The sequence below is a fragment of the Triticum aestivum genome, chromosome 6D (assembly GCF_018294505.1).
Source record: "Triticum aestivum cultivar Chinese Spring chromosome 6D, IWGSC CS RefSeq v2.1, whole genome shotgun sequence".
NCBI lineage: Eukaryota > Viridiplantae > Streptophyta > Magnoliopsida > Poales > Poaceae > Triticum > Triticum aestivum.
The window spans coordinates 418,074,017-418,146,105 of record NC_057811.1 but is presented as its reverse complement, the minus strand read 5'-3'; positions in this window follow the sequence as shown (position 1 = coordinate 418,146,105).

Here is a 72,089-nt window from a genome sequence, read left to right as displayed (position 1 = left end):
TGCAGCCGAGGTGCTGTCTTGGAGGACCCGGCTGATTCGGGCCGGTTTTCACTATGACCGGCTTGTCGCAGACGTCGGCCAGCTCGGGGCCGAGGTGGAGAAGGCGAAGGCGGAGGCGACGGGAGCCCGGCAGGCGCTCGACGAAGCCAGCTGGCTGCAGGAGCAGTTGGCGGGCGACAAGAGCCACCTCGAGGCCGAGGTGGAGCGCCTCAAGGCAGAGGCCACCAAGGTCGTGGAGGCACAGCAGGCCCTTGCCGAGGCAGACCAGCAACACGGCAAGCTGGCCGATGACAAGGGGCAGCTCCAGGCCGAGGTGGAGCGCCTGAAGGCGCTGGTGGCCTCGGCGGAGGAGTCCCGGCAGGGGGAGACCCGGCTCCGCGAGGAGGCCGTGAAGGCGGCCGAGGACAAGGACGCCAAGCTGAAGGCGGCACTTGCCAAGGTTGCCGACCTGGAGAAGGCGCTAGAGGAGCGTGATCGCACTATTGCCCGGAAGCGACGCGCTACGTTGCTCGAAGCGCAGCACCTGGAAGAGTCCTTCTTTCAGTAAGTGCTTTCTTTTGGTGGTGTTGTTGCCGGGTTGGGACTCCGGCTCTTCTTCCTTCGTAATTTTCTTCTGACTTGCTTTTCTTCTTGGCAGGGGCCTTTCCAGAGACACGCCAGCTGGCGGAGGAGGCGGTCCGCTTTCAGCGCGGCCCGCAAGGGATCGTCGGCTCCGGGACGGACCCGCGGGTGGCCTGGACCTTCCCGGAGATGGTTGCCGCTGCCGAGGCCCGTCTGCGGGTTCTGAGTGAGCAGATGGGGCGGCTCTCTGAGGCCGGCGCGACGATGACGGCGGCGCTCTGGCCGGGTGCCGTCGCGCCGACCAGCTTCACGCGGCTGGCGCGGTGGTTGGAGGCGGGCCCGGACCGTCTTCACGAGTGGCAGGTTTCCGCCGCCCGTGCCGGCGCCGAGATGGCGCTCCGGTTCGCGGTGTCGTGGCATCCGGACTTGGCGCTGGACGCGTTGATGGGCCAGCGGGCCGGCTCGGAGAGCCAGCCGCAGGCGGAAGCCGGACGGATTGCCGCCCGAGCTAGCTACATCGCCGGGTTCGCCTTCCATGACGAGTTCCAGCCGGAGTGGGTGGAGGATGGTGGAGTCGTGCCTGCCGACGACTACGTCCTTCTTCTGGACGACCCGGAGGGCAGCTCCGAGGAAACGGATGTCTACCGCGACGCGGACGCCGGGGAGGAGGATACCGGCACTTCTGCGGACCCGGGGGCTGTGCGCTCTAGCGGAGGTGATGCCTGATTTTTTAACTTTATGAAAAATTTCTGTTAGGTAGCAGGTCCACCACCCACTGGGGGTTTGACTGGGTGTAATGAACTCTGGCCTTGGGCCTGTTTAAATTTGTGACGTATGAGCTGCGTGACTGTTTGCACCTTTGCTTCTCGTTCTTTTGGAGTTGTTTTCTTGCAACCTTCCCCCTTTAGGCTTCACCCCCGCGAGTCTGACGGCCAAGGCTCTGGTCCGTGACAAGGGGTTCGGCTTTGAGAGGGACGTGCAGTACTTGTGCTTTCGAAACGCTGAGCGCGGGCGAAACACTCACTGGGTCGGCTGGCGGCAATCCGGCGGGGCCGGGTTGGCGGGCAGCCGGTCGTGCGGCAACTTAAAGTGGTGAGGCCGGGTCGAGCGATCCGGTGATATGCGGAAACTTTTGCGGATATCTGCGCTGTTGCTTATCGTTTTTAGAGCCGTTTTCTTGTAACTCTCCCCCTTTGGGTTTTCCCCCCGTGAGTCTGACGGCCAAGGCTCTGGTCCGTGACAAGGGGTTCGGCCTTTGGGAGGAGCGTTCAATACTTAGTCTTTCAAAATGTTGAGCACGAGCGAAACACCCACTGGGCCGGCTGGCGGCGATCCGGCGGGGCCGGGTTGGCGAGCAGCCGGTCGTGCGGTAAATTAAAGTGGCGGGGCCGGGTTGGGCGACCCGGCGGTCCTTGACTTAGTGTTCGTGGCGCGCTGGTGCTTTTGGACTCGTCTACTTGCCAGCCGACAACCGAAGCCGGATCTGTGGCTTAGGGCGAAGCGAGAGGCTTATGGCGAACCAACGCGTTTGAGAATCGCTAAGGAAAAAACGACGGGTGGCCAAGCCGGCCAGCCCCCGAGCCCCCGGGTTGAGCGAGTCGACCCGGTGGCCGAGTTTGGCTTAAGAGTAAAGTAGTGCACAAATGTGGGAGACACAATAGCTTGGTCGCAAAAGGGGCAGCCCCCGAGCGTCATTCGGGGACCCCGTAGTTTCAGATGGTTACAAAAGGCAGTGATACATACGTGCACTCGGCTAACTGTAAAACGGGCGGAGGACCTCTGCATTCCATGGTCGGATTGTTTCTTCGCCAGCAGCGTCCCTCTTGCACTTGTTTGTCTTGCAGGCATCGATGGGGTAGTACGTGTTGCGGTCGCACAAGGCCTTGCTGACGATGAAGGGTCCCTCCCACAGAGGGGACAACTTGTGTTGGCCGGTCTGCTCTTGGACGAGTCGGAGGACGAAGTCTTCCTTTCAGAAAGTGAGGGGCTTGATCTTCTTGCTGTGGTAATGCCTCAGACCTTGCTGGTAAATGGCTGAGTGACTGAGCGCTAGGAGACGCGCTTCTTCGAGTAGGTCGACGCCGTCTTCGCGGGCTTCCTTTGCTTCGGCTTCCGTGTACATCATGACGCGCGGCGAGTCGAACTCGAGGTCAGTCGGGATGACAGCTTCTGCTCCGTAGACGAGGAAGAACGGGGTGAACCCGGTCGACCTGTTTGGTGTGGTGCAGAGACTCCAGAGGACGGCTGGCAACTCGTCAAGCCAACTGCCGGGCAAACGGATGAGCGGCTCGACGAGTCGCGGTTTGATGCCGGATAGGATGAGGCCGTTGGCCCGCTCGACCTGGCCATTGGACTGTGGATGTGCAACGGAAGCCAGGTCGAGGCGGATGCCGGAAACGGAGCAGTACTGCGCGAGTGTGCCCTTGGCGAAGTTGGTGCCGTTGTCCGTGATGATGCTGTTCGGCATGCCATAGCGCACTGCAATGTCCTTGATAAATCGGACGGCCGTTGGACCGTCTAGCTTCTTGATCGGCCATGCCTCGATCCACTTGGTGAACTTGTCCACCGCCACCAGCAGATGCGTCATGCCGCCTCGAGCGGTCTTGAAGGGTCCCACCATGTCGAGTCCCCAGACCGCGAAGGGCCAGGCGATCGGGATGGTCTGAAGTGCTGACGCCGGCTGGTGGCTGCGCTTGCTGAAGCGTTGGCATCCCTCACACTTGAGGACGAGTGATTCTACGTCTTCGAGGGCCGTGGGCCAGTAGAAACCATGGCGGAAAGCCTTGGCCACCAGGGATCGCGAGGCGGCGTAGTGCCCGCACTCGCCCTGGTGTATGTCGAGGAGGATCTCAATGCCCTTGTCCTGCTCGACGCAGCATTGGAACACGCCGGTGGAGCTGCGCTTGACGAGCTCGTTATTGATGATGCTGTAGGCAGACGCTCGTCGCTGCACTCCCCGTTTTCCAGGAACTCCGAGATGGGCAGGGCCCAGGATGGTGCCGTGACCCCGGCGAGGACGACCATCACGACGGGTTCCAGGGTGACAGCCCCGAGCCAGGTTCAGCGGCCCCAGGGCCGGGTTGGGGTGTGGTCGGGCTGGCTGGAGCAGTCCCCGGGCCGAGTTGAGGCGCGGCCGGGTCGGTCAGAGCAGTCCCCGACCCGGGTTGAGGCACGGCCGGGTCGGTCAGAGCAGTCCCCGGGCCGGGTTGAGGCGCGGCCGGGTCGTCCGGGACGTGGATGGACTCGGAGTCCGGAGACGGCTTGATGGAGGTTTTGTGCAGATGCTCGAGGGAGACACCGGACGGAATGGACTGCCGGGACGAGGCGATCTTGGCGAGCGTGTGGGCCGCTTTGTTTTCTGCGCGCGGGACATGGAGGAACTCGCAGCCTGTGAAGAATTCGGACAGCTTCTGGACGAGGAAGCGGTAGCTCGCCATGTTGGAGTCATGAGCATCCCACTCACCGGAGCTCTGCTGCACCACTAGGTCCGAGTCGCCATAGCACAGGATGCGCCAGATGCCGAGTTCCTTGGCAAGCCGGAGGCCGTGCACAAGGGCTTCATATTCGGCGACGTTGTTGGAGGCGGTGTCGGTGTCAAAACCGGCGGATCTCGGGTAGGGGGTCACAAACTGTGCGTCTAAGGCGGATGGTAACAGGAGGCGGGGGACACGATGTTTACCCAGATTCGGGCCCTCTCGATGGAGGAAATACCCTACTTCCTGCTTGATTGATCTTGATGATATGAGTATTACAAGAGTTGATCTACCACGAGATCGTAGAGGCTAAACCCTAGAAGCTAGCCTATGGTATGATTGTTGTTGTCCTACGGACTAAACCCTCCGGTTGATATAGAAACCGTAGGGGGCTAGGGTTACACAGAGTCGGTTACAAGGGAGGAGATCTACATATCCGTATTCCAAGCTTGCCTTCCATGCCAAGGAGAGTCCCATCCGGACATGGGACGAAGTCTTCAATCTTGTATTTTCATAGTCCAACAGTCCGGCCAAAGGATATAGTCCGGCTGTCCGAGGACCCCCTAATCCAGGACTCCCTCAGTAGCCCCCGAACTAGGCTTCAATGACGATGAGTCCGGCGCGCAGATTGTCTTCGGCATTGCAAGGCGGGTTCTTCTCCAAATTCTGAGTACCTGTCGAGTAGTGTCCGGCTTCCCATAAATGTTGCATTCTTTGGCTTCTGCACCCAATAATGGCTATCCTCCACGTGTCGAGCGAATGCGAGAAGTCGGGGCATTTTTACACTTGCCACCCTAACTATTGGAAATATGCCCTAGAGGTAATAATAAATTGGTTATTATTATATTTCCTTGTTCATGATAATCGTTTATTATCCATGCTAGAATTGTATTGATAGGAAACTCAGATACATGTGTGGATACATAGACAACACCATGTCCCTAGTAAGCCTCTAGTTGACTAGCTCGTTGATCAATAGATGGTTACAGTTTCCTGACCATGGACATTGGATGTCGTTGATAACGGGATCACATCATTAGGAGAATGATGTGATGGACAAGACCCAATCCTAAGCCTAGCACAAGATCGTGTAGTTCGTTTGCTCAGAGCTTTTCTAATGTCAAGTATCATTTCCTTAGACCATGAGATTGTGCAACTCCCGGATACCGTAGGAATGCTTTGGGTGTACCAAACGTCACAACGTAACTGGGTGGCTATAAAGGTGCACTACAGGTATCTCCGAAAGTGTCTGTTGGGTTGGCACGAATCGAGACTGGGATTTGTCACTCCGTGTAAACGGAGAGGTATCTCTGGGCCCACTCGGTAGGACATCATCATAATGTGCACAATGTGACCAAGGAGTTGATCACGGGATGATGTGAGTTACGGAACGAGTAAAGAGACTTGCCGGTAACGAGATTGAACAAGGTATCGGGATACCGACGATCGAATCTCGGGCAAGTACCATACCAATTGACAAAGGGAATTGGGTACGGGATTGATTGAATCCTCGACATCGTGGTTCATCCGATGAGATCATCGAGGAGCATGTGGGAGCCAACATGGGTATCCAGATCCCGCTGTTGGTTATTGACCGGAGAGTCGTCTCGGTCATGTCTGCATGTCTCCCGAACCCGTAGGGTCTACACACTTAAGGTTCGGTGACGCTAGGGTTATAGAGATATTAGTATGCGGTAACCCGAAAGTTGTTCGGAGTCCCGGATGAGATCCCGGACATCACGAGGAGTTCCGGAATGGTCCGGAGGTAAAGATTTATATATGGGAAGTCTTATTTTGGTCGCCGGAAAAGTTTCGCACTTTATCGGTATTGTACCGGGAGTGCCGAAAGGGGTCCGGGGGTCCACCAGCCCCGGGGGGCCACATGGGCTGTAAGGGGTGCGCCTTGGCCCATATGGGCCAAGGGAACCAGCCCCAAGAGGCCCATGCGCCAAGAGATAAGATAAATGGAGAGTCCTAAAGGGGGAAGGCACCTCCGAGGTGCCTTGGGGAGGAAGGACTCCTCCCTGGCCGCACCCTTCCTTGAAGGAAGGGCCAAGGCTGCGCCCCCCTCTCCCTTGGCCCTATATATAGTGGGGGGAAGGGAGGGCAGCAATATCTAAGCCCTGGCGCCTCCCTCTCCCTCCCGTGACACCTCTTCCTCCCCGCTTGCGCTTGGCGAAGCCCTGCCGGGATCCCGCTACTTCCACCACCACGCCGTCGTGCTGCTGGATCTCCATCAACCTCTCCTCCCCCCTTGCTGGATCAAGAAGGAGGAGACGTCGCTGCTCCGTACGTGTGTTGAACGCGGAGGTGCCGTCCGTTCGGCGCTAGGATCATCGGTGATTTGGATCACGACGAGTACGACTCCATCAACCCCGTTCTCTTGAACGCTTCCGCTCGCGATCTACAAGGGTATGTAGATGCACTCTCCTTCCCTTCATTGCTAGATTACTCCATAGATTGATCTTGGTGATGCGTAGAAAATTTTGAATTTCTGCTACGTTCTCCAACAGTGGCATCATGAGCTAGGTCTATGCGTAGTTTCTATGCACGAGTAGAACACAAAGTAGTTGTGGGCGTAGATGTTGCCAATTCTTCTTGCCGCTACTAGTCTTATCTTGTTTCGGCGGCATTGTGGGATGAAGCGGCCCGTACCGACCTTACACGTACGCTTACGTGAGACAGGTTCCACCGACTGACATGCACTAGTTGCATAAGGTGGCTAGCGGGTGTCTGTCTCTCCCACTTTAGTCGGAACGGATTCGATGAAAAGGGTCCTTATGAAGGGTAAATAGAAATTGGCATATCACGTTGTGGTTTTACGTAGGTAAGAAACATTCTTGCTAGAAACCTATACAAGCCACGTAAAAACTTGCAACAACAATTAGAGGACGTCTAACTTGTTTTTGCAGCATGTGCTATGTGATGTGATATGGCCAAAAGGATGTGATGAATGATATATGTGATGTATGAGATTGATCATGTTCTTGTAATAGGAATCACGGCTTGCATGTCGATGAGTATGACAACCGGCAGGAGCCATAGGAGTTGTCTTTATTTTTTGTATGACCTGCGTGTCATTGAATAACGCCATGTAAATTACTTTACTTTATTGCTAAGCGCGTTAGCCATAGAAGTAGAAGTAATCGTTGGCGTGACAACTTCATGAAGACACATTGATGGAGATCATGATGATGGAGATCATGGTGTCATGCCGGTGACAAAGATGATCATGGTGCCCCGAAGATGGAGATCAAAGGAGCAAGATGATATTGGCCATATCATGTCACTATTTGATTGCATGTGATGTTTATCATGTTATGCATCTTATTTGCTTAGAACGACGGTAGTAAGTAAGATGATCCCTTATAAAATTTCAAGAGACGTGTTCCCCCTAACTGTGCACCGTTGCGAAGGTTCGTGTTTCGAAGCACCACATGATGATCGGGTGTGATAGATTCTAACGTTCGAATACAACGGGTGTTGACGAGCCTAGCATGTACAGACATGGCCTCGGAACACATGCAAAACACTTAGGTTGACTTGACGAGCCTAGCATGTACAGACATGGCCTCGGAACACAAGAGACCGAAAGGTCGAACATGAGTCGTATAGTAGATACGATCAACATGGAGATGTTCACCGATGATGACTAGTCCGTCTCACGTGATGATCGGACACGGCCAAGTTTGACTCGGATCATGTATCACTTAGATGACTAGAGGGATGTCTATCTGAGTGGGAGTTAATAATCAGATGAACTTAATTATCATGAACATAGTCAGAAGGTCTTTGCAAATTATGTCATAGCTTGCGCTTTAGTTCTACTGGTTAAGATATGTTCCTAGAGAAAATTTAGTTGAAAGTTGATAGTAGCAATTATGCGGACTGGGTCCATAAACTGAGGATTGTCCTCATTGCTGCATAGAAGGCTTATGTCCTTAATGCACCGCTCGGTGTGCTGAACCTCAGCGGCGTCTGTAGATGTTGCGAAACATCTGGCATACACGTTTTGATGACTACGTGATAGTTCAGTGTGTGATGCTAACGGTTTAAAATTGTGGTGACAAGACGGTTTTGAAACGTCGCAGAACATATGAGATGTTCCGAAGACTGAAATTGGGATTTCAGACTAGTGCCCACGTCAAGAGGTATGAGACCTCTGACAAGTTTCTTAAGCCTGCAAACTAAGGGAGAAAAGCTCAATCGTTGAGCATGTGCTCAGATTGTCTGAGTACTACAATCGCTTGAATTGAGTGGGAGTTAGTCTTCCAGATAAGATAGTGATGGTTCTCCATAGTCACTGCCACCAAGCTAGTAAAGCTTCGTGATGAACTATTAACATATCAGGGATAGTTATGATGATCCTTGAGCTATTCGCGATGTTTGACACCGCGAAAGTAGAAATCAAGAAGGAGGATCAATTGTTGATGGTTAGTAAAACCACTAGTTTCTAGAAGGGCAAGGGCAAAAGGGATACTTCATGAAACAGCAAATCGTTTGCTCCTCTAGTAAAGAATCCCAAGGTTGAACCCAAACCCGAGACTAAGTGCTTCCGCAATGAGGGGAACGGTCACTGAAGCAGTACTACCCTAGATACTTGGTAGATGAGAAGGCAGGCAAGGTCGACAGAAGTATATTGGATATACGTTATATGAATGTGTACTTTACTAGTACTCCTAGCAGCACCAGGGTATTAGATACCGGTTCGGTTGCTAAGTGTTAGTAACTAGAAATAAAAGCTGTGGAATAAACGGAGACTAGCTAAAGGTGAGATGACGATGTGTGTTGGAAGTGGTTCCAAGGTTGATGTGATCAAGCATCGCATGCTCCCTCTACCATCGAGATTTGGTGTTTGCGTTGAGCATGATTGGATTATGTTTATCGCAATACGGTTATTCATTTAAAGAGAATAATGGTTACTCTGTTTATTTGAATAATACCTTCAATGGTCTTGCACCTAAAATGAATCTCGATCGTAGTGATACACATGTTCGTGCCAAAAGATATAAAATAGTAATGATAGTTCCACATACTTGTGGCACTGCCATTTGAGTCATATTGGTATAGAACGCATGAAGAAGCTCCATGTAGATGGATCTTTGGACTCAGTCGTTTTTGAAAAGATTGAGACATGCGAACCATGTCTATTGGTATATATGCATGAAGAAACTCCATGCAGATGGATCGTTTGGACTCACTTGATTTCGAATCACTTGAGACATGCAAATCATACCACATGGGCAAGATGACTGAAAGTCCTCGTTTTTCAGTAAGATGGAACAAGAGAGCAACTTGTTGGAAGTAATACATTTTGATGTATGCAGTCCAATGAGTGCTGAGGCATGCAGTGGATATCGTTATGTTCTTACTTCGCAGATGATTTGAGTAGATGCTGAGTGTATTTACTTGATGAAACACAAGTCTGAATTATTGAAAGGTTCAAGTTATTTCAGAGTGAAGTTGAAGATCGTCGTGACAAGAGGATAAAATGTCTGTGATATGATCATAGAGATGAGTATCTGAGTTACGAGTTTGGCACACAATTAAGACATTGTGGAAAGTGTTTCACAATTAATACCGCCTGGAACACCATAGTGTGATGGTGTGTCCGAACATCATAACTGCACCCTATTGGATATGGTGCATACCATGATGTCTCTCATCGAATTACCACTATCGTTTATGGGTTAAGCATTAGAGACAACCGCATTCACTTTAAATAGGGCACCACGCAATTCCGTTGAGACGACACTGTTTAGAGAAACCTAAGTTGTCGTTTTCTTAAAAGTTTGGGGCTGCGAAGCTTATGTGAAAAAGTTTCAGGCTGATAAGGTCGAACCCAAAGCGGATAAATACATCTTCATAAGAATACCCAAAATAGTTGGGTATACCTCCTATTTCAGATCTGGAAGCAAAAGTAATTGCTTCTAGAAACGAGTCCTTTCTCGAGGAAAAGTTTCCCTCGAAAGAATTGAGTGGGAGGATGGTGGAGACTTGATCAGGTTATTGAACCGTCACTTCAACTAGTGTGTAGCAGGGCACAGGAAGTTGTTCCTGTGGCACCTATACCAATTGAAGTGGAAGCTTATGATAGTGATCATGAAACTTCGGATCAAGTCACCACCAAACCTCGTAGGACGACGAGGATGCGTGCTACTTCATAGTGGTACGTGATCCTGTCTGGGATATCATGTTGTTGGACAATACTGAACCTACGAGCTATGGAGAAGCGATGGTGGGCCCATATTCCGACAAATGGTTAGAAGCCATGAAATCCGAGATAAATGGAACTTTAAGAAGAAGACGGACATGGACGGTAATGTTACCGTCTATGAAGCTCGACTTGTGGCTGAAGAGTATTTCCACAAGTTCAAGGAGTTGACTACAATGAGATTTTTCTCATCCGTAGCGATGCTTAAGTCCGTCAGAATCATGTTAGCATTAGCTGCATTAATGAAATCTGGCTGATGGATGTAAAAAACAGGTTTCCTTACCAGTTTTCGTAAGGAAAGGTTGTATGTGATACAATCAGAAAGGTTTTGTCGATCCTAAGGATGCTAAAAGGTATGCTAGCTCCAGCGATCCTTCCATGGATTAGAGGAAGCATCTCGGAGTCAGAATATACACTTTGATGGAGTGATCAAAGGTTTTGGGTTATACAAAGTTTGTTAGAAACTTGTATTTACAATAAAGTGAGTGGGAGCACTACAACATTTCTGATAAGTATAAGTGAATGACATATTGTTGATCCGAAATGATGTAAAATTTCTGGAAAGCATAAAGGGTTGTTTGAAAGGAGTTTTTCAAAGGAAGACCTGGATAAAGCTGCTTTCATATTGGGCATCAAGATCTATAGAGATAGATCAAGACGCCTGATGATACTTTCAAAGAACGCACACCTTGACATGATTTTGAAAGAGTTCAAAATAGATCAGCAAAGAAGGAGTTCTTGGCTGTGTTACAAGGTGTGAGTATTGAGTAAGACTCAAGACCTGACCACAGCAGAAGAGAGAGAAAGGACGAAGGTCGTCCCCTATGCTTTAGACATAGGCTCTACAGTATGCTATGCTGTGTACCGCACATGAAGTGTGCCTTGCCATGAGTTGGTCAAGGGGTACAATAGTGATCCGGGAAAGGATCATATGACAGCGGTCGAACTTATCCTTAGTATCTAGTGGACTAAGGAATTCTCTCGATTATGGAGGTGAAAAAGGAGTTCGTCGTAAAGGGTTACGTCGATGCGAACTTTGACATTAATCCGGATAACTCTGAGTAGTAAACCGGATTCGTATAGTAGAGCAATTATTTGAAATGGCTCCAAATAGCGCGTGGTAGCATCCACAAGATGACATAGATATTCGTAAAGCACACACGGATCTGAAGGGTTCAGACCCGTTGACTAAATAACCTCTCTCACAAGCATAACATGATCAAACCAGAACTCATTGAGTGCTAATCACATAGAGATGTGAACTAGATTGTTGACTCTAGTAAACTCTTTAGATGTTGGTCACATGGTGATGTGACCAGTGAGTGTTAATCACATGGTGATGAGAACTAGATTATTGACTCTAGTGCAAGTGGGAGACTGTTGGAAATATGCCCTAGAGGCAATAATAAATTGGTTATTATTATATTTCCTTGTTCATGATAATCGTTTATTATCCATGCTAGAATTGTATTGATAGGAAACTCAGATACATGTGTGGATACATAGACAACACCATGTCCCTAGTAAGCCTCTAGTTGACTAGCTCGTTGATCAATAGATGGTTACGGTTTCCTGACCATGGACATTGGATGTCGTTGATAACGGGATCACATCATTAGGAGAATGATGTGATGGACAAGACCCAATCCTAAGCCTAGCACAAGATCGTGTAGTTCGTTTGCTCAGAGCTTTTCTAATGTCAAGTATCATTTCCTTAGACCATGAGATTGTGCAACTCCCAGATACCGTAGGAATGCTTTGGGTGTACCAAATGTCACAACGTAACTGGGTGGCTATAAAGGTGCACTACAGGTATCTCCGAAAGTGTCTGTTGGGTTGGCACGAATCGAGACTGGGATTTGTCACTTCGTGTAAACGGAGAGGTATCTCTGGGCCCACTCGGTAGGACATCATCATAATGTGCACAATGTGACCAAGGAGTTGATCATGGGATGATGTGAGTTACGGAACGAGTAAAGAGACTTGCCGGTAACGAGATTGAACAAGGTATCGGGATACCGACGATCGAATCTCGGGCAAGTACCATACCAATTGACAAAGGGAATTGGGTACGGGATTGATTGAATCCTCGACATCGTGGTTCATCCGATGAGATCATCGAGGAGCATGTGGGAGCCAACATGGGTATCCAGATCCCGCTGTTGTTTATTGACCGGAGAGTCGTCTCGGTCATGTCTGCATGTCTCCCGAACCCGTAGGGTCTACACACTTAAGGTTCGGTGACGCTAGGGTTATAGAGATATTAGTATGCGGTAACCCGAAAGTTGTTCGGAGTCCCGGATGAGATCCCGGACGTCACGAGGAGTTCCGGAATGGTCCGGAGGTAAAGATTTATATATGGGAAGTCTTATTTTGGTCGCCGGAAAAGTTTCGCACTTTATCGGTATTGTACCGGGAGTGCCGAAAGGGGTCCGGGGGTCCACCTGCCCCGGGGGGCCACATGGGCTGTAAGGGGTGCGCCTTGGCCCATATGGGCCAAGGGAACCAGCCCCAAGAGGCCCATGCGCCAAGAGATAAGATAAATGGAGAGTCCTAAAGGGGGAAGGCACCTCCGAGGTGCCTTGGGGAGGAAGGACTCCTCCCTGGCCGCACCCTTCCTTGAAGGAAGGGCCAAGGCTGCGCCCCCCTCTCCCTTGGCCCTATATATAGTGGGGGGAAGGGAGGGCAGCAATATCTAAGCCCTGGCGCCTCCCTGTGACACCCAAGTTTTTATTTGGATTTTTCAAAAGATTTTATTTGACTTGAGGGGAGTGATTTAATTTTTTTTTTCTTGAAGAGAACTCTCACTCTCAAATATTTTTCTTTATGGCAAAAGTTTTATTTGGATTCAACCAAGATCTGTCTTTGGTCTTGGAGGTTCTTGCTTTTCATTTGGACTCAAGGCAAAATATTTTCACTTGGGAAATGACTTTTGAAAATCTCCTTGAAATTTGCACTATGGCTTTTGGAAAGTCCTTTGCCACTTTCAACAAATTCCTTCTTGCCATGGCCCTAGTGCAAATCCTCTCTCCTAACCCGTTCCTCACCTTTGGATCATGATTTGCATCAAATCCAGCAAGATGAACCTCCCCATGTATCTATTTCTATTTAAATCTTATTCAAACAAATTTTCTGCCTCCTTTTCTAGCACTTGGAGAGTTACAAAGGAACTCCTTTTTCTGTTTTGATTTTTGCCACCAAACCAACTCGTAGTTTGCAGCCCTCCACCGGAGTTCCCCATCCTCACCCGAGCCGCCGTCCGCCGGAGATAGTGTCGCCGTCGACGTGGTGCTCCCCGTTGGACGAGTCCACCACCCACCGACGCGGAAGAAGACGCTGAAGCTCTTGGTACCCTCCGTTTCTCCTAACTCGCCGTGGTTCGACGCCGGCGTCCACCGCAGTCTTCGGGAGCCGGCGAGCTTTTTGAACCTGACAGGTGGACCCCGCCTGTCAGCCTCTATTCTATTCTCCTTCGAACCGTTTTCTGTTGGCGCCTTCGGGCAAATACGTTTTCTCCTTTGCGCTTGCGCATTCCCAACCGAAGCGTTTTCTGTTTTCTCAGTTAAAACCCTGGAACTTTTCTGTTTCATTACAGATAAGTCCCTGGACAGAAACCTTTATAACTTTTTAATAAAAAGGTATTTTTGAGTGATTCTTTTTCTGACAATCTTCAAATTTTGTCTAGTTTTTTATGGGATTTATTTGAAAAATATTTGGGAAAGTTTCTGTGCATGTGTTGGTTTTCACGTTAGTACCCGTTTCGTGATTGCCGTAGGTTCCGGGAGAGGTGACGGAGCCGCGAACTTCGCCGAGCTAGACTCCGACTTCTCCGAACCAGGCAAGCATGTTTTGAACATTTGATAAGACAGGTGTTTTGCATGTTCGCGTGAAAGTTTGTGCGTGGCATATGAGTGTCGGTAAAAACCTCGTTGCTTGTAAGGCAACGACCCGGATGTTCCAAAGTTGCGATGATCTCTGATGAGAGATGGCCTAATCATGTGGTGACATGAAGGGCAGCAAGGTGGTACTGTTGTAGCATACCAGCCTTGCGTCATCCGACTTTCTCCGACGTTAACATGGTTGGAGCCACGTTACCGTTCTTTCCCCTTTCCGTGCTACCACATGTCTCATTGCCAGGATGCGGTTTAGTAAGTTGGTAACCTCTTTCCGTGTACACACCAAACAGAGAGGCCGGGATGATGGTACCTTGGCCCAGGATTAAAGCCAGTCATCCGGTCAGGGGGCATGGGTGTTTCCGGTTGGGACCGAGAGGGGGGGCACCCTCTTAGAGCACGCGTATAGAAATTTGATCCCATGCTACGCGAGGTTGTAGCCTCCCCGTCTCAAGGTTTTTCTTGAATGTTGCCGAGGGTGATCCCTGGCTTCGGATGGTTGAATTGGGTGTGTACTGGTTAGACGTGTTTCTTCCAAAACACCGTAGACGGAACTAGTCCCCGTGACTACTGAAATCCGTTGGCTGTGGTTAAGTACAAACTCTGCAGAGTCAATTCTTTCCAAATCATCGTATCCATGATCAAGTAGTGTAAACATTTTTATCCATATCTATCCGTGTGAAAAAACTTGTCCCCGGTGAACAAGCTCAAGTGGTAAATCCAGTTTTATGGTTATTCCTGTGGATGGACTAACTTTATATTGTCGCATGCTTGTGATAATTTATGTTCCCGAACGATTGTATTATTGAGCTGTGATATAAGCCCTTTATGTGACGTCGCGCAGACGTCCGACTGTGGCGTGTACTTGTTTCTTACTTTAAATATAAGCCCTTTAAGTGATGTCGCACAGACGTCCGACTGTGGTATGCACTGTCTTTATTTTCTGTTGCAAGCCCTTTATGTGGTGTCGCCTCGACGCCCGACTGTGGCATTATTATTCTGCATTTTCCGCTCGAGGAGTCTTTCAGACACTCGTTTGGCACCCGTATTATTATTCCGCATTTTTCCGCTCGAGGAGTTTTTCAGACACTCGTTTGGCACCTGTATTATTATTCCGCATTTTCCGCTCGAGGAGTCTTTCAGACACTCGTTTGGCACCAGTATTATTATTCCGCATTTTCCGCTCGAGGAGTCTTTCAGACACTCGTTTGGCACCAGTATTACTATTCTGCAGTTTCCGCTCGAGGCGTCATTCAGACCCTCGCTTGGCACCCAGTATTTATTATCTCTACGTCTGATCGCACTGGTTAACTTGTTCATGTGCTTCATGTTTACATTTGTTATACCTTATGTCCGAACTGTCTTGTGAGTACTTTCATAGTACTCACCTGGCTTGTTGATTTGGCCAGATGTTGACGAAGGCGATCTCTTGGATGAAGAGTTTGATAGCGCGTCCGATGCCTAGAGGAGTCCCAGTCAGTCCTGCGCGATCCCGGATTTTGGTCACTTGTATTGTATACGCTTCCGCCACCCGCAATAAGTCTTCTCGAGCCTCACTCCGACGCTCGAAGAGTTGTAGTCTTCTGGAATCATATCACTCGCTTCGCGGTGATATTTCCACCACCGTTATTATCGTGAGTTAGTAGTTTGCCACCCTATCCGCCGTCTTGTTTTAGCGGCGTGCATGTAATAAATTGTTGGGCAGTCTCTGCTCAACCTTGTATTATATTTAGTACTCCTGGTATTTTCTTCTGTGACCAAGATATTGTCTACCAGTGAGAAGGAATTCTTCCTCGCTGGTCCGTAAAAGGGATTGGTCTCTCAATAATTATTTTATTGAAAAACCGGTCGTGACAAGCTTGGTATCAGAGCCAGGCTGACTGTAGGAAGCCACTAGGTGCGATCGCTAATCGGTTATTAGCGTTTTTGTGCTTTTTCAGCATTTTGCAATTGTAGCTATTTTCTGTTGGTCATCATAATTTATGACATGACTACTCAGAATTTTTGCCTACTTTTGTAGATGGCTGGCAGCAGCTGTGAGAATCGAGTGTTCACCAACGTGCCCGAGGGGTTTGTCAAGCTCCTCCTCTCCATCACCAAGCTCGCGATCGGGCCAGCAGCTCGCCCGGAGTTCACACTCTATCAACACAAGCTTAGTGACGACGTGTCTATGCACCAAGCCGTGGTGCAGTTCAAGGGAGGACGATCTGCTGCTCGCCACTTCCGTTTTGTGGGAAGGGCCATGCCTACGGAGAGGCATGCCATGCAGATGGCTGCCCGCGAGGCGATAGCTCGCCTTCGGGACATCCTTCCTACGATGAAGACTCGTCGCTACCGCTACCTCCCATGCCATGTGCCCTACACCAGCCACTATGCGTTCGCCTGCCATCGGGGAGAAAGAGATGAAGCCATCGAGATGGTTGTGGAGTATCTCAAGGCTCTGGAGGAGTCTTTCGACAACCTCGTAGATGATCTTGTGGCTGCCCGCATGGACTTAGTCCGGGGCGGTCCTGCCAGCAGGAAGGAGCTTCTCCACACGGCGCCGCCTCTGACATTCGTCTCGTCTTCAGCCTCGTATGCACCGGCCGTTTTGGCCACTGCTCGCCGTCTGCCTACCACTGAGGAGTTCGACCGAGTCATCGCTCCTACTCCAGTCAGAGCCGCACCACCTGCCGCACACGCTCTACCACCAGTCGCCCCCGCACCATCACCGCAGGGCAGCGTCACACGCCAGGAGCCAGCTAGAGAGGAGGTGGAGGTTGATTCTCCTGGACCGCTGAGCCTTGCAATCGGCAAGGGGAAGGAGATCTTCACCATCTCCGACTGAGAGCACCGAGTAGCCGCGTGTTATGTCTGCCTGTATGATGTGCTGTTTATTTCTGTATGCTAGTTTGTATTGGTGTGTTTGCTGCCTTCCGGAGTAGTACGCTAGTTTTTAATAACATGTCAGGATGTGTACGCGCATCCTGAGTGCTGTATCACGTGTTTGCTTTTCGCATGTAAGATTTATGTTAAGCACTTCTTCTCCATAAAAAAATCATTTGTGTTTCTTTGAAAACCTTGAAGCCTTTTGATTATTGCCTTTGCGAGATTTTTTGTGCTACACAATTTTTCTCATGGGTTTTGCAAATAATACCCCAGACTGGAAAAAATGTCTCGCCCGTGGACTCGCTCCATGCCCAATCAGCCAGAAGAGGTTTACGGGACACAGACCAGCAACAATTTCACTCAGGGTCAGTCCAGGCAACAGGACAGCGAAGTAGCACTGTCTCAAGTATGCCGTCTCTTCGAGCAAAGCCAGCAACAGCACCAAGAGATGATGAACCATGTCATCAACATGGGAAACCACCGTGAACCCTATCAACCCCATTCCAAGTTATCTGAGTTACAGAAGACTCGCCCCTCAACTTTTTCTCACACCGACAGACCGCTGGAAGCCGACGATTGGCTTCGTGAGATTGAAAGGAAACTGATTATTGCTCAGTGCTCAGATCATGAGAAGGTGGTTTATGCACCACACTACCTTACTGGAGCAGCCGCAGCATGGTGGGAAAACTTCCTACACATGCATCCCAGGGAACACAACCTCACCTGGGAAGAGTTCAAGGAAGGCTTCCGTGGGGCACACATCCCCAGGAGCATCCTAAAGATCAAGAAGAGAGAGTTCGATGACCTGGAGTAGAGAGGCACGTCAGTCACAGAATACAACAGTCAGTTCACCCAGCTGTCTCGTTATGCCTACGATGAGCACATGACAGAAAGCAAGAAGATGGAAAAATTCCTGGACGGCCTGGCACCAGCACTGAGATGCCAACTGATTGTGCAAACCTTTCCGGATTTTAAGACGCTGGTGGACAAGGCCATCACCTTGGAGAATGAGCGCCGTAGTCTGGAAGATATCCGTAAGCGGAAGAGGGACAAGACGACTCTTGCCCGCAGCAACCGAGGCAAGACTGAGGTTCCAAGGACAGACGCAAGGAGATCCACGACTACTGAGCCGAGGCCCGTCGGACAGTTTCATGCCAGGGACAAGTAGTTCACATACCGTCCAGGGGTCACCTGCTATGCTTGTGGTCAACAAGGGCATTATGCTAAACAGTGCCCGAAGCCAAGAGACTCGGCACCCAAGCCGAACAATGGTGGAAACAATCCAGCCCCCAAGCGCAACAACTTCAACCCCAGCAACAACCACAGGAAGGGTCACCTGAACCATGTGACCAGGGAAGAAGCGCAGAATGCCCCAGACATCATGCTCGGTACGTTCCCTGTCAACACAGTACCTGCCACGGTTTTGTTTGATTCTGGAGCTTCCCATTCGTTCGTTTCGAAGAGTTTTGTTTCGCAACACGGTTTTCCGATACTCCCCTTGGAAAAATCTATGATCATCAAGTCCCCCGGAAATAAGCAAATCGCTCAAGGTTACTGCCAAGGAGTGGTCATTGAGTTCGAAGGACTACAATTCCACGTGAATCTCATCGTGTTGGAAAGTAAAGGACTGGATGTCATTTTAGGGATGGACTGGTTGACCACCAACAAAGGATTCATTGACTGCTTCAATCGGACAGTGATCCTCACTCACCATCACGGCAAGACTATAAGAGTTTCCGCTCAAGAAAGGCCATGATCACAGCAGCCAAAGCTGAACAAAATGGACATTGCAGAACTGAGAAAAGTTCCAGTGGTATGCGAGTTTCCTGATGTGTTCCCGGAAGAACTACCAGGCATGCCACCAGACCGAGAGATCGAATTCAGCATCGAACTAGCACCTGGCACCGCTCCCATCTATAAGAAGCCGTATAGAATGGCACCCTCAGAATTGGTGGAGTTGAAGAAGCAGATAAAGGAATTGTTGGACAAAGGATTTATTCGAGCCAGCTCCTCACCTTGGGGTTCGCCTGTGTTGTTCGCCAAAAAGAAAGATGGGACACTGAGGCTGTGCATAGACTATCGAGCCCTCAATATGGTCACCATCAAAAACAAATATCCGATGCCACGAATAAATGATTTGTTTGACCAGCTTGCACAGGCCAAGGTATTCTCAAAAATTGATTTGAGATCGGGATATCACCAACTGAAGGTACGGACAGAAGATATCCCCAAGACAGCTTTCACTTCCAGATATGGGTTATACGAGTTCACAGTGATGCCTTTTGGACTAACGAACGCCCCCGCATATTTCGTCCACCTCATGAACAAAGTGTTCATGAAATTCATGGACAAATTTGTGGCGGTATTCATTGACGACATTCTGGTTTACTCGAGGACACCAGAAGAGCATGCTGAGCACCTCAGAATTGTTTTGGGAGAATTGAGGAAACATCAGTTGTACGCCAAATTTAGCAAGTGCGAATTTTGGCTAGGACAAGTTGGTTTATTGGGCCATATACTGAACCAAGAAGGCGTGGCCGTAGACCCAGAAAAAGTCAAGGCCATACTGGACTGGAAGCCACCCGCCAATGTTACTGATGTGCAGAGTTTCCTGGGAATGGCCGGATATTACAGAAGATTTATTGAAGGTTTCTCCACGGTGGCAAAACCTATAACATAGTTACTCAAGAAGGACAAGAAATTTGTATGGACGGAAGCATGCGAGCAGAGCTTCCAAGAACTCAAGAAGAAGCTGACAACCGCACCAGTCTTAACTGCGCCAGACATACACAAGAGCTTTGAAGTGTATTGTGACGCGTCCCGAAAAGGTCTCGGATGCGTGCTAATGCAGGATGGCAAGGTTGTCGCATATGCCTCCAGGCAGCTGCGAAAACATGAGGAAAATTACCCAACACATGACTTGGAGCTAGCAGCAGTCATACATGCACTCAAGGAGTGGAGGCACTTTTTGTTGGGGAATTGCTGTGAAATATATACGGACCATAAGAGCCTCAAATATATATTCACATAGCCAGAGCTGAATTTACGCCAACGACGCTGGTTGGAACTGGTCAAGGACTATGACGTCGGTATTCACTACCATCCAGGGAAAGCTAATGTAGTGGCCGATGCCCTTAGTCGGAACCCCAGCCCGGACAATGACGGTCCGCAAAACTTGAGGCCTGAGTTTCAGCGAGAGTTCACTAGGCTCAACATGATGTTAGTCTCCAAGGGCACCGTATCGAACCTGGAGATACAACCCACCCTGGTGGAACAAATCAAGAAGGCTCAACAGGGACATCCCAGCATCGAAGGCATAAAGAAGAAAATGAACCTTCGTAAGACTTCCGAGTTCGTCACCGACAGTGAAGGAACATTATGGTACCGAGACAGACTTTGCGTACCTAACATTGAGGAACTCAAGCAGCAGATCTTGACGGAGAGCCACACCGCTCCATACTCGATTCATCCTGGAGGAACCAAAATGTACAAGGACATTCAGGAAAGATTTTGGTGGCACGGTATGAAAAGAGATATAGCCACATTCATTGCTTGTTGCGATTCATGTCAGCGCATCCGCATCAAGGCCGAGCATCAAAAGCCAGCAGGGCTACTCCAACCAAACAGAATACCGGAGTGGAAATGGGATGCAATAGGAATGGATTTCATCGTCGGACTACCCCGATCACAGCATGGGAATGACGCCATATGGGTCATCACAGACCGACTAACCAAAGTTGCTCATTTCATTCCCGTGAAGACTACCTACTCCACACAAAAACCGGCAAAGCTTTATCTCTCCCGTATAGTTTGTTTGCACGGAGTCCCAAAGACTATAATATCAGACCGAGGCACCCAATTCGTCTCCAAATTTTGGGATCACCTACAACAAGCTCTGGGCACACAACTAGCCTTCAGTACAGCATACCACCCTCAGACTGATGGACAAACGGAACGTGTGAACCAAATCCTAGAGGATATGCTAAGAGCCTGTGTGCTCACCTATGGATCCAGTTGGGAAGAGAGTTTGCCGTATGCCGAATTTGCTTACAACAACAGTTACCAAGCCAGCTTGCAAATGGCACCCTTTGAAGCATTGTACGGACGGAGGTGTCGTACCCCACTGAATTGGTCAGAAACAGGTGACAGCCGTATCTTCGGCCCAGACATGCTTAAAGAGGCCGAGGAGAAAGTTAAGCAGATCAGGGACAGACTCGAGACAGCACAGAGCCGACAAAAGAGCTACTATGATCAGAAGCATCGTGAGGTCAGCTTTGAACCCGGTGATTCCGTATACCTCCGAGTATCTCCTATGAGGGGTCTGCAACGGTTCAAAATAAAGGGGAAGCTAGCCCCAAGATTCATTGGACCATTTTGTGTAAAGGCACAAAGAGGCACGGTAGCCTACCAACTAGACCTCCCCAAGGAGCTGTCAGACGTCCATGACGTGTTCCACGTCTCACAGTTAAGAAAATGTGTGAGCAACCCAGAAAAGCATGTACCTCATGAGGACATTGATATGCAACCAGATCTCACCTACAGAGAAAGGCCAGTAAAGATTTTAGAAGAGTCTGAACGGAGGACCCGTCAGAAAACGACAAAGTTTTTCAGGGTTCAGTGGAGCAACCACACTGAGGATGAAGCTACATGGGAAAGGGAAGATTTTCTCCGGGCAGAGTATCCATATCTATTTGAGGATCAGCAGAAATCTCGAGGACGAGATTTTTCCTAAGGGGATAGGTGTTGTGACACCCAAGTTTTTATTTGGATTTTTCAAAAGATTTTATTTGACTTGAGGGGAGTGATTTAATTTTTTTTTTCAAGAGAACTCTCACTCTCAAATATTTTTCTTTATGGCAAAAGTTTTATTTGGATTCAACCAAGATCTGTCTTTGGTCTTGGAGGTTCTTGCTTTTCATTTGGACTCAAGGCAAAATATTTTCACTTGGGAAATGACTTTTGAAAATCTCCTTGAAATTTGCACTATGGCTTTTGGAAAGTCCTTTGCCACTTTCAACAAATTCCTTCTTGCCATGGCCCTAGTGCAAATACTCTCTCCTAACCCTTTCCTCACCTTTGGATCATGATTTGCATCAAATCCAGCAAGTTGAACCTCCCCATGTATCTATTTCCATTTAAATCTTATTCAAACAAATTTTCTGCCTCCTTTTCTAGCACTTGGAGAGTTACAAAGGAACTCCATTTTCTGTTTTGATTTTTGCCACCAAACCAACTCTCCTCCCTAGTCCTTTGAAGCCTCAACCAAGATCCATGAAGATCCACTGGTCTTCAGTTCAAAACTTTCAAACTACACCTGCTGCAAGTTTGGACCAGATTTGTCAAATTTGGTGAAATTCATTCAAAACCTTCTCCAAAAATTCCAAGTAAAATCAGGCAGCCCCTGGGTGCATTGAGTTGTCATCTCACCAAGTTACAGCTCCAGAAAAAATTATCTCATTGCAAAATCCTCCTGTCGAACACCTGCAGTGCACTATCTTTGTCAAGTTCAGAAAGTTCAGAGAACACTGCAGTGGCCTACTGTCGTTTTCTTCAGAGAAGGACGTCGATCTCGCCAGTACCACCGCGTCGCCTTGCTCCTCGTCCCCGCCCTCTTGTTCCTGCACCACACGAACGCCTGGCGCCTTGCGGGCGTCGGTGACGAGCAGCAGAAGGTGCGCCGCCCCGTGACCGACGCCGGCAGCGGCTTTGCGGACGCCAGCGGGAGACACGGCGCCGACGACGCCACCCAGCGCCGCCCAAACCACAGGAGCTCGCCGCGTGGCCTTCCACTCCCCCGAACGTGCTGCCGCTCTCGTCGTGAACCGCAGGGCGCAGAGCGCGCTCTCTGCCGCCGTTGAGCCCGTGCGGTCACCTCACCGTGGACCGACGCCATTACGCCAAGACCGACCCCGTTTAGCTGTGAAACGACTCCAGTAACCCCCACTGATGCTGCGTGGCCACTCAAACCTCCTGCCAATCCACTGCTCCACCGTAATCGCTCGCCGGAGATTCTCCGCTCACGGCCACCCCGTCGATCTGCCTATAAATAGAGGCCCCGAGCTTCAACTCGAGCACCCACCATCCCTACACTCCCCCTAGAGCAAGCCTAGCCACTGGTAGAGCCCCGAGGAGGTCTCCTCCCTCGACTCTGGCCGCCGCGACCCGCCACGGGATCCAGCCCGATTCGCCCCCGTGTGTGCTTCCCCGCCCCCATTCTCTTGCCAGTAGCTTCACCTTGCATCCCTCGTTCTGACCCGCGCCTCAATTCGTAGTTTGCAGCCCTCCACCGGAGTTCCCCATCCTCACCCGAGCCGCCGTCCGCCGGAGATAGTGTCGCCGTCGACGTGGTGCTCCCCGTTGGACGAGTCCACCACCCACCGATGCGGAAGAAGACGCTGAAGCTCTTGGTACCCTCCGTTTCTCCTAACTCGCCGTGGTTCGACGCCGGCGTCCACCGCAGTCTTCGGGCGCCGGCGAGCTTTGTGAACCTGACAGGTGGACCCCGCCTGTCAGCCTCTATTCTATTCTCCTTCGAACCGTTTTCTGTTGGCGCCTTCGGGCAAATACATTTTCTCCTTTGCGCTTGCGCATTCCCAACCGAAGCGTTTTCTGTTTTCTCAGTTAAAACCCTGGAACTTTTCTGTTTCATTACAGATAAGTCCCTGGACAGAAACCTTTATAACTTTTTAATAAAAAGTTATTTTTGAGTGATTCTTTTTCTGACAATCTTCAAATTTTGTCTAGTTTTTTATGGGATTTATTTGAAAAATATTTGCAAAAGTTTCTGTGCATGTGTTGGTTTTCACGTTAGTACCCGTTTCGTGATTGCCGTAGGTTCCGGGAGAGGTGACGGAGCCGCGAACTTCGCCGAGCTAGACTCCGACTTCTCTGAACCAGGCAAGCATGTTTTGAACATTTGATAAGACAGGTGTTTTGCATGTTCGCGTGAAAGTTTGTGCGTGGCATATGAGTGTCGGTAAAAACCTCGTTGCTTGTAAGGCAACGACCCGGATGTTCCAAAGTTGCGATGATCTCTGATGAGAGATGGCCTAATCATGTGGTGACATGAAGGGCAGCAAGGTGGTACTGTTGTAGCATACCAGCCTTGCGTCATCCGACTTTCTCCGACGTTAACGTGGTTGGAGCCACGTTACCGTTCTTTCCCCTTTCCGTGCTACCACATGTCTCATTGCCAGGATGCGGTTTAGTAAGTTGGTAACCTCTTTCCGTGTACACACCAAACAGAGAGGCCGGGATGATGGTACCTTGGCCCAGGATTAAAGCCAGTCATCTGGTCAGGGGGCATGGGTGTTTCTGGTTGGGACCGAGAGGGGGGGCACCCTCTTCGAGCGCGCGTATAGAAATTTGATCCCATGCTACGCGAGGTTGTAGCCTCCCCGTCTCAAGGTTTTTCTTGAATGTTGCCGAGGGTGATCCCTGGCTTCGGATGGTTGAATTGGGTGTGTACTGGTTAGACGTGTTTCTTCCAAAACACCGTAGACGGAACTAGTCCCCGTGACTACTGAAATCCGTTGGCTGTGGTTAAGTACAAACTCTGCAGAGTCAATTCTTTCCAAATCATCGTATCCATGATCAAGTAGTGTAAACATTTTTATCCATATCTATCCGTGTGAAAAAAACTTGTCCCCGGTGAACAAGCTCAAGTGGTAAATCCAGTTTTATGGTTATTCCTGTGGATGGACTAACTTTATATTTGTCGCATGCTTGTGATAATTTATGTTCCCGAACGATTGTATTATTGAGCTGTGATATAAGCCCTTTATGTGACGTCGCGCAGACGTCCGACTGTGGCGTGTACTTGTTTCTTACTTTAAATATAAGCCCTTTAAGTGATGTCGCACAGACGTCCGACTGTGGCATGCACTGTCTTTATTTTCTGTTGCAAGCCCTTTATATGGTGTCGCCTCGACGCCCGACTGTGGCATTATTATTCCGCATTTTCCGCTCGAGGAGTCTTTCAGACACTCGTTTGGCACCTGTATTATTATTCCGCATTTTCCGCTCGAGGAGTCTTTCAAACACTCGTTTGGCACCTGTATTATTATTCCGCATTTTCCGCTCGAGGAGTCTTTCAGACACTCGTTTGGCACCTGTATTATTATTCCGCATTTTCCGCTCGAGGAGTCTTTCAGACACTCGTTTGGCACCAGTATTACTATTCTGCAGTTTCCGCTCGAGGTGTCATTCAGACCCTCGCTTGGCACCCAGTATTTATTATCTCTATGTCTGATCGCACTGGTTAACTTGTTCATGTGCTTCGTGTTTACATTTGTTATACCTTATGTCCGAACTGTCTTGCGAGTACTTTCATAGTACTCACCTGGCTTGTTGATTTGGCCAGATGTTGACGAAGGCGATCTCTTGGATGAAGAGTTTGATAGCGCGTCCGATGCCTAGAGGAGTCCCAGTCAGTCCTGCGCGATCCCAGATTTTGGTCACTTGTATTGTATACGCTTCCGCCACCCGCAATAAGTGTTCTCGAGCCTCACTCCTATGCTCGATGAGCTGTAGTCTTCTGGAATCATATCACTCGCTTCGCGGTGATATTTCCACCACTGTTATCATCGTGAGTTAGTAGTTTGCCACCCTACCCGCCGTCTTGTTTTATCGGCATGCATGTAATAAATTGTTGGGCAGTCTCTGCTCAACCTTGTATTATATTTAGTACTCCTGGTATTTTTCTTCTGTGACCAAGATATTGTCTACCAGTGAGAAGGAATTCTTCCTCGCTGGTCCGTAAAAGGGATTGGTCTCTCAATAATTATTTTATTGAAAAACCGGTTGTGACACTCCCTCTCCCTCCCATGACACCTCTTCCTCCCCGCTTGCGCTTGGCGAAGCCCTGCCGGGATCCCGCTACTTCCACCACCACGCCGTCGTGCTGCTGGATCTCCATCAACCTCTCCTCCCCCCTTGCTGGATCAAGAAGGAGGAGACGTCGTTGCTCTGTACGTGTGTTGAATGCGGAGGTGCCGTCCGTTCGGCGCTAGGGTCATCGGTGATTTGGATCACGACGAGTACGACTCCATCAACCCCGTTCTCTTGAACGCTTCCGCTCGCGATCTACAAGGGTATGTAGATGCACTCTCCTTCCCCTCGTTGCTAGATTACTCCATAGATTGATCTTGGTGATGCGTAGAAAATTTTGAATTTCTGCTACGTTCCCCAACACTAACCATGTAAGTAAATCGTGTATTTAAAGAGACGGGGATCCTCAGATCCAGATCACACCATCCTCCCATAGTGAGTATCCATCGGAGCACGCCCGGAAAAGCCCATCCCATCATGGCCGGCCATCGCAGCTCCTCCTCTCGCTCCCGTAGCCCAAAGCCAAGCAATTGGAAGAAGTGTTTGTTGGGGATCGTTGCAGAATTTTAAAATTTTCTACGCATCACCGAGATCCATCTATGGAGTTTACTAGCAACGAGGGGAAATGAGTGCATCTACATACCCTTGTAGATCGCGAGCGGAAGCGTTCAATTGAACGGGGTTGATGGAGTCGTACTCGTCGTGATCCAAATCACTGATGACCGAGTGCCGAACGGACGGCACCTCCGCGTTCAACACATGTACGGAGCAGCGACGTCTACTCCTTCTTGATCCAGCAAGGGGGAAGGAGAGGTTGATGGAGATCCAGCAGCACGACGGCCTGGTGGTGGAAGTAGCGGGGATCCCGGCAGGGCTTCGCCAAGCGCAAGCGGGAGAGAGAGGTGTCACGGGAGGGAGAGGGAGGCGCCAGGGGCTAGGGTACAGCAGACCTCCCTCCCCCCCTTTATATAGGCCCCCTAGGGGGCGCCGGCCCCTGGGATCCCATCTACAGGGGGCGGCGGCCAAGGGGGGGAAACCCCCCCCCCCCAAGTCAGGTGGGGCGCCCCCACCCCCAGGGTTTCCAACCCTAGGCGCAGGGGGAGGCCCATGGGGGGCGCACCAGCCCACCAGGGGCTGGTTCCCCTCCCACTTCAGCCCATGGGGCCCTCCGGGATAGGTGGCCCCACCCGGTGGACCCCCGGGACCCTTCCGGTGGTCCCGGTACAATACCGATAACCCCCGAAACTTTCCCGGTGGCCGAAATTGGACTTCCTATATATAATTCTTCACCTCCGGACCATTCCGGAACTCCTCGTGACGTCCGGGATCTCATCCGGGACTCCGAACAACTTTCGGGTTTCCGCGTACTAATATCTCTACAACCCTAGCGTCACCGAACCTTAAGTGTGTAGACCCTACGGGTTCGGGAGACATGCAGACATGACCGAGACGCCTCTCCGGTCAATAACCAACAGCGGGATCTGGATACCCATGTTGGCTCCCACATGTTCCACGATGATCTCATCGGATGAACCACGATGTCGAGGATTCAATCAATCCCGTATACAATTCCCTCGGTACGTTACTTGCCCGAGATTCGATCATCGGTATCCCAATACCTTGTTCAATCTCGTTACCGGCAAGTCACTTTACTCGTACCGTAATCCATGATCCCGTGACTAACTCCTTAGTCACATTGAGCTCATTATGATGATGCATTACCGAGTGGGCCCAGAGATACCTCTCCGTCATACGGAGTGACAAATCCCAGTCTCGATCCGTGCCAACCCAACAGACACTTTTGGAGATACCCGTAGTGCACCTTTATAGTCACCCAGTTACGTTGTGACGTTTGGCACACCCAAAGCACTCCTACGGCATCCGGGAGTTGCACGATCTCATGGTCTAAGGAAATGATACTTGACATTGAAAAAGCTCTAGAAAACAAACTACACGATCTTTGTGCTATGCTTATGATTGGGTCTTGTCCATCACATCATTCTCCTAATGATGTGATCCCGTTATCAATGACATCCAATGTCCATAGTCAGGAAACCATGACTATCCGTTGATCAACGAGCTAGTCAACTAGAGGCTCACTAGGGACATGTTGTGGTCTATGTATTCACACATGTATTACGATTTCCGGATAACACAGTTATAGCATGAATAATAGACAATTATCATGAACAAGGAAATATAATAATAACCATTTTATTATTGCCTCTAGGGCATATTTCCAACAGTGTTCTGTCCCCCACAGCCAATTAGTTGAGTTACAGACCCAGGGATTTCTCCCTCCAGCGTATATGGTCCCCGTTCGAGCCGGACTCGCCACCTACAACGGCGGGGAGCAATGGAGAGCTTTCCCAACCCATCCATGGGGGAGCGGGTATGCCTTGTCCCTTACTAATTAAGGGGGCTTGGATTTCCAATTCATATGTTCCTCCGCAGGCTCCTGGAGTTCTATGGCCTCCAGTTGCATAACTTTACTCCCGCCTCCATATTACACATTGCTGGCTATGTCGCCCTTTGCGAGCTGTTTCTGGGCTGCGAAGCTCATTTCGAGCTATAGAAGAGGCTATTCTACCTCGTACCCCATACACAGGAGGGGTCAATATATCAAGTGGGCGGAGCCGAGATGTGGCGCATCGCCGGGACCGGATACCTGTCCGGTACTCCAAAGAAGACATCCGAAGACTGGCCTTCGGAGTGGTTTTATATGGAGGACGTCCCCCTTCCGTAACCTATTCGGATGGGCCTTCCTGAGTTCGACAACGCTCCCTTGAAGAAACGCCACAGCTGGCGCCCTTGGAGCCCCCAGGAGGAAGATAACGGAGAAGTCCTTTACCTGATGGGCCGGATAAAGACGCTGGCCCAATCAGGATTGACAATAATCGAGGTTATGTCAATATGTATAATGCGGGGGGTGCAGCCACTTCAATATCGGGGTCAACCCATGTGGTACTTAATTGGCGAAGACGATGCTACCCGCTGCGGCCGTAAGGGACCGGACTCCATCGCTGCTCTAGCAAAAATATTTTCTGATTTATATAAAGGAGAGGAAGAGGAGTTCATCCGCATTAAGCCACGGGATGGATTCTCCATGTACAACCCCCAAACTGGGTGAGCTGCTACTTCTTACTCCAAATCTTTCCGCATTCTTCGTCATAAGTATTTACCTTGCCATTTCATAGCAGGAACTGCGAAAAGCTGTGAGGGAGGTCCACAACCCGCCTCCACAACCAGAGGACCCTGACCGGGCCCTCAACCCCGGACTCGAAGGAGATCCGGACACATTTGTGGAGCTCATTGACAGGATGTTCTATCAATTAAGCTGCGAGGTGCCCTGGTGGCCATCATAGCCGATTATCCTAGACTACTCCCTGCATCGCATGTAAGTAAAACCGGAGTCCCAACTTCCGAGAAGGATCCCTTTTCCTGCACTTCACCTACCGCACACATATGGTGTCTTACAGGGAGGCCCTCGGGACGCCATGCCGAACCCGCAGTGACTCACCAACAAGGGGCACCGAAGCCGGGTAGGCTTAAAAGGAAGGCGGTCAGGACTGAGACGCCGTCGCAGAGGTATGAAAAAGAACCTCGCTCCGTGGTTGTCGTCTTTTAAAATATAATAACGCCCATGTTTCCTAGTAGGAAAAACGCCCGCCGGACTATATCCGGAGAGGTTGCCGGCCACACCTCCACCAGTCGGGCTCCAGAGCCGGACTTAGAGGCAGACGCTAACATGGGGCCAACACCGGATGTTCCTCCTACAGAGGATGCAGATAGGCTGTCCGCTATGAATTCCGAAGTGGAGAGCGCCATGAATCACAGGCGTCGCCGGGCCGTACTCCGCGACGCTTGTTTCTCCCAAGAGGCGTTTGATGCCTTCAACTCAGGAGACGCGTACATCCGAGCTGCTCAAAATGGTCTTGCTAGAGCCATGGACCAATATGTAAAATATATACAGGTAAGAAAATCTAATAATTATGTATATTAGTAGCCCCTAAGACTTAAAACAGTTGGCACAACTGATTTAAGGATCATTGTTTGCACAGGTTCTTACGGAGAAGAATACCCAGTTGTCTCAAGAGCTGGAGGAGTGCAAAGTCCAGCTTCAGGCCGCATTTGCCGCAGTGAAGGAATCCGAGAAGGCCCCATCTAGTAACACTTGTTTCCATTGCAAAGAATGTCATGTACCAGGTAGTATGCGACATGCGTGCAAATCTAACAATAGATTCTGTAGATGACTCCGGAGTGAATCCGGAGGTCGTGCGAGGGGATGAGCAACGTGCTAAATGACAGCTAAAGGCTGGCGAGCGCGTGCTTACACGGGTTAGGCGGGAGAAAAACGATCTTGAAGACGCCAATACCTGGCTGGGCGTTGAATTGAAAGATGTTCGAGGCCAGCTTGCTGACTCCGTAAAGGAGAATAAGAGGCTTCGACGCGACATTTTCAGTAAGTGCTTGAACGAACTTTTAAAGAGTTCGGCGAAGAAACCGGCTGACAGAGTTATATCTGTAGGTATGCTGACGGGTCGTCCCGCCGAGGAAATGCCCGGGTCTGCAGGTGATCTTCTGCCAGAGCTCTCCCAACTGCACAAACAAGTTCGGCAGGTGATGCAGGGTATTGCCCAACCCTTGTGGCCATCTGCCTCCCTGCCAGGAGAAATGGGGGAGCTTGTAAAGAAGCTCAAGGGAGCGCGGCGGCGCTTCCGATTATGGAAGATATGAGCCTGCCGACAAGGTGCAAGGGAAGCCTAGGCCATGGTGAAGACGCGATATACCAAGGCTGACCCGAACCACATGGCCGAGGTCGGACCTGTGGGGTCTGATGGGAAAGAGATCCCCGTCAGTTTGGTGTATGACCAGGTAGAATTAGCCGCAAAGTATTCCCAACAGGATTGTAGGCTAGACAGCCTGTTGGATGGCATAGAAGAAGAATTTAGTGAGTCTAAGTGACTATGTATTTTAAGTGACATGTATTGTCCCTAGCCGGATTGTAAATCATTTGTCATGGCGGACCTTTTCGCTTCGACCTCTGGATCCGACAGTCCGGAGTGGATCCGAATACCCGCTTAGTTATGTGAAAACCGGGGTACGCGTGAAAACCAGGCGTAGGGGTCATAAGTGCTTGAACAGACAAGTACCCAACTAGCTATGTTATATTACATGGATAGTAAGAAACATCTTCCAGGGAGAATAGTTCTGTTAAGGGTTCCTTTCCCTGGGTACGCATGCATTAATGTGCATGTCCGAACTGCGAAAAGAGACGCAGGATATAAACATCTGGGGGCATGTAGTACAATAAATAAAAATCGTCTTTTGTTCACCGACCGAATATTCCCTTAAGAATGCTAGCTTTCGACTTCACCCAGTCCGAGGTACACATCCGGCTGGCCCGGCAGTAATAATCGCAGAGGTGCTCCCCTTATGCCCTAGCCGAATTAACGGGAACGTAGGGCATAAACACAAGAGCCACGCAACCCAACTTGGCCAAAACTTAAGTCATATCGATGCATATAATGGAGAAAAAAGGTACATGTGAAAAGTAACACATGTGTGGGGCCTAGAGCCCGGGACGTAGCTATATTAAGCTTCTGTATAAGAAGCCCCCAGGTATCATGAGCGCGGCTAGCGCGTCAAGATTGTGTAGTCAAGACACATTTTAGCCTTTTAAGGCCTTGAAGAAAAAAGGGAAGAAAGAAAGAAAGAAAAGACAGATAACAAATATATAAAAATTTGACAGAGGTAAGGAGACGAACATAGAGTCCGACACTAGGCGTAGAACCTTCGGAGTCTGGCTGCGTTCCATGGGTTTGGCTCGAGTCGATTGTCCGATGCATCCCGCAGACGGTACGCTCCACCGGTCAGAACTTGGTCAATAACGAAGGGACCTTCCCATTTGGGCTTGAGCTTGTTCTTTTTCTTCTCCGATAGGCGTAGAACGAGTTCGCCAACGTTATAAGTTTTGGCACGTACTTCTTTGCTTTGATACCTTCGAGCGTGTTGCTGATAGAATGCGAAACAGGTTTTTGCCACGTCACGCTCCTCCTCCAGGGCGTCCAAACTGTCCAGCCGATCAAGCTCGGCTTCTTTCTCTTCATACATGCGCACTCTAGGTGAGTCATAAATTATGTCGCAGGGCAGTACCGCCTTTGCGCCGTATACCATAAAAAACGGTGTGTATCCGGTAGTGCGTTTCGGCGTGGTCCGCAGCCCCCATAGTACGGAGTCGAGCTCCTCTACCTAGTGCTTATCAGATTCCTTCAAGGATCGCACTAATCTAGGTTTAATGCCGCTCATTATAAGACCATTTGCTCGCTCGACTTGACCGTTAGTTTGCGGGTGATAGACAGAAGCATAATCGAGCTTGATGGCCATGTTGCTGCACCAAAGTTTTACCTTGTCGGCTGTAAAGTTCGAGCCATTATTGGTGATGATGCTGTGGGGAACGCCATAACGGTGTACAACCCCGGATATGAAGTCTATCACTGGTCCGGATTTGGCCGTTTTAACTGGTTTGGCTTCTATCCATTTGGTGAATTTGTCCACCATGACCAATAGGTATTTTTTCTTGTGGCTTCCGCCTTTAAGGGGTCCGACCATATCAAGCCCCCAGACCGCAAAGGGCCAAGTGATGGGGATTGTTTGGAGAGCGATAGGTGGCATATGGCTTTGGTTTGCGAAAAGCTGGCAACCGACGCAACGTTGAACGAGGTCCTGTGCGTCTGCCCGGGCTGTCGGCCAATAAAAACCTATACGGAAGGCCTTGCTTACAAGGGCCCGAGCTGCGGCGTGGTGGCCGCCAAGTCCAGCATGAATTTCTGCCAAAAGTTGCCGTCCTTCCTCTTCAGAGATGCACCTTTGAAGGACTCCGGTAGCGCTTTTCTTATAAAGCTCTCCCTTGTGGACCTTGTAGGCTTTAGACCGTCGCACAATGCAACGTGCCTCGTTTGGGTCCTCAGGTAGTTCCTGCCTAGTTAGGTAAGCCAAGAAGGGTTCTGTCCACGGGGCGATCACGACCATAATCACGTGGGCCGAAGGTGTTATTTCGGTGGCAGAGCCTCCGATTACGTCAAAGTGTTCGGTGTCTAGTGTTGTGGCCGGGTCCGGACTATTGTTACCGGCCTCTCCTTCCCATACCACGGATGGCTTTAACAGCCTTTCCAAGAAGATATTAGGCGGGACAGGGTCGCGCTTAGCGCCGATGCGGGCGAGGATATCTGCCGCCTGGTTGTTTTCCCGGACCACATGGTGGAATTCTAGCCCCTCGAACCGAGCTGACATTTTGAGGACGGCATTGCGATAAGCCGCCATTTTTGGATCCTTGGCATCAAAGTCTCCATTTATTTGAGATATTGCAAGGTTCGAGTCCCCACGCACCTCCAGGCGTTGAATGCCCATGGAAACTGCCATCCGGAGACCATGTAACAGGGCCTCATATTCTGCTGCGTTGTTGGAGTCTGTGTATAATATTTGGAGTACATATTGGACTGTATCTCCGGTGGGGGATGTCAGGACGACGCCAGCCCCCAGACCAGCCAGCATTTTAGAGCCGTCAAAGTGCATGATCCAATTGGAGTACGCGCCGTACTCTTTAGGGAGTTCGGCTTCTATCCATTCAGCGACGAAATCAGCCAGTACTTGTGACTTAATGGCTCGCCGTGGTTTGTATATTATGTCAAACGGGAGGAGCTCAATAGCCCATTTAGCAATCCGGACCGTGGCCTCGCGGTTGTTTATTATATCATTGAGTGGTACTTCAGAGGCCACCGTAATTGAACACTCTTGAAAGTAGTGTCGTAGTTTCCGGGATGCCATGAAGACCGCGTATGCTATCTTTTGATAATGTGGGTACCGTGATTTGCATGGAGTGAGGACAGTGGATACATAGTATACCGGCTTTTGAAGCGGGAACTTATGTCCGTCCGTCTCTCGTTCGACGACGAGCACTGCGCTTACAACTTGGTGTGTTGCCGCTATATATAACAGCATTGGTTCGCCGGCATTTGGCGCGACCAAGATTGGGTTTGTGGCCAAAACGGCTTTTATTTCCTCTAATCCGGCCGTGGCCGCATCCGTCCACTCGAAGTGTTCGGTGCGTCGAAGAAGGCGATAAAGAGGCAGTGCCTTTTCTCCTAATCGGGAGATGAAGCGGCTTAAGGCAGCCACACATCCAGTTAGTTTCTAGATTTGCTTGAGGTCTGTTGGGATGGCCAACTGTGACAGAACTCGGATTTTAGCCGGATTTGCTTCGATTCCTCTGTTGGAGACGATGAAGCCTAAGAGCTTTCCGGCGGGCACGCCGAAGACGCATTTTTCCGGATTGAGCTTAATGTCATATGTTCGGAGATTGTCGAACGTGAGCCTCAAGTCGTCTATTAAGGATTCGACGTGTCTGGTTTTAATGACCACATCGTCTACGTATGCCTCCACTGTTTTGCCGATCTGTGTCTCCAAGCATGTCTGAATCATGCGTTGATAGGTTGCACCGGCGTTTTTGAGCCTGAAAGGCATGGTGTTAAAACAGAAGGGGCCGTATGGAGTAATAAATGCCGTTGCGGCTTGATCGGACTCCGCCATCTTAATTTGATGGTATCCAGAGTATGCGTCGAGGAAACACAATGAGTCGTGTCCTGCGGTAGCGTTGATAATTTGATCGATGCGAGGGAGGGGGAAGGGATCCTTGGGGCAAGCCTTGTTAAGGTCCTTGACGTCGACACATAGGCGCCAGGATCTGTCCTTCTTTGGTACCATCACCAGGTTTGCTAGCTAGTCCGGATGTTTTATTTCTCGAATGAATCCAGCCTCCAGTAACTTGGCTAGCTCCTCTCCCATGGCTTGTCGCTTAGGCTCAGAGAAGGGCCGAAGAGTTTGCTTGACCGGCTTGAATCCCTTTAGAATGTTAAGGCTATGCTCGGCCAGCCTGCGTGGGATTCCTGACATGTCTGAAGGATGCCAGGCGAAGATGTCCCAATTCGCGCGCAAGAACTCCCATAGCGCGGCGTATACTGTGGGGTTTAACTGTACCCCGATGGATGTTGTTTTTGTAGGGTCCGTTGGATGGACTTGGAATTTGACTATTTCATCCGCTGGTTTAAAAGAGGTGGACTTGGATCTTTTGTCGATTATCACGTCGTCCCTGTCCACTATGGAGCGTAGCGCAGTTATCACGTCGTCCCTGTCCACTGTGGAGCGTAGCGCAGTTAATTCTTCGGCCGCGAGGGATTCGGATAACGCCTCGAGGGCCAGTGCATCTGTTTTATTTTCGGCGCGGAGTTCTATGTCCAGATCACTAGCTAGAGTGATGATTCCATTGGGCCCGGGCATTTTGAGCTTCATGTACCCGTAATGGGGTATAGCTTGGAAGATCGTGAATGCCTCCTGCCCTAGAAGGGCGTGGTATCCGCTATTGAACGGGGCCACTTGGAATGTGATTTCTTCGGACCTATAATTCTCCAGCGTGCCGAATACCACATCTAGTGTGATTTTCCCAGCGCATCGTGCCTCCTGACTAGGGATGATTCCTCTGAAGGTCGTGCTGCTTTGCTCAATGCGGCTTTTGTCTATTTCCATTTTTCGAAGAGTCTCCTCATAGATGAGGTTTAATCCGCTGCCGCCGTCCATGAGCACTTTAGTAAGCCGGAAGCCGTCCACAATTGGACTAAGGACCAAGGCGGCTGGTGCTCGGGCTGTTCGGAATTTAGGTTCGTCACTGGCATTGAAGGTGATAGCCGTATCACTCCATGGATTTATTGCTGCCATGTGGCAGACTTCGGCAAGGCTGCGGAGTGCTCGCTTACGCCTATTTTTTGAGGCGAAGGTCTCGAAGACTGTCAATATTGTATTGCTGTTTTCCACGGGATGGTGCTCTGCGGTATTGTTGATGAGGAGATCCTCACCGCTCTTGGCCACCTGCCGGAGTACCCAACATGCTCTAAGGCTGTGTGTTGGCATGGTATCCGTTGTATTGTGAATTTTGCATGGCCCATTATGCCATCCCTCCAATACGGTTCCGCGCCCTGTAGTGGGCTTTTGTTTCTTTGTAATTGGATCGGGTGACTTACGAGAGTACACCCTTTTAGTTCGGACGGGGGGTTTTGTGAGAGCCGGAGGATCCCAAAATTTTATTTGGGTTTTCCAGGCGCTTTCCATCGCACAGTACTTGCGTACTATGGCCGCCAAGTCAGCGAAGTGTGCTATGTCACGGCGACTTATGGCGTTGAGGATTCCCCTGTCTGTGCAAATTTTGCAAAAGAATGAAATTGCGTCTTCCTCGCGACAGTCCTTAACCTTGCTCATTACAAGGAGGAATCTGGCCCAATAGTGGTGTAATGTATCTTGGGGCTCTTGTATAATGTGGGAAAGATCATTTATATCTGGGTGGGTGGGTGGATTTAGGTCCGAACCCTGACCCAATCTGAGACCCAGGGGCGGAGGAGTTTCCGAGCTTGGCAGTTCGGGCTCCGGGATGTTGCCCAATAGGTCTGGCCCGCTGCCTGATTCTAGGTTCAAGGCTTGGGCCATGTCCTCCCGTAGACGGGTATCCGGCTCGAAGAGCTTGGGAATCCGGACATAGTTTGTCCTCAAGATAGAGGAAGAATCGCTGCATTGCTCCTCCACCACCGCTATCTGATGGGTGACCGGCGGGGAGTTAATCTCCCTTTGGTCGGGTTTAAGCCCGATCTGATCATAGTCCGTAGCGACTCCCAAGGCGGCGATGCGATCCAAGAGCTCATTCAAGGAAGAGAGCTCCATTGGATCCAACTGCTCGGCGAATTCCGAGCCGACGTGGAGGCTGTTTTCGATGACCCGAGAAGTCATCGTCGGCGCAACGGCCGAACGGGCGGTCATGATGAAACCGCCTAGCCGGAGAGTTTGGCCTACAGCCAGGGCTCCCCCAGAGGTGATGTTGTCCTTGACAACGAGACGAGCCATCCAGCCTTATGATGACGGCACAGTGGAACTCTCAATGAAAGCACCAATGTTGGTGTCAAAACCGGCGGATCTCGGGTAGGGGGTCCCGAACTGTGCGTCTAAGGCGGATGGTAACAGTAGGCGGGGGACACGATGTTTACCCAGGTTCGGGCCCTCTCGATGGAGGTAATACCCTACTTCCTGCTTGATTGATCTTGATGATATGAGTATTACAAGAGTTGATCTACCACGAGATCGTAGAGGCTAAACCCTAGAAGCTAGCCTATGGTATGATCGTTGTTGTCCTACGGACTAAACCCTCCGGTTTATATAGACACCGTAGGGGGCTAGGGTTACACAGAGTCGGTTACAAGGGAGGAGATCTACATATCCGTATTGCCAAGCTTGCCTTCCACGCCAAGGAGAGTCCCATCCGGACACGGGACGAAGTCTTCAATCTTGTATCTTCATAGTCCAACAGTCCGGCCAAAGGATATAGTCCGGCTGTCCGAGGACCCCCTAATCCAGGACTCCCTCAGGCGGCGAAGTGGATCTGCAGCGCGTATCTGAGCCGGTCGCCCTTGGGGGAGGACAACACGATGCCGGCCCCTAGGCCGAGTCGCATCTTCGAGCCGTCAAAGTGCATGCGCCAGTGTGTCGAGTCCGGCGGCGGCGGCAGGTACTGGGTCTTGGTCCAGTCGACGAGGAAGTCAGCCAAAGCCTGGGACTTGATTGTGGTGCGAGGCTCGTAGAGGATGGTGTGGCCGGCTAGCTCGAGTGCCCACTTGGCGACCCGACCAGAGGCATCCCGGCACCCGATGATCTCGCCGAGAGGGGCCGTGCTGACCACATTGATGACATGCTCTTGGAAGTACTGCTTGAGTTTCTTGGCAGTGAAGTACACGCCATAACACATTTTCTGGTAGTGCGGGTAGTTCTGCTTCGAGGCGGAGAGCACCTCTCTCAGGTAGTAGACGGGACGCTGGATGGCTTGGACCTTGTCCTTCTCTGGTCGCTCGACCACCATCACCGTGCTGACCATCCGCGAGGTCGCGGCGATATATAGAGCAACAGCGGCTCCTTCTCGGCCGGTGCGGCCAGGACTGGTGCGGTGGAGAGCATGCTCTTGAGATCCCGGAAAGCTTGGTCCACCTGGTTGTTACACTCGAACGGCGTCGTCTTCTTCATCAGCTGATACAGGCGCAGGGCCCTCTCGCCCAGCCGGCTTGCGCATGCGCTCGATGGCCTTGATCTTCTCCGGGTTTGCCTCAATGCCGCGCTCCGAGACGAGAAAGCCGAGTAGCTTTCCGGCCGGGACGCCGAAAACGCATTTCTCCAGGTTGAGCTTGACCTTGTACTCGCGCAGGTTGGCGAAGGTTTCCTTCAAATCATTGAGGAGTGTGAGGTGCTGCCTGGTCTTCACCACGATGTCGTCCACGTAGACGTGGATGTTGCGACCGAGTTGCAGCAGCAAACATTTCTGCATGCAGCGCTGGAAAGTGGCGCCGGCGTTCTTCAAGCCGAACGACATGGTGATGTAGCAATACGCCCTGAAGGGTGTGAAGAAGGATGTCTACAGGGCATCGGCCGGGTCCAGCTTGATCTGATGATAGCCGGAGTAAGCATCCAGGAAGGACAGGAGCTCGCACCCGGCGGTGGAGTCGATGACTTGGTCGATCCGAGGGAGGGCGAACAGGTCTTTGGGGCAGGCCTTATTCAGGCTGGTGTAGTCGATACACATGCGCCAGGTCTTGTTCTTCTTCAGTAAGAGGACTGGGTTGGCCAGCCACTCGGGGTGAAACACTTCCATGATGAAGCCGGCCGCGAAGAGCTTGGTGACCTCTTCACCGATGGTCCTTCTCTTCTCTTCGGAAAAACGTCGTAGGGGTTGACGGACAGGCTTGGCGTCCTTGTGGACATGGAGTTTGTGCTCGGCGTACTTCCTCGGATACCCGGCATGTCCTTGGGGGTCCATGCAAAGATATCCCGATTCTCACGGAGGAAGTCGACGAGCTCGCCTTCCTATTTGCTGTCGAGGCGGGTGCCTACAACAACGTACTTTCTGCAGCCGGGGTCTTCCGGGTTCAGCTTCACCTTCTTGGTCTCCTTGGAGGGCTTGAACGCGGCCTCATCGGCTGGTTCCTCGGTCGGGATCTGCGTGGCCGACGCCTCCTGAGCCAGGGCGACGATTCGGTCGAGCTGACGCCGCTCCTCGGCTATGACCAGCGACTCGGCTAGCTTGGCGCCGTCTCGGGCGCAGTCCAGGGACTTGCGGTTGTCGCTGCTGACGGTGATGAGGCCCTTCGGAACCGGCAGCTTCATCTTTAGGTAGGCGTAGTGGGGGACCACCATGAACTTGGCGAGCGCGGGTCGGCCCAGCAGCGCGTGGTATGCGCTGGACAGGTCCACCACCTTGAACCAAATTGGTTCGCGTCGGAAGTGGCTGCTGTCGCCGAACAGGACGTCGAGCCGGACCCGGCCAATCGGGGAGCAGGAGAGGCCGGGAACGATGCCGTGGAAGATCGTCCGAGTCGGCTCCAGATCCTTGGCCTCGAGGCCGATCTTGGTCATGGTGTCGCGGTAGAGGATGTTGATGCTGCTGCCGCCGTCAACGAGAACCCGGGAGAATTTGCACGTGCACCGGGGTGCGACGATGGTGGGGTCGAGGACGAGGGCGTAGCCACCCGTGTTCGGCATGACGGCCGGGTGGTCCTCCCGGGTCCAGGTGACCGGGCGCTCCGACCAATGCATGTACTCCGTTCTGGCCAGGATGACGGTGTTCACCTTGTGCCGAAGGAGGCACTCGCTGTGCTTGTCGTCGCTGAGGCTGGTGAAGACGACGTAGGTCATGTTCTAGGCCGGGTAGGGGTCGTCACGCATTGCACCGCCGGCTGGAGGCGGTGGCGGGGGCGGAGGCGGCTGCCCTACTCCCGGAGCCGGAGCCGGTGGCGGCGGGATGTCGCCCCTTGCGATGTGCTTGGTGATGGCGCACTGTCGCAGCGTGTGCGTGGAAGGACTCGCGTCGCTGTGGTGCTTGCAGGGAGCGTCGAGCATCTCCTCGAAACTCATGGCGGGCTGCCATGTCGTTTTCCCGGCGTTCCGGCGCTTGGCAGCCAGGTCGGTTGCGGGCGCCTGCTCGGCGGCCGCGACGAGCCGGTTGTCGTAGCGCTGAGCCGGCTGATCGGCTTTGCGCTTGTTGTTCTGTTGGTTGTGCTGCTGCCGGCTTCCCTCGCCGGCCGGCTTCGGAGGCGGCACCGGCTTGGCCTTGCCGGCTTCATCCAGTGCCACCTGGATCATCCGACCGGGTTGAAGCAGGGGGTCGAGGCGGCGCCAGGCCTCCGAGGCCGGCTCGTCCGCCAAGCCACCAGTAGTCATCGGGGCGAGGTTGCGCCGGGTCCGGGTGCGGCTGGAGTGCGCCTCGCCGGGTGGAGAAGACGCCGTATGCTGGTTGTCGCCGGGTCCGGCAACCCGGATGGAGCCGGATCCGGCCGGCCTGGCGAGCTGGTTGAGGCGGTCCTGCTGTGCGTTGGCCGTGACGAGGAGGTCGTTCACCCTCTTGAGGCGATCCTGCAGCTCCTCACCCGCGAGCTAATCCAGGCCGACCGCGGCCGCCTGGGCAGCACACATGTTCTTCACGGGAGTCTCGTAGACGGGAGGGAGGACGCCGAAAGCGCGCCGGATCGCGCCGCCCCGGGCTCGCACGTTGGCGACCCGGCTGGGCTCGGGGGCGGTAGGCGTGAAGCCGTAGGCGGCGTCGCGCTCCAGCTGGGCGGAGTCGAGGCGACGCTGTGTGGCGGCAAGCGTCTCGGTGAGGTCCAACAGGCGCTGGCGATCGTCGTTGAGGCGACTCCGGGCCTCGGCGATGTTGGAGGCGTCGACGTTGATGCCGATGGGAACGCGGAGGCTCTGCATCGTGGCACGCAGCGGGTTGGGCGAATCGGCCCTAACCGCCGCGGCCTTGGCTTCGGTGGCCTTCCTTGCCGCACTCGACGAAGGGGAGGCATCGGTGTCGGTGATGAAGACCTCCACGCAGAGGTCCATCGCTCTGGCGGGAGCACCATTGTTGATGGAGAGCGGGGAGTCGGAAAAGCTAAGTACCTCGCGGGGGGGGGGTACTCGTCGTCCGTAGGCGCGTCGGAGATGCGCAGTGTGGCGAAGGAGGCGGCGAGCGCGTCGATGATGTCGTCCGCCAGCGGGACGGGCTCGTCAGAGTCGGAGAAGATCCCCGTCTGAAGCATGCTCTTGGCCAGGACCTCCAGCTACCCCACGGTGGGCGCCAACTATCGTGGTGGGCGCACGGCAGATGCCATGGGATGGCTAAAGATAGGAGGAGGCTCGAGGGCACTGGTGGGCTCTAGAGGCGAGGTCGGCATGAGCGAGCGCGGGACGCAAGACATACCAAGGTTCGGGGCTCTCCGGAGAGATAAAACCCCTAGTCCTGCCGAGTGTGGTTTATACGTAACAGTACAGAGTTGCTCCTAGAGCTGTATGGAGGAAGAAGGGGGTCGGGCCAAGGCTTAGGCTGCTCCCTCTCCTCGGGTGTTGCTTGCTAGGCGTGTGTGAGTGGGTGGATGGGCGAGTGTGTTGCCTTCTTACTTGCCCGTATGCATGAGGGCTCCAGGGGGTTTTATAGGTCAACCCCCAGGGGTGCAAGGGTAATGTTACAAGGCCGTAGGGCCGGGTCGTCAGTGTCCAGGAACCCGGTGTTGGGACCCGCCGGGTGCCAGGGCTCGCCGGGTTCGCCGAGCGCTGGCCCCATGCGCCTAGGGGGCACTGTGTGCCGTCTTCTCGATCGTCAGGGCGAGGCCGAGTCGAGTCGGCTACAGTGGCGTTCCGTCAGGTCGCCGCTTACTGACGTCGGGCGCACTGTTGCCACGCCAGCCCTGGCCAGCGGGTAGGTGGGGGGCACTGTTGCCTCGTCCGGCTGACCAAAGGCATGGGCGGGGCACTGTGGCTTCAGTCATTAGTTGGCAGAGACTCGTTCCATCGTACGGCTGGGATGGGACGGCCGCTGACCCTTGGCCGGGTTTGGAGAGCACACTAAGGGTGGTGCTGGCTTGTTGGAGAAGTCTTGAGCTTGGTTGTTGGGGCCGAGTCGAGGATTCCGGCCGGGTTGCAGATCCTGCCGGGTCACAGGGCCTGGCCAGGTCGAGTGACCCGGCCAAGGGCGAGCCGGATCGAGGGGCGATGCTGGCCCCGTTGTTTTTGAAAAGGATTCGGGTTCCGTTGCCTGCTTGGGGTTCATCCCCCCGACAATCTTGTTACTGGCAAGTCTCTTTACTCATTCCGTAATGCATCATCCCGTAACTAACTCATTAGTCACATTGCTTGCAAGGCTTATAGTGATGTTCATTACCGAGAGGGCCCACAGATACCTCTCCAACAATCGGAGTGACAAATCCTAATCTCGATCTATGCCAACTCAACAAACACCATCAGAGACACCTGTAGAGCATCTTCATAATCACCCAGTTACGTTGTGACGTTTGATAGCACACTAAGTGTTCCTCCGGTATTCAGGAGCTGCATAATCTCATATATAGTCATAGGAACATGTATAAGTCATGAAGAAAGCAATAGCAATAAACTAAACGATCATAGTGCTAAGCTAATGGATGGGTCAAGTCAATCACATCATTCTCTAATGATGTGACCCCATTCATCAAATGACAACTCATGTCTATGGCTAGGAAACTTCACCATCTTTGATTAACGAGCTAGTCAAGTAGAGGCATACTAGTGACACTCTGTTTGTCTATGTATTCACACATGTAGTATGTTCCGGTTAATACAATTCTAGCATGAATAATAAACATTTATCATGATATAAGGAAATATAAATAACAACTTTATTATTGCCTCTAGGGCATATTTCCTTCAGTCTCCCACTTGCACTAGAGTCAATAATCTAGATTACACAGTACTGATTCTAACACCCATGGACTCTTGGTGCTGATCATGTTTTGCTCGTGAGAGAGGCTTACTCAGCGGGCCTGCAACATTCAGATCCGTATGTATCTTACAAATCTCTATGTCTCCCTCCTTGACTTGATCGCGGATAGAATTGGAGCGTCTCTTGATGTGCTTGGTTCTCTTGTGAAATCTGGATTCCTTTGCCAGGGCAATTGCACCAGTATTGTCACAAAAGATTTTCATTGGACCCGATGCACTAGGTATGACAACTAGATTGGATATCAACTCCTTCATCCAGACTCCTTCATTTGCTGCTTCCGAAGGAGCTATGTACTCCACTTTACACATAGAGGCCGCCACGACGCTCTGCTTGGAACTGCACCAACTTATAGCTCCTCCATTTAATATAAATAAATATCCGGTTTGTGACTTAGATTCATCCGGATCAGTGTCAAAGCTTGCATCGACGTAACCATTTACGACGAGCTCTTTGTCACCTCTATAAACGAGAAACATATCCTTAGTCCTTTTTAGGTATTTCAGGATGTTCTTGATCGATGTCGAGTGATCCACTCCTCGATTACTTTGGTACCTCCCTGCTAAACTAATAGCAAGGCACACATTAGGTCTGGTACACAGCATTGCATACATGATAGAACCTATGGCTGAAGCATAGGGAATGACTTTCATTTTCTCTCTATCTTCTGCAGTGGTCGGGCATTGAGTCTGACTCAACTTCACACGTTGTAACATAGGCAAGAACCCTTTCTTTGCTTGATCCATTTTGAACTTCTTCAAAACTTTATCAAGGTATGTGCTCTGTGAAAGTCCAATGAAGCGTCTTGATCTATCTCTATAGATCTTGATGCCCAATATATAATCAGCTTCACCGAGGTCTTTCATTGAAAAATTCTTATTCAAGTATCCTTTTATGCTATTCAGAAATTCAGTATCATTTTCGATCAACAATATGTCATCTACATATAATATCAGAAATGCTACAGAGCTCCCAGTCACTTTCTTGTAAATACAGGCTTCTCCAAAAGTCTGTATAAAACCATATGCTTTGATCACACTATCAAAGCGTATATTCCAACTCCGAGAGGCTTGCACCACTCCATAAATGGATCGCTGGAGCTTGCACACTTTGTTAGCACCTTTTGGATCGACAAAACTGCATCATATACAACTCTTCTTTAAGATATCCATTAAGGAATGCAGTTTTGACATTCATTTGCCAAATTTCATAATCATAAAATGCGGCAATTGCTAACATGATTCGGACGGACTTAAGCATCACTATGGGTAAGAAAGTCTCATCATAGTCAACTCCTTTAACTTGTTGAAAACCTTTCGCAACAAGTCAAGCTTTGTAGACAGTAACATTACCGTCAGCGTCAGTTTCTTAAAGATCCATTTATTCTCTATGGCTTGCCGATCATCGGGCAAGTCAACCAAAGTCCACACTTTGTTCTCATACATGCATCGCATCTCGGATTTCATGGCCTCAAGCCATTTCGCGGAATCTGGGCTCATCATCGCTTCCTCATAGTTCGTAGGTTAGTCATGGTCAAGTAACATCACTTCCTGTCGTGGATTTGTCACGGCAGATGTCCTAGTGTGAGGACTTAGTCGTGAGGCATAATGCATCTATGTGGTAGCTTGAGAGGGGTTGATCGGGATGAGAGACGCGAGGCGGATCAACACATAAGACAAGGATTTAGACAGCTTCGGGCCCCGGGAAACATCATCCGGTAATAGCCCTACATGATGTTTGTGGCTAGGTCTCATTATGCTCATGAGGGAGTCGCCGCATAAACCGGCTCTCCTCTAGTTGTGTCTAGCCCTAGAGACTATTTTCTGTCCCTCTTGGGGTGCCCTGCCCCTCCTTATATAAGTTGAAGGGGCGGGTTACATGTAGAGTCCAACTCGGATAAAGACTTAAACTATTCTGACTTCTCTTCACGGGCTTCTCACCATGGGCTTCTTAACGTCTTGGGCTTCTTAACTCCAGGCGACTCATTTTCATGGCTAAGTACTTGTCGGGTCATAACTGTCTGCCGGCTTACAATCTGGCTCATAACTGTCCGCCGGCTTACAATCTGGCTTATAACTGTCCGCCGGCTTACAATCTGCCAGCTTACAATCTGGCTCATAACTGTCCGCCGGCTTACAATCTGGCTCATAACTATCTGCCGGTTTACAATCTGCCGGCTTACAATCTGGCTCATAATCTGTTGGGTCACCAACAAGTCACCAGGCTCGGGTGGTTTATCAATGAAACATCAAGTCCTAACCGGGTCATACTTCCAGCCGGGTCATAGCGTGGGGTATATCCCCGACGTTAGCCCCCAGTTTAATTTGGATTTATCCATGTTAAACTGATCATGTAAACAAAACACAAGAACAAATTTGACAGATTGTGCTCCGGGTTAAAAAATTCTTGTAAGCCAGTACCTGAACATCCTTAAGTCCTTGTCATTTCCTTCTTCTAGAAATCCAGGTCAATAGGCCAGCCTCATAATCAATTTGCTGACGTTGGCTTCTCACAGAAAAATATTGTGAAGAATAATTCATTTGATTCAACTCCCAATGCTTAATAAAAAATATTGGTCTTGAAATACTCATCTGATTTTCAGCCGGCTTGAAGATGTAGAACTTGCCGGTTTTAACATTGCCAAAATTGTCGGTTTGTAAATATTGATGGCGTCGGGTCATAATTGTTGCTAACATCAAGCTTGAAAATGTACCTCTTATATGCATATCACTTGTAGCCCCCAAGTCTTAAGAAGGGAGCGTAGTAACAGCTTAAGACTTGCTTCAATATAAATGTTGCAACCTTGAAGAAATCCCAGTTGTTCATCTCAGTCACTAATCAAAAGTGGATATCCCACATGTGTAGCCCCCAAGTGCTGGGTTGTCATGCTTGCAGCAACATGGGACTTGTAATTGCCTTATGCTCATAAAAAACTTCAACCAGCATAGCCCCTAAGGGCCGGGTCATTATGCAATAATGAGTAGGGACTTTATAGATATGATCATGTAGACTTTTAACAGCAACGTGTAGCCTCCCAGGGCCGGGTCAGTAAGATAATACTGAGCTGGGACTTTATATATACTTCATTGAAAATAACCTCATATGATGTAGCCTCCATCGTAGGGCTTGAACCCACGTCCACAAGGTTAAGATCCTTGTGCTTTACCAACTGAGCAATGAACCCTTCAATATAATGGATTTAACTTGTGTACCTTGAATTTTTAACAGGAGCAATTGGTAGCCTCCAAGGGCCGGCTCATTACGATGTGATGAGTCGGGTCTTCAATAAGGCAAGTAAAAAATGACCTTGCATTAGCCCCCAAGTGTCATGGTGCATTCTTGTAGCGACATGGGACTTCCATATTTGGTATAATCATGATGAATAATGTAGCCCCCAAGTGCCGGGTTGTATGCCTGCAGCGACTCAGGACTATTCCTACCATTGTAGAATAAATCATATCCATTGATAATTTAATAGCCATTGCGCTGAAGCGACTTTGAAAACCTCAATCATAATATTGGTTATTGATAACCATAATAAAAATCCAGCCATGTTGGCTATTAAAGATTTGAATAATATAACCTGGTTTGAAAACCGATTCCTGCCATATAAATCAGTATATCCATGCATATATGACGTATGATGATGCAATGTATGATGATGTATGTGTATGATAACAGAAAAAAAATGTCAGCTTTTGAAGCTTGAATCTTACTTCAATGAAACTAGCATGATATCCACTGGAGTATCCTCGCTTTCCATAAGCCGGCTCTCACATGACCCAATCGATGTTTTAACCTGGATAAGTTCAGGGTCTTGTTTCAAGATTGACTTATAGAGAGTACATGAGGTCGGAGTAGCATTATGCAAACAGGCAGGTTTAACCAAGTTTCAATGAAGGCGGCTTAATAGCCTGGGTTCATCCTCGCTATCCGTAAGCCGTGCCCTCTCATGACAAACCGACATTTTAACCTTAACGAGTTCAGTTTCTTGTTTAAAAGATTGACCGTTTAAGAGTACGGCGGGTCAATCAGGATTACCTGATGGAGAAGCATCTGGCATACAGGCAGGATGACCCGGAAGGGTTACGTCCTCTTTGGTGAATACACCTATGTTTTAGCAAGATAACCCAGTTAAGAGGGTAGTAACACTATGTTCTCTTTGGTGAATACACCTATGTTTGAACAGGAAGCCCCCAAGTGATTTTGTAATAAGGCGTGTAAGCCGGATCAAGAGGGTAAGCACAGCTATGCTCATTGAGCAAGAAGCTCCCAAGTGATCAATAATATGATAAACCAATAAGGTAGGATACCCATGTTTGAACCGCGCATCATGGCAGCAAATTCTCTTTGGCAACCTTTTAGTTTTTCCTAAGAACTCGAACTTGCGAGAGATGGATTTTTTGAACCGGATGTTAAACCGGATATTGATAGCTTCAAAGCTTTACAGGAGAGATGTCTCTTGAGCCGGAAATTTTCTGACGGCCTTCAAATTTTCATCAATATGGCAGCAGCTTCCGGGACCGGGTTATCTTCCCCTTCAACGTCCTGGGGTTCTTGAATTTGCTGAAACTGGCAAGATTTGCTGAGTCATATCACTATAGCCCCCGAGTCTTAAGACTACTCGAGGAGTTGGCTTGAGACTCTCCATACTTGACCGTGATATGAACCGGCATATAGTTGAACACCGGATTGCTGAAATATGTTGAATCTCGACAGGTTATAAATGACCCTGTCCATTGATCCATCCGATGTAGGCAAGGGCCATAGTTTGATGGTCTCCTTTGAAATTATGAATTCTGCATAAGAATGTGCACAAACGAGAGTAATTGTTCTCAAAGAAAAATAAAAATGTATCAATAGAAACTTGACAGGATGGATTTCACCTGATATGTTTTGTCAAGAATTATCAGCCGTAGGGTTGCAGCAATGATGACAGAGGTGGCGGCTTAAAGCGCTGCACCGGGCAGCTCAGAAGGGATCCTCCGGGTCATGTTGACCCCCTTTTTTCAATCTTCTAATTGCTTCCCCAATTCCCCTTTCAGGAGAGCATGCAGCGGCGCAGTCAGAAGCCAGGGCGGCTCAAAGTATGAAACGAAGGGGTGGCAGGGGCGACTCAAGGCCAATCCACGGCGGAGAAGGTCGTTCGCGGCGGGTCAGAGGCGGAGCTCAAGGCAATTCCGTGCGATGGAGGGTCTCAACCTTTGGCGTGGCTGATACGTCTCCAACATATCTATAATTTTTGATTGTTCCATGCTATTATATTATCCGTTTTGGATGTTTAATGGGCTTTACTATACACTTTTATATTATTTTTGGGACTAACCTATTAACCCAAGGCCTAGTGCAAATTGCTGTTTTTTGCCTATTTCAGTGTTTGCAGAAAAGGAATATCAAACGAAGTCCAAACGGAATGAAACCTTCGGGAGCGTGATTTTTGGAACAAACGTGATCCAGAGGACTTGGAGTGGACGTCAAGAAATCAACGAGGAGGCCACGAGGCAGGGAGGCGCGCCTGCCCCCTGGGTGCGCCCCCACCCTCGTGGGCCCCTCGCAGCTCCACCGACCTACTTCTTCCTCCTATATATACCCATATACCCCGAAACCAACCAGGAGCACCACGAAACCCTATTTCCACCGGCGCAACCTTCTGTACCCGTGAGATCCCATCTTGGGGCCTTTTCCGGCGCTCCGCCGGAGGGGGAATCAATCACGGAGGGCTTCTACATCAACACCATAGCCTCTCCGATGATGTGTGAGTAGTTTACCGCAGACCTTTGGGTCCATCGTTATTAGCTAGATGTCTTCTTCTCTCTCTTTGGATCTCAATACAAAGTTCTCCACGATCTTCTTAGAGATCTATTCGATGTAACTCTTTTTGCGGTGTGTTTGTCGAGATCCGATGAATTGTGGGTTTATGATCAAGATTATTTATGAACAATATTTGAATCTTCTCTGAATTCTTTTATGTATGATTGGTTATCTTTGCAAGTCTCTTCGAATTATCAGTTTGGTTTGGCCTACTAGATTGATCTTTCTTGCAATGGGAGAAGTGCTTAGCTTTGGGTTCAATCTTGTGGTACTCGATCCCAGTGACAGCAGGGGAAACGACACGTATTGTATTGTTGCCATCGAGGATAAAAAGATGGGTTTATATCATATTGCTTGAGTTTATCCCTCTACATCATGTCATCTTGCCTAATGCGTTACTCTATTCTTATGAACTTAATACTCTAGGTGCATGCTGGATAGCGGTCGATGTGTGGAGTAATAGTAGTAGATGCTGGCAGGAGTCGGTGTACTTGTTGCGGACGTGATGCCTATATACATGATCATGCCTAGATATTCTCATAATTATGCACTTTTCTATCAATTGCTCGACAGTAATTTGTTCACCCACCGTAATACTTATGCTATCTCGAGAGAAGCCACTAGTGAAACCTATGGCCCCTGGGTCTATTTTCCATCATATAAGTTTCCAATCTATTTTTACTTTGCAATCTTTACTTTCAATCTTTATCATAAAAATACCAAAAATATTATCATCTCTATCAGATCTCACTTTTGCAAATGGACGTGAAGGGATTGACAACCCCTTTATCGCGTTGGTTGCAAGGTTCTTATTTGTTTGTGTAGGTACGAGGGACTTGCGTGTGGCCTCCTACTGGATTGATACCTTGGTTCTCAAAAACTGAGGGAAATACTTATGCTACTTTGCTGCATCACCCTTTCCTCTTGAAGGGAAAAGCAACGCATGCTCAAGAGGTAGCAAGAAGGATTTCTGGCACCGTTGCCGGGGAGTCTACGCACAAGTCAAGACATACCAAGTACCCATCACATACTCTTATCCCTCGCATTAAATTATTTGCCATTTGCCTCTCGTTTTCCTCTCCCCCACTTCACCTTTGCCGTTTTATTCGCCCTTCTTCCATTCGATCTTGTGTTACCATGTGTCTTCTATTTGCTTGCATCTTTGCTTGCTAAAAATCTATTGATACAGATCCACTTAAAGTGTTCTACTTGGATCATCTTCGATACTTATGCGCTCGTGCTGAAACCCCAACTAGCCTAGTTGATGGGAAATCTTTAGATGAGCATGCTCATTTTGTGCGTCACCGTTTGTCTGAAAAAGGGAGACTCTTATGGGATCAAATAAACAGATTGTTGTGTTATGCTTGGAATCTTTGTGAAATTTATGATTTTACTTGTTGCTCTAAGAACCCTAAAAACACCTTCCCTACCTATGTGAGTTTAATGAAAATGAAATATTATCTTCTTATGCAAAGGGTGTTTATAGTTACTATGATATCAAACAAATTGAAGAATTTGTTGCTTTTAAGGGTGCTTATGAAGTTGCTTCTTTGATTGAAGAGTATGATATTACTCTCTACGAATCTGAAATTTTTGACATACTTAAATATTGCTATGAAAACTATGCTCATAATGTCTATGTCAAAGAATTTATTGAGAGAATGACCGTTGCTTCTGAAGAAAATAATGATATGCATGAATCTATAGATAATGATGATTCTGATGATTTGATTGAAATATCCCTTGATGAACATGATGCTTGCTATTCTTGTGTCCATGATGCCAATATTTATGAAGATGGATTTTCTATAGTTCCTTATGTTAAACATGAGATCGTTGCTATTGCACCCATACTTCATAGTTCCTTCGATGAAAAGCATGATTGCAATGATGCTATTATAAATTCTCTTAATCTCAATTGTGTTAATGATATGCAAAACCCTAATCTTGGGGATGCTAGTTTTGCTATGTCTACTATTTGTTGCAATGATCATGATTGGGGTGGTGCTTTTCATGGTCTTAAAAATTTATTTAAGCCCCATGATGAATATGAGATTGATAATAATGTTTACAATAATATTGAAAGTGGGTTTGGAAGAGTGTCAACTTTAGATCCCACATATTTGGAGAATGTTCAATCTTATGAAGTTTTTGATAAAAGTGGGTTTGGAGAGGTCATGACTTTAGTTAATGATAATCCCACTATTTTGGAAGAGTGTCAACTTTGCATACATGTGGATCGTGTTAAGAATATGTTTTGTGATAGCTATATTGTTGAATTTGCTTATGATCCTACATATAATTTTTATGAGAGAGGAAAATATGGTTGTAGAAATTTTCATGTTACTAAATTACATCTCGTTATGTTGAGATTGCTATTGTTTCTTTCCGCTTCCTTGCATATGCTAGTTTTTGATTGCCTTGATAATTTGTTTGCCTATAATATGCCTATGCATAGGAAGTATGTTAGAATTAGATGTGATTTTCATATGCTACATGATGCTCTCTTCGTGTTTCAATTGCTATCTTTCATGTGAGCATCATTGAATTTATCGATGCCTAGCTAGGGGCGTTAAACGATAGCGCTTGTTGGGAGGCAACCCAATTTTACTTTTGTTTCCTGCTTTTTGGTTCTGTTTAGTAATAAATTTTTGATCTAGCCTCTGGTTAGATGTGTTTTTGTGTTTTAATTAGTGTTTGTGCCAAGTAGAACCTTTGGGAAGACTTGGGTGAAGTCTTTTTGATCTTGCTGTGAAAAATAGAAACTTTAGCGCTCACGAGATTAGCTACAACTTTTCACTAGAGAGTGCTATTTAGTTGATTCTTTTTGCAGATGATTAATAGATAAATTACTCACGTCCATAAATTTAGTTTAGAATTTTTGGAGTTCCAGAAGTATGCATTTGATACAGATTACTACAGACTGTTCTGTTTTTAACAGATTCTGTTTTTCGTGTGTTGTTTGCTTATTTTGATGAATCTATGGCTAGTATCGGAGGTTATGAACCATAGAGAAGTTGGAATACAGTAGTTTTAACACCAATATAAATAAATAATGAGTTAATTACAGTACCTTGAAGTGGTGTTTTGTTTTCTTTCGCTAACGGAGCTCACGAGATTTTCTGTTAAGTTTTGTGTTGTGAAGTTTTCAAGTTTTGGGTAAAGATTTGATGGATTATGGAACAAGGAGTGGCAAGAGCCTAAGCTTGGGGATTCCCAAGGCACCCCAACGTAAAATCCAAGGACAACCAAAAAGCCTAAGCTTGGGGATGCCCCGGAAGGCACCCCCTCTTTTGTCTTCGTCCATCGGCAACTTTACTTGGAGCTATATTTTTATTCACCACATGATATGTGTTTTGCTTGGAGCGTCTTGTATGATTTGAGTCTTTGCTTTTTAGTTCACCACAATCATCCTTTCTGTACACACCTTTTGGGAGAGACACACATTATACGTAATTTATTAGAATACTCTATGTGCTTCACTTATATCTTTTGAGCTAAACAATTTTGCTCTAGTGCTTCACTTATATCCTTTAGAGCACCGTGGTGGTTTTATTTTATAGAAATTATTGATCTCTCATGCTTCACTTATATTATTTTGAGAGTCCTTTAGAACAGCATGGTACTTTGCTTTGGCTATAAAATTAGTCCTAATATGATAGGCATCAAAGATTGATATAATAAAAACTTTCATATAAGTGCATTGAATACTAAGAGAAGTTTGATACTTGATGATTGTTTTGAGATATGGAGATAGTGATATTAAAGTTGTGCTAGTTGAGTAGTTGTGAATTTGAGAAATACTTGTGTTGAAGTTTGCAAGTCCCGTAGCATGCACGTATGGTAAACGTTGTGTAACAAATTTGAAACATGACGTGTTCTTTGATTGTCATCCTTATGAGTGGCGGTCGGGGACGAGCGATGGTGTTTTCCTACCAATCTATCCCCCTAGGAGCATGCGCGTAGTGCTTGGTTTTTGATGACTTGTAGATTTTTGCAATAAGTATGTGAGTTCTTTATGACTAATGTTGAGTCCATGGATTATACACACTCTCAACCTTCCATCATTGCTAGCCTCTTCGGTACCGTGCATTGCCCTTTCACACCTTGAGAGTTGGTGCAAACTTCGCCGGTGCATCCAAACCCCGTGATACAATACGCTCTATCACACATAAACATCCTTATATCTTCCTCAAAACAGCCACCATAACTACCTATTATGGCATTTCCATAGCCATTCTGAGATATATTGCCATGCAACTTTCCACCGTTCCGTTTATTATGACACGCTTCATCATTGTCATATTGCCTTGCATAATCATCTAGTTGACATCGTATTTGTGGCAAAGCTACCATGCATACTATTTCATACATGTCACTCTTGATTCATTGCCCATCCCGGTACACCACCGGAGGCATTCATATAGAGTCATATTTTGTTCTAGTATCGAGTTGTAATCATGGAGTTGTAAATAAATAGAAGTGTGATGATCATCATCAATAGAGCATTGTCCCAAAAAAAGGAGAAAGGCCAAAAAAAGAAAGGCCCAAAAAAGGAAAAAAAAGAAGAGAAATAAAAAGGGACAATGCTACCAACCTTTTTCCACACTTGTGCTTCAAAGTATCACCATGATCTCTATGATAGAGAGTCTCTTGTTTTGTCACTTTCATATACTGGTGGGAATTTTTCATTATAGAACTTGGCTTGTATATTCCAACAATGGGCTTCCTCAATTGCCCTAGGTCTTCGTGAGCAAGCAAGTTGGATGCACACCCACTTAGTTTCTTTTTATTGAGCTTTCATACATTTATAGCTCTAGTGCATCCGTTTCATGGCAATCCCTACTCCTTGCATTGACATCAATTGATGGGCATCTCCCTAGCCCATTGATTAGCCGCGTCAATGTGAGACTTTCTCTTTTTTTGTCTTCTCCACATAACCCCCATCATTATATTCTATTCCACCCATAGTGCTCTATCCATGGCTCACGCTCATGTATTGTGTGAAAGTTGAAAAAAGTTTGAGATTACTAAAGTATGAAACAATCGCTTGGCTTGTCATCGGGGTTGTGCATGATGAGAGCATTCTTGTGTGACGAAAATGGAGCATGACCAAACTATATGATTTTGTAGGGATGAACTTTCTTTGGCCATGTTATTTTGAGAAGACATAATTTCTTAGTTAGTATACTTGAAGTATTATTATTTTTATGTCAATATTAAACTTTTATCTTGAATCTTTCGGATCTGAACATTCATGCCACATTAAAGAGAATGACTTAGAAAATTATGCTAGGTAGCATTCCACATCAAAAATTCTAATTTTATCATTTACCTACTCGAGGACGAGCAGGAATTAAGCTTGGGGATGCTTGATACGTCTCCAACGTATCTATAATTTTTTATTGTTCCATGCTATTATATTATCCATTTTGGATGTTTAATGGGCTTTACTATACACTTTTATATTATTTTTGGCACTAACCTATTAACCCAAGGCCCAGTGCAAATTGCTATTTTTTGCCTATTTTAGTGTTTTGCAGAAAAGGAATATCAAACGGAATGAAACCTTCGGGAGCGTGATTTTTGGAACAAACGTGATCCAGAGGACTTGGAGTGGAAGTCAAGAAATCAACGAGGAGGCCACGAGGCAGGGAGGCGCGCCTGCCCCCCTGGGAACGCCCCCACCCTCGTGGGCCCCTCGTAGCTCCACCGACCTACTTCTTCCTCCTATATATACCCATATACCCCGAAACCCACCAGGAGCACCACGAAACCCTATTTCCACCGCCGCAACCTTCTGTACCCGTGAGATCCCATCTTGGGGCCTCTTCCGGCGCTCCACCGGAGGAGGAATCAATCATGGAGGGCTTCTACATCAACACCATAGCCTCTCCGATGATGTGTGAGTAGTTTACCACAAACCTTCGGGTCCATAGTTATTAGCTAGATGCCTTCTTCTCTCTCTTTGGATCTCAATACAAAGTTCTCCTCGATCTTCATAGAGATCTATCCGATGTAACTCTTTTTGCGGTGTGTTTGTCGAGATCCGATGAATTGTGGGTTTATGATCAAGATTATCTATGAACAATATTTGAATCTTCTCTGAATTCTTTTATGTATGATTGGTTATCTTTGCAAGTCTCTTCGAATTATCAGTTTGGTTTGGCCTACTAGATTGATCCTTCTTGCAATGGGAGAAGTGCTTAGCTTTGGGTTCAATCTTGCGGTGCTCGATCCCAGTGACAGCAGGGGAAACGACACATATTGTATTGTTGCCATCGAGGATAAAAAGATGGGTTTTATATCATATTGCTTGAGTTTATCCCTCTACATCATGTCATCTTGCCTAGTGCGTTACTCTGTTCTTATGAACTTAATACTCTAGATGCATGCTGGATAGCGGTCGATGTGTGGAGTAATAGTAGTAGATGAATGCAGGAGTCGGTCTACTTGTTGCGGAAGTGATGCCTATATACATGATCATGCCTAGATATTCTCATAATTATGCACTTTTCTATCAGTTGCTCGACAGTAATTTGTTCACCCACCGTAATACTTATGCTATCTTGATAGAAGCCACTAGTGAAACCTATGGCCCCCGGGTCCATTTTCCATCATATAAGTTTCCAGTCTATTTTTACTTTGCAATCTTTACTTTCAATCTTTATCATAAAAATACCAAAAATGTTATCATATCTATCAGATCTCACTTTTTCAAGTGGCCGTGAAGTGATTGACAACCCCTTTATTGCGTTGGTTGCAAGGTTCTTATTTGTTTGTGTAGGTACGAGGGACTTGCGTGTGGCCTCCTACTGGATTGATACCTTGGTTCTCAATAACTGAGGGAAATACTTATGCTACTTTGCTGCATCACCCTTTCCTCTTCAAGGGAAAACCAACGCATGCTCAAGAGGTAGCAGTGGCGGCCAAAAAAGACGAGACCGAAGTGTCGAAGGCCGGGGCGGCTCATTCGCGACGGAGACAGTACTGCAGAACCAGGTGCGGGGCTGGACCCGAAGCGGCGGCTCACTGGAGGCCGGCGGCACGGAGCGGCTTGGTAAGGCGACTCGCTGGGGGGATGACTCACGGTGAGGCCTACGAGGCAACAACGACTCGACGAGGTGAGCTGATTGTGGAACCAGCGCGGGCGGGTCTGATGTCTACTACACAACCTTCTTCTTGTAGACGTTGTTGGGCCTCCAAGTGCAGAGGTTTGTAGGACAGTAGCAAATTTCCCTCAAGTGGATGACCTAAGGTTTATCAATCCGTGGGAGGCATAGGATGAAGATGGTCTCTCTCAAACAATGCTGCAACCAAATAACAAAGAGTCTCTTGTGTCCCCAACACACCCAATACAATGGTAAATTGCATAGGTGCACTAGTTCGGCGAAGAGATGGTGATACAAGTGCAATATGGATGGTAGATAAAGGTTTTTGTAATCTGAAAATATAAAAACAGCAAGGTAACTAATGATAAAAGTGAGCACAAACGGTATTGCAATGCTAGGAAACAAGACCTAAGGTTCATACTTTCACTAGTGCAAGTTCTCTCAACAATAATAACATAATTGGATCATATAACTATCCCTCAACATGCAACAAAGAGTCACTCCAAAGTTACTAATAGCGGAGAACAAACGAACAGATTATGGTAGGGTACGAAACCACCTCAAAGTTATCCTTTCTGATCGATCTATTCAAGAGTCCGTAGTAAAATAACATGAAGCTATTCTTTCCGTTCGATCTATCCTAGAGTTCGTACTAGAATAACACCTTAAGACACAAATCAACCAAAACCCTAATGTCACCTAGATACTCCAATGTCACCTCAAGTATCCGCGGGTGTGATTAACACCTTAAGTTTCTACCGGAGAGTCAAGACGAAAATGTGTGCCAACCCCTATGCATAAGTTCACAAGGTCACTGAACCCGCAAGTTGATCACCAGAACATACATCAAGTAGATCACGTGAATATCCCATTGTCACCACGGATAAGCACATGCAAGACATGCATCAAGTGTTCTCAAATCCTTAAAGACTCAATCAGATAAGATAACTTCAAAGGGAAAAATCAATCCATTACAAGAGAGTAGAGGGGGAGAAACATCATAAGATCCAACTATAATAGCAAAGCTCGCGATACATCAAGATTGTTCCAAATCAAGAACACGAGAGAGAGAGAGATCAAACACATAGCTACTGGTACATTCCCTCAGCCCCGAGGGTGAACTACTCCCTCCTTGTCATGGAGAGCGCCGGGATGATGAAGATGGACACCGGTGAGGGATCCCCCCTCCGGCAGGGTGCCAGATTAGGTTCTCGATTAGTTTTTGGTGGCTATAGAGGCTTGCAGCGGCAGAACTCCCGATATAGGTTATGTTCGGGGGGTTTCTGTATATATAAGAGGTTTTGGCGTCGGGAACAAGTCAGGGGGGTCTCCGAGGCGACCGCGAGGTAGGGGTGCGCGCCCAGGGGGTAGGGCGCGCCCCCCACCCTCGTGGGTTCCTCGGGACTCTTCTAGCCCATCTCCGGTGCTCTGTGGGCTTCTTCTGGTCCAAATACGATCTCCGTGAAATTTCAGGTCAATTGGACTCCGTTTGGTTTTCCTTTTCTGCGATACTCAAAAACAAGGAAAAAAAAAAGAAACTGGCACTGGGCTCTAGGTTAATAGGTTTGTCCCAAAAATCACATAAAATAGCATATAAATGCATATAAAACATCATAGATGGATAATATAATAGCATGGAACAATAAAAAATTATAGATACGTTGGAGACGTATCAAGCATCCCCAAGCTTAATTCCTGCTCGTCCTCGAGTAGGTAAATGATAAAAAAAGAATTTTTGATGTGGTATGCTACCTAATATATTTATCAATGTAATCTTCTTTATTATGGCAAGAATATTCAGATCCATAAGATTCAAGACAAAAGTTTAATATTGACATAAAAACAATAATACTTCAAGCATACTAACCAAGCAATTATGTCTTCTCAAAATAACATAGCCAAAGAAAGCTCATCCCTACAAAATCATATAGTTTGGCCATGCTTCATTTTCGTCACACAAAATGCTCCCATCATGCACAACCCCGATGACAAGCCAAGCAATTGTTTCATACTTTAGTATTCTCAAACTTTTTCAACTTTCACGCAATACATGAGCGTGAGCCATGGACATAGCACTATGGGTGGAATAGAATATAATGATGTGGGTTGTGTGGAGAAGACAAAAAGGAGAAAGTCTCACATTGACGCGGTTAATCAACGGGCTATGGAGATGCCCATCAATTGATATCAATGCGAGGAGTAGGGATTGCCATGCAACAGATGCACTAGAGCTATAAATGTATGAAATCTCAACAAAAGAAACTAAGTGAGTGTGCATCCAACTTGCTTGCTCACGAAGACCTAGGGGATTTGAGGAAGCCCATTGTTGGAATATACAAGCCAAGTTCTATAATGAAAAATTCCCACTAGTATAAGACAGTGACAATATAAGAGACTCTCTATCATGAAGATCAGTGTGCTACTTTGAAGCACAACTGTGGAAAAAGGATAGTAGCATTGTGCCTTTTATTCTTTATTTTTTTATTTGGCCTTTTTTTCTTTTTTTTCCAGGACAATGCTCTATTAATGATGATCATCACACTTCTCTTTATTTACAACTCGATACTAGAGCAAATTATGACTCTATATGAATGCCTCCGGCGGTGTACCGGGATGGGCAATGAAACAAGTGTGACATGTATGAAATTATGCATGGTGGCTTTGCCACAAAAACGATGTCAACTACATGATCATGCAAGGCAATATGACAATGATGAAGCGTGTCATAATAAACGGAACGGTGGAAAGTTGCATGGCAATATATCTCGGAATGGCTATGGAAATGCCATAATAGGTAGGTATGGTGGCTATTTTGAGGAAGATATAAGGAGGCTTATGTGTGATAGAGCGTATCATATCACGGGGTTTGGATGGACCGGCGAAGTTTGCACCAACTCTTAAGGTGAGAAAGGGCAATGCACCGTACCGAAGAGGCTAGCAATGATGGAAGCGTGAGAGTGCGTATAATCCATGGACTCAACATTAGTCATAATGAACTCACATACTTATTGCAAAAATCTAGAAGTCATCAAAACCAAGCACTACATGCATGCTCCTAGGGGGATAGATTGGTAGGTAAAGACCATCGCTCGTCCCCGACCGCCACTCATAAGGAAAGCAATCAAAGAACACCTCATGCTTCAAATTTGTCACACAACGGTTACCATACGTGCATGCTACGGGACTTGCAAACCTCAACACAAGTATTTCTCAATTTCACAATTACTCAACTAGCACGACTCTAATATCACCATCTTTATATCTCAAAACAACTATCAAGTATCAAACTTCTCATAGTATTCAATGCACTTTAAATGAAAGTTTTTATTATACCCATCTTGGATGCCTATCATATTAGGACTAGTTTCATAACCAAAGAAAATTACCATGCTGTTTAGGACTCTCAAAATAATATAAGTGAAGCATGAGAGATCAACATTTTCTTCAAATTAAAACTACTGCCATGCTCTAAGAAGATATAAGTGAAGCACTAGAGCAAATGACAAACTACTCCAAAAGATATAAGTGAAGATCAATGAGAAGTTGAATAATTATGTAACTATGTGAAGACTCTCTAACATTTAAGAATTTCAGATCTTGGTATTTTACTCAAAAAGCAAGCAAAACAAAAGAAATAAAATGACGCTCCAAGCAAAACACATATCATGTGGTGAATAAAAATATAGCTCCAAGTAAAGTTACCGATGAACGAAGACGAAAGAGGGGATGCCATCCGGGGCACCCCGAAGCTTAGGCTCTTGGTTGTCCTTGAATATTACCTTGGGGTGCCTTGGGCATCCCCAAGCTTAGACTCTTGCCACTCCTTATTCCATAGTTCATCGAATCTTTACCTAAAACATGAAAACTTCACAACACAAAATTTAACAGAAAACTCGTAAGCTCCGTTAGTATAAGAAAATAAATCACCACTTAGGTACTGTTGTGAACTCATTCTAAATTCATATTCGTGTAATATCTACTGTATTCCAACTTCTCTATGGTTCATACCCTCCGATACTACTCATAGATTCATCAAAATAAGCAAACAACACATAGAAAACAGAATCTGTCAAAAACAGAACAGTCTATAGCAATCTGATTTGTTAGAATACCTATGGAGCTCCAAAAATTCTGAAAAACTAGGAAAGCCTGGATAATTTGTATATTGATCTTCTGAAAAAAGAATTAGCATTTTATCACGTTCTAGCGAATTTCAACAATTATTTTCGTGAGCACAAAGTTTCTGTCTTTTTCAGCAAGATCAAACAACTATCACCCAAGAAGATTCTATTGGTTCTACTTGGCACGAACACTAATTAAAACATAAAACCACATATAAGAAGAGGGTAGATAGATTATTTATTACTAAACAGGAGCAAAAGGCAATGAACAAAAATAAAATTGGGTTGCCTCCCAACAAGCGCTAACGTTTAACGCCCCTAGCTAGGCATGATGATTTCAAGGATGCTCACATAAAAGATAAGAATTGAAACATAAAGAGAGCATCATGAAGAATATGACTAGCACATTTAAGTCTAACCCACTTCCTATGCATAGGGATTTTGCGAGCAAACAACTTATGGGAACAATAATCAACTAGCATAGGAAAGCAAAACAGGCATAGCTTCAAGATTTTCAACACATAGAGAGGAAACTTGATAGTATTGCAATTCCTACAAGCATATATTCCTCCCTCATAATAATTTTCAGTGGCATCATGAATGAATTCAACAATATAACCATCAACTAAAGCATTCTTTTCATGATCTACAAGCATAGAATTTTTATTACTCTCCACATAAGCAAATTTCTTCTCATGAATAGTAGTGGGAGCAAACTCAACAAAATAACTATCATGTGAGGCATAATCCAATTGAAAATTAAATTCAAGATGACAAGTTTCATGGTTATCATTATTCTTTATAGAATACATGTCATCACAATAATCATCATAGATAGAAACTTTGTTCTCATAATCAATTGGAACCTCTTCCGAAATAGTGGATTCATCACTAAATAAAGTCATGACCTCTCCAAATCCACTCTCATAATTATCACAATAATATTCAATACCCTCCAAAATAGCGAGATCATTACTTCCTAAAGTTGGCACTCTTCCCAGCCCACTTTCATCAATATAATCATCATAAATAGGAGGCATGCTATCATCATAATAAATTTGCTCATCAAAACTTGGGGGACTAAACATATTATCTTCATCAAACATAGCATCCCCAAGCTTGTGGCTTTGCATATCATTAGCATCACGGGTATTCAAAGAATTCATACTAACAACATTGCAATCATGCTCATCATTCAAATATTTAGTGCCAAACATTCTAATGCATTCTTCTTCTAATACTTATTTTCACGAAAGACATTAAAAAGATGAAGCATCTGAGGCACCCTCAATTCCATTTTTTTGTAGTTTTCTTTTATAAACTAAACTAGTGATAAAACAAGAAACTAAAAGATTCGATTGCAAGATCTAAAGATATACCTTCAAGCACTCACCTCCCTGGCAACGGCGCCAGAAACTGCTTGATGTCTACTACACAACCTTCTTCTTGTAGACGTTGTTGGGCCTCCAAGTGCAGAGGTTTGTAGGACAGTAGCAAATTTCCCTCAACTGGATGACCTAAGGTTTATCAATCCGTGGGAGGCGTAGGATGAAGATGGTCTCTCTCAAACAACCCTGCAACCAAATAACAAAGAGTCTCTTGTGTCCCCAACACACCCAATACAATGGTAAATTGTATAGGTGCACTAGTTCGGCAAAGAGATGGTGATACAAGTGCAATATGGATGGTAGATAAAGGTTTTTGTAATCTGAAAATATAAAAACAGCAAGGTAACTAATGATAAAAGTGAGCACAAACGGTATTGCAATGCTAGGAAACAAGACCTAAGGTTCATACTTTCACTAGTGCAAGCTCTCTCAACAATTATAACATAATTGGATCATATAACTATCCCTCAACATGCAACAAAGAGTCACTCCAAAGTTACTAATAGCGGAGAACAAACGAACAGATTATGGTAGGGTACGAAACCACCTCAAAGTTATCCTTTCTGATTGATCTATTCAAGAGTCCGTAGTAAAATAACATGAAGCTATTCTTTCCGTTCGATCTATCCTAGAGTTCGTACTAGAATAACACCTTAAGACACAAATCAACCAAAACCCTAATGTCACCTAGATACTCCAATGTCACCTCAAGTATCCGCGGGTATGATTATACGATATGCATCACACAATCTCAGATTCATCTATTCAACCAACACAAAGAACTTCAAAGAGTGCCCCAAAGTTTCTACCGGAGAGTCAAGACAAAAACGTGTGCCAACCCCTATGCATAAGTTCACAAGGTCACTGAACCCGGAAGTTGATCACCAAAACATACATCAAGTAGATCACGTGAATATCCCATTGTCACCACAGATAAGCACATGCAAGACATATATCAAGTGTTCTCAAATACTTAAAGAGTCAATCTGATAAGATAACTTCAAAGGGAAAACTCAATCCATTACAAGAGAGTAGAAAGGGAGAAACATCATAAGATCCAACTATAATAGCAAAGCTCGCGATACATCAAGATCGTTCCAAATCAAGAACACGAGAGAGAGAGAGATCAAACACATAGCTACTAGTACATACCCTCAGCCCCGAGGGTGAACTACTCCCTCCTCGTCATGGAGAGCGCCGGGATGATGAAGATGGCCACCGGTGAGGGATCCCCCCTCCGGCAGGGTGCCGGAACAGGGTCCCGATTACTTTGGTAGCTACAAAGGCTTGCGGCGGCGGAACTCCCGATCTAGGTTATGTTCTGGGGGTTTCTGTATATATAAGAGGTTTTGGCGTCGGGAACAAGTCAGGGGCGTCTTTGAGGCGACCGCGAGGTAGGGGGGCGCGCCCAGGGGGGTAGGGCGCTCCCCCACCCTCATGGGTGCACGCCCCCACCCTCATGGGTGCCTCGGGACTCTTCTGGCCCATCTCTGATGCTCTGTGGGCTTCTTCTGGTCCAAAAGCGATCTCCGTGAAATTTCAGGTCAATTGGACTCTGTTTGGTTTTCCTTTTCTGCGATACTCAAAAACAAGGAAAAAAACAGAAACTTGCACTAGGCTCTAGGTTAATAGGTTAGTCCCAAAAATCATATAAAGTAGCATATAAAACATCATAGATGGATAATATAATAGCATAGAACAATGAAAAATTATAGATACATTGGATACGTATCAGGGTCTCACGCAGGTGGAGGGGTGTACAGGCATGGTCGGGGAAACCCCTGACGGGTCGCAGTCCGGCTCGAGGAGGTGAGGTCGCGGTAGAGGCGCGGCGGCGTGGAAGCGACATCCACCAGAGGCAACTCGAGGCCGGCGGCTCGGGGCCGCTGCAATTTGTGGTGATTATTTGAAGGCAACCGCGGCAGGGATGACTTGATAACAGGGGTAGAACCGGCGAAGACCGGTGACTCAATGTGCAGCCATTGACCCGGCGGCGAACTCGGGCGACTTAACGAACAACAGCGTTTCACCAGTGGATTGAAGCAAACGGAGACGGCCCAAGGTGCGGCGATCCTCGGCGGAGGTGGCGGCTCATCGAAGGAATAGGGCCTAGCCCGAGCAGCGGCTTGCAGGCTTGTTAAGGTAGTCTGGCGGGTCGATGAAGTGGACCGCGATGGAGGCAGAGAACGGCCGCATGGGACGGGGCAGAGCCGGCATGGGCGGATCACGCGCAGGACGAGGCAGCCCGCAGTAGAGACCGCAAGGCCGGGCGGCTCAGTTCCGGCGGCCGAACGCGACGTGGCTGGTCAGGGAGTTCGCAAAGAGTTGGAGCAACCAGTTGGCCGTGGTGGGAACGGCGCTTCGATGAAACCCCTCGGAGGCGGAGTCTGGCTCAGAGACGATGGCTTAAGGCAAGGGTACGACGTTTATCAGCGGCTGCTCAAGACGACGGCGGCGCGAGATGGATGCAGGGACGAGGCCGTGGCGGGTCACTTGGTAACTACGACCCAGATGGCCGCAGGGGCGGTTCTGAATGCAGGCAGCTTGTAGTTGTGGTGATGGAGATGATCAGCCGGGCGCAGGTGTGTCAGAGGCATTTCAGCGCCGGCTCGACACTAGCAGCAGCAGCAGTAGCGGCAGCAGACCACGGCGAGGCGGCGGGTCAATGTGACTCACGGCTGAAGCAGAGTAAGGCGGTTTGAAGCAGATGCCAGCTTGCAGTTTGGAATCGGCCGGTAGGGCAGATCGCGACAATGGCCACGACAGCAGCTGTGGACTCAGCAGGGACCAGGTTTTCGTGCAGGGGCGGCGAAGGCAAATCCGAGCGGATACGACTTGAAGGAGGAAACCGGGCCAGCTTGAAGCAGCGAAGCCGGGTCATGGAGGCCACTCCAGATGCGGTCGTGTAGGCGGAGTGAGGGCACTCCGGCGGGTCAAAGGGGTGCCTTCGCAACAGCGACAGGTTGGAGAGGCAGAGGTGCAGTGCCATGGCGGCTTGAGGCGACTGCGACGCATGGCCAGGGCCGCGAAGGGTCAAGGCGAGGCGTCGTTGGTGAGGCGACGGAGGTGGAGACTGCAGAGGAAAGTCCGGAGCGGCTCAGCACCGGTCCGGCGGCGGCTTGAAGCGGCAGAAAAAGCACAGGGCCGGCTTGAGGACGAAGAGGCAGCCCGCGACAACGGAGCCTGAGGCGGACGGCAGCTTGCAGGGCTCGGCAGCCAGTAGCTCGATGCGGTGGCTGGCGCTTCGGTGAACGGGCGGTGAGGAGAGGCCGCGAGCAGGCGGAGGCGAGACAGCCGGCCTCGATGGAGGATCCCGGGTCGTAATTGGCTTGACCACTTATCCATAGCATTGACTTGTATGATCCCACTACGTAGCCTTGGTGATTTTCTGACCGAAGAAAAAAATGGTTTCAATGACTTTTAATTCGATGGCCAGGTGACCAACGAACCGCAGCGGAAATTTCTATAGATCTTGAGGCATATACGCGGATAGCCGTGTATCAATTTTGGCTGGACTTTACTGTCAACTGATCTGCTCTCGGTTTCGACTTCCAAAGGCAGCGTAGCCCTAAATTTTGTTTAACCTTCAAACCCCACAAATCATCAATCTAGTCCGACGAACCTGAAACTGATGCAGATCCTTTCAAATCGGCTCTTCTTCATCTAGTAAATTGCGAGTTCCTTGATCCCTAGGAGAGATCCCTCCAAGAACTCAACACCAACGTGCGCAGGACCCACGGTGGGCGCCAACTGTCATGGATTTGTCACGGCAGATGTCCTAGTGCGAGGACTTAGTCATGAGGCCAACACATCTATGTGGTAGCTTGAGAGGGGTTGATCGGGATGAGAGATGCGAGGCGGATTTACACAGCTTCGGGCCCCGGGAAACATCATCCGGTAATAGCCCAACATGCTGTTTGTGGCTAGGTCTCATTATGCTCATGAGGGAGTCGCCGCATAAACCGGCTCTCCTCTAGTTGTGTCTAGCCCTAGAGATTATTTTCTGTCCCTCTTGGGGTGCCCTGCCCCTCCTTATATAAGTTGAAGGGGCGGTTTACATGTAGAGTCCAACTCGGATTAAGACTTCAACTATTCTGACTTCTCTTCACGAGCTACTCACCATGGGCTTCTTAACGTCTTGGGCTTCTTAACTCCAGGCGACTCATTTTCATGGCTAAGTAATTTGTCGGGTCATAACTGTCTGCCGGCTTACAATTTGGCTCATAATTGTCCGCCGGCTTATAATCTGGCTTATAACTGTCTGCCGGCTTATAATCTGGCTCATAACTGTCCGCCGGCTTACAATCTGGCTCATAACTATCTGCCGGTTTACAATCTGCCGGCTTACAATCTGGCTCATAATCTGCCGGGTCACCAACCAGTCAGCAGGCTCAGGTGGTTTATCAATGAAACCCCAAGTCCTAACTGGGTCATACTTCCTGCCGGGTCATACCGTGGGGTATATCCCCGACACTTCCAGAACAGGATTTCCGTACCACTCTGGTGTGGATCTTACTCTGGTTGACCTACGAGGTTCGGTAGTAACTTGACCAAAAGTTTCATGATCATCATCATTAGCTTCCTCACTAATTGGTGTAGGAATCACTGGAACTGATTTATGTGATGAACTACTTTCCGATAAGGGAGCAGGTACAATTACCTCATCAAGTTCTACTTTCCTGCCACTCACATCTTTCGAGAGAAACTCCTTCTCTAGAAAGGATCCATTCTGAGCAACGAATGTCTTTCCTTCGGATCTTGATAGAAGGTGTACCCAACAGTCTCCTTTGGGTATCCTATGAAGACACATTTCTCCGATTTGGGTTCGAGCTTATCAGGTTGAAGCTTTTTCACATAAGCATCACAGCCCCTAACTTTAAGAAATGACAACTAGGGTGTCTTGCCAAACCATAGTTCATATGGTGTCGTCTCAACGGATTTAGATGGTGTCCTATTTAACGTGAATGCAGCCGTCTCTAAAGCATAACGCCAAAACAATAGCGGTAAATCAGTAAGAGACATCATAGATCGCACCATATCTATGTAACATCCCAAAATTCTAAATTTTGGAATGTTATAATAAACAGATAGATTGGATTGATTGTTTGATTGATTGACTGAAAGTGAGTGGAATTCGAAATCTTTTGAAAGTTAAATGAGAGGGAATAAAAGGACTTTCCCAAACTTTCATTTTGCTTTTATGATCTCCATGAATTCAAATTCTTTTCATCACAAAACCCTCGAGAGAAGATGACATGACTTCTTCCATTTATTTAAATGACAAGGGGTGTTGAAAATATTTGAATTTTATTTGAAAATATTTTTCATTTCTGAAACTTTATGCAACTCAATGATTTTCACGAGAGAAGATAAAATGACTTCTTCAAAACAAATGAAATATGAGTTGGGAGTTTCAAAGGATTTATTCAAAGTCCCGTTGCAATTATTTTTCAACATTGGAGTCATTGAGTTTTATTCAAATTATTTTTCTCCAAAAATAAAATATACAGAAAATAGGGTAACATGATTCCCTACATCAGAAAATTGGAGAAAAATAAATTTGAAATCATTTTGGTATTTTTAAAATGATTTTTATTGGATTTTATTAAGGCAGTAGCACTCTTTGATTTATTAAAATTTGTGTGGACTTTATTTGACTTTACAAAAATGTTCATGCTGTAGGAAATCTTTTTCTGAAAATTTTGATATATTACATGCCTATATAATATTTTACTTTTATTTGTTTTTATTTTGTTTGTCGGAGTTTTTTTTTTAACAAAAAAAAACAAAACCCTCCGCCGAACTGGGCCGGCCCAGCTCCCAGGCCAGGCCGCGGCCCAGCCCAGCTCGCCCGTCGCCGTCCCCGATCTCCTGCACCCGCACGGCATCGCCGGCGACGCCGTGTCCGCCCCGGACTCCCTCCGCCGCCTCTCCTCTGCCCCCTCCCGCACGCCACCGCGCCGCCTCTCCCCCCCTTAAATAGCATCGCCCCGGGCCCCTCTCTCTATCCTCCTCCCGCCGTAACCGCCGCTCTCGCCGGAGCCCGCCCCGACGAGATCCGCCGCCGCCGCCGCGCTTCGTCCCGTCGCCGTGGACAACCGCCGTCGCCACCATCGGCTCCGCCGCACTGCGCCGCCCCTCCCCGACCTCTCCGTTGCCCTCCTCGACGACCGGAGCCACCTCGCCGCCCTCGCCGGAGCCCCGCGCCATCTCCCTCGCCGCTGGCAGCCACCGTCGCCGCGAACCGGTATAACCGCCGCCCGGTTTTCTCGGTTTTTTTTCTGTTGTTCGGTTTTTCTAAAAAAAACCCTGGACTAGATCTGTTCTTTTTAGGTTTTTCTAAACAACGAACGTCCACTGTTTAGAACTAGTTAACGCACATTCACTATTTAGCGTTTTTCTTTTTCTGTTATTTCCGGCCAGGGACCTAGTAGCAATTTGTTTTTCTTACATAATAGCCCCTGGTTTTCGAACACTCATAACTTTTCACCCGTTTGTCCAAATCCAACGAAACCAACGCCCACTTCCTCGTTATGATCTCCTCTATCCAGTAAACAACTTAAACATGTTTTTGAAAATTTAAAATTTGTTTTCAAACAGATTTGAATTTGAATCTTCTTTTGATCATAACTTGAGTTCCGTAGCTCCGTTTGAGTTGATTCTTTTTGCAAATCGAAGCTCTTGACCTAAACTTTCTGATAAGGCCAAATTCACATAATTTTGGTACTGTTAGAAATTGTTTTATGTTGCAAGAGTTAATTGCTTGGTTTTGAAGTTTTCCGAATTGTTTTCCTCGTTCTCTCTGATCTTTTGAGTGATTGCTTATGTGTGGTTACTATTGCTTGCTTGCGATAGATTGACCGGAGTGTGACGAGTAGATCTATCAAGAGTTTTGAGTGCGAATCATCTTCATCATCATTGCAGGCAAGTAACACTTTGATCATACCCCGTTCATACCCAGTTTTATTGCATTAGATCTATTTCCTCAAACACATTGCATGATTAGGATCTAATTAAACTGTGGGTATTGGGAAGTAGTTGAGGTAGTACCTATTACCTGTTCTTTATCAAACCCTTGGGAGTTACTTCTACGTTGCTTATATTATTGCCATGCTATGCTCGTAGACGTGGATTGGGTTTGAGAGATATTCATGACAGATGTGAGTGTTTAATAATGGTTCAACTTAAGGTGGCAACTAAAACTCACATCTGGGTGGGTTGAGGCACTTGGAGAACCCAGTGTTGTCTGTTTGTATAAGGACCGCCACCCAGGCTCAAAGGGATCATAAGATTTTTCATGCTAGAAACTTCCGTGTGCAGCCGCAAGCTATTATGGGCTCTAGCATAGCTGAGTAGGTTACAGGATCTCTTGAAGAGGTGGACTAGCAGATGTAGGGGAAAGTAGGTGTACCGGTCCATCCAGAGTAGAGAGTGACTGTTTCTGAAAGACTGTGTCTCGGTCATCCGTTTCTCAAACATCATGCAGTGCGAGAATCAAGCGGAGGCGATCGAGTCTTGTGGGAAAAGTGCACAAACCTCTGCAGAGTGTACAAACTGATCATGATTAGCCGTGTCCCCGGTTATGGACAACTTGAGTATCTAGTACCTGGATTATCATTTGAATCTCATCACCGTGATACTTATAATTAATTTTGTTGGGTTAATGATGACACTTAATTGGGATTGAGTTGGAGGTACCTTCTCAATGTTTCAACCACCATGATAGTTAAATAAAATTATTCTTTTGCAGTAGGATAAAATTGGCTTTTCGCAAAACTGTAACCATAGAGCCTTTCCACCAGCCATATATGCATGTAGTGATAGCCTTTTTTCATCATTTCTCTATGGTGTGAATTTGCCAGTACATTCAATGTACTGACCCGTTTTCGGGCTGCAACGTTTCATGTTGCAGGATATCTTACGACGAGTAAGTGATTCGTTAGGGTTACGATTTCTACACTCAACTTTGCCGTTGGTGTTGATGGGAATCCACAACCTTGTTACTTCCGCTATTTGGATTGAGGTAATAGTATTTACGTTATTTTATGCATGTGATTTACCTCTGTTATAAATCCTCGAGTACTGTGTGTGTCAGCATACCGATCCAGGGATGACACTTAAGCACAGAGACTTGATCCATTCGGGTCGGGTCGCTACAAGATGGTATCAGAGCACATGTTGACTGTAGGACGTGACCCTAGAAACTGGCAAGCCCATAGGAAGGATTTTCTCTAAAACTTTCCTTTTCAAAAAGATCTTTTACCTCTCTTCTCTTCTGAGTTTATTCAAATATTCCCTTTTAGTGAGACCATACCCTTTTTTTCCTTTTGGACCACTCTAAGATTCGACGGATAAGATCACTTCAAGAACTACAAGATATCGGACAACTAAGACCATTCGGAATGAAGAGGATTTTACCGTGCATTATGATAATGGAAACTACAACGGTTGAAGACTCCGAAGACTGGGAGAATTTGAAGGCTCTGAAGAATTGCCAGATGTGTATGACCTAGGAAGGTTACCCTTATGGAACTTGGCAGGCTATGGCAGCCGTCAATGCCCGAGACCAAGGGTATCGAAGAAAGACCGAAACATGGAGTTAGAAACTCAAAGTTTTTGTTAAGAAACCCAAAGACAGGAGATATCAGTTATGGAATGAAAGCTCATGGCAGTAACATGGGCATAAACACGGCTATCCATGATGTTATCGTCCGCTTATGCTATTGTCACCGTGCGGACTTAAGCTTGCAGATGCATGGAAGGATTGGATGGTAGAAAACTGATGGAGCACCTATCAGCAAGACGAAGTTTTAACCTTAGCCGGTGTATCACCAGGATCTGGAGTATTACATCAAGAAGTTTAGGATGGACCTGCAGGAAGCTGTATTTGACAAAGAAGTGTTTCGTGAAGAACTCAGAACCCAGAAACTGAAAGTAGCCAAGCAGGGAAAGTAAAACCTCGAGATAACGGAGACTCGTCAGGAACTGAAGGATAGTAGTATCATGGTTCATGCCAAGGATGTTGAGACCCAGAAGTTTGGGACGCAATTATTAAAGGACGCCACGAGAGAATTCTCGTCAACAGAGATGATATGGCAAAAGAACTTGAGAAGGACAAGCATGATTGGAAGAAGCCATCGGAGACATTAACAATACTTGAAGTGTTTGGCGACGCTGAAGACTTATTGACCTTTAGAAGACCAAACCCCTGTTATACCTACGTTAGATGCGACGTTTGTGAGCTGTCATTTGTTTGTTGTTTTTCCGACAGCCACAATAAAAAAATCTGTCTTTTCAAAATTTTGTTTGTATTGTGTGCATCCCTCTCGACCTCTCTTATCTCACCCCAAACCCATGGACCCAATAGAGGATGAATGGAGATGAGCTTGTATTTTCTGGACCGATGAGTCAATTGGAGACGGACCGATGGATTCAGAACATGGAGGATCACATGAAGAATAACCCTATAGTCGGAAGGGATATGACCCGGCATGCTCTTCAATGTTTTGAAAGAGGTGCTGCTACTTGGTGGAGGATGTACCAAACCATCAATGGATGGCAAGGAGTAACCACTTGGAAAGAATTTAAGTGGACTCTACAAAGATCTCGTCTTGTGTCCTAGAAATTGAAGCCTTATGGAAAGGATATGAAGAAACCTTGTGCATACAAGCCTTGTGGAGAAATAGGACACAACCATAAGGAACACAAGGATGAATGCCCTAATTGTGAAGGAAGTCACCCAGCTGAAGAATTCCCAATTCGGCAGATCACTTGTTTCTTGTGTGAAGGGACTACCCACTACCCTGCTCAGTGTCACATCTACCCCATGGTACAAAGGACCGTCCAGCAGAAGAAAGAAGCAATGAAAAGAGCCCTCATGGAAAGTTTAGAGGAATCTGTGATGAAGGAAGAGGTGGAGGACACACCCAAAGAAGAACCAAATAAACCCTGCACCAAGTCATGCTATTCATGTGGAGAAGAAGGACACATCTCCCAAAATTGTCTGAATGGGGATTTAGTAGAATTCCCGACAGAGGAAGTAGAGTATGACCCACAGGAAATAGAAGCCCTGATTGGAACGGAAAAGTCCAGGAAGAGAAATAGATCGGATCCCAGGAACAACCCAATTTCTACAAAGAGAGACCTGAGTCATATCACATGTTTCAGGTGCAAAAATTCAGGACACTACTTCAGTGATTGCCCAAAAGGGAAGATGAGGACCCCAGGAGGCTATATAATCACAAGGAAACCTCGAGATATGTCAGAAGTAATATGTTTCCGTTGTGATGAAGCAGGGCACTTTGCCAGAGAATGCCCCAAGGAGACGAAGACTTGTGATAAATAGTTGAGTGCAACGAGAAACGTAGTAGTAGTGTGGACATTTCTTTTATTAGTGAAGAGTCGGATTGAGGCATGTAATGGAATGCAGGAGATTGTAATAATTTGAGAATCAATAAAGTTAGCATCATTGGTATTGATTTGGATTCTATGAGTTGTTACTCTATGAAGAAAGATTTTGACCATTTTCGAGGATATGAGAAATATGGTCTATGGAAGATTGTGCATTTTAAAGGTGGTAGTACCCTGTGAGGAAACTTGACCCTTGGAAAAAGGTAACGATATTCCACGAAGTGGATTACGAACAAAATAAGTATGAGTTTTATCTCGATATGTTGGATACCCCAAGAATATGAGGGTATGGAGTATTATTGGATGTAAAGGAGGTAGTCTATGAAATTGGAGACAGAGCATGTCCTCGTGTGTTCCCTCTGCGAGGAGTTAAACTATTTGGAGTTAAGGGAAAGTTAACCCTGAGATTTGTAGGACCATACCGAGTTTTGGAGCGTATGGGAGAAGTGGCCAACAAGCTGGAGTCACCCGAAGGACTGTCAGGAGTTCATGATGTGTTTCACGTTTCCCAGTTGAAGAAGTGCCATGCAGAGATG